General features: G+C 40.7%; 1 protein-coding gene across 1 annotated transcript; it reads right to left on the bottom strand.

Annotated features, from left to right (window-relative positions):
* Window positions 1–14,621: 14,621 nt before the first annotated feature.
* OPN5 (opsin 5) lies at window positions 14,622–42,234 on the bottom strand. Its single transcript, XM_030314622.1, has 6 exons — window positions 42,105–42,234; window positions 38,071–38,190; window positions 33,925–34,095; window positions 29,775–30,109; window positions 18,060–18,301; window positions 14,622–14,685 (listed from the first exon to the last, which is right to left on the bottom strand). The coding sequence occupies exons 1-6, from the start codon at window positions 42,232–42,234 to the stop codon at window positions 14,622–14,624; spliced, it is 1,062 nt and encodes a 353-aa protein (XP_030170482.1).
* Between the last annotated feature and the right edge of the window lie 29,855 nt (window positions 42,235–72,089).

The raw sequence follows: 72,089 nt of genomic DNA, 5'->3' as shown, positions 1-72,089 counted from the left end.
ATTCTCCCACTTCTAACCGCATGTGCCCCCTGGGCCTTCCAAGGAGACATCACTTCATTCTAATTTGGAAAGATGATATACACTACCATCTTATTTAGGATACAGTTACGGCAGAACTTCTCATTTCTTTGGCCAGATCTCCACAAATCCCTCTGAAAGCTACCCTCAGCACATCCCAGACACTTGTACACACACTTGCTATGTTTTAAGGTCTCTTTTCCTTAACGATATTATTTTTGTAAAGTAACAACCATGCTTGGGATATTTTCCAAAACACACATTTGACTTCCACTAGGCAAAACAGGGAGAAGAGCCCCAATTCACAAAGGTTTCTCTAGCTCTATCACTAGCTTTCTGTGTCTTTAGGGAAAGCTTTGGGGCTGTCTGAGTTTCAATACCTTCAGGAGTGAAACATGGGTGGTCAGCTGACCTCTAGGGCCACTGAGTGCATTGATTTGAAAGTTTGTTGTCAGCAGGAACTCCTTAGGAGCACAGAATGGAGAGTTTTCATTCTGGATTATCACAACCTAATTAAACCAACCAGAAAATAAATAAGATTTACACTCTCACATTACAACAACCACTGACTACTATTACATATTGTAATATGTAATATTGGAACCAAGAACCAGGTGGCCAGGCCAGGAAAAAAGCACCTTTCTTTCTTCCTAGTTATCACAGATCCCAAAGTCAGTATTTAACTGCATCACTTACGTTGATACTATGTGATGGGCTCTTCTGTTATTCTCGGCTAATTGCTCTTGGACTGACTGACCTTCATCTCATCAATGAAACTAGAGGCAGCCTAAGGCACTCCTGTTTCAGAAGAGTGGGTCTCAAGCTTGCACACCCCCAGATACACCATTTTATACAGGGGACTTTGTTGGCATTTTCTGGGGCCTTTCTGTTCTGGCTTTACTACTCCATTTTTTGAGCATTATTATTAACACTTTGTTTAGGAATTTGTAGGTCCATATATCATATTATTTGATCCCCAGTAAAACATGTTAAGGGTTTATTATTATCTTATTTTCAAATAAGCAACCAAGGCTCAAACAAATTAAGTGATTTTCCCAAGGCCACATTGTCAAAGTATAGGAATAGATTCTTTAACGCTGGTTGTCTAATCCAGGGACCAATGCTCTTTTTGTTATATCATGGTGTCTCCATATTTTAATAAGTTTTAAATTTACACCTTCCTTAATTGTGAGAGGGAGTATAGTAGGTAATGAGATCATGGCGCTTTACTCTATCTATCCCCTTTTAATCTGTCCAGAGACATGTATTTTAATCACCTACAATGAGTGATTGTTTGTTATATAATTTCATGGGCTAGATATAGACCAGACTAAAACATACTGAATTGCCCTTGGTAATTATAGCATGTGAGAAAAACCTATCACATTTGCTTCTCTCGACCTACTTTAATGAAGTGATAATGTTCAGTATTAGCAGTCACCCATCCAAACGCTCCCTATCTCCCATGCAAGTCTGTCTTAGCCAAAATAACTGTCCAGATAATCAGAGGTGTTTTCATTTATCTCGGTAAAGCTCAAATCATGTTGGTGCTTAATTTTGTGTAGCTATTACCCAACTGTCCTATTCCCCATGATACATTTGAAAACAATTGCATAATTTTCCAATTTCCCTGCATGATTTTGTACTCAGGGGAGAATATACCAAACATGTACTCTAGAAGGCAATACTTTGACCTTGGCAAGCAAAGTGAGATAGATGAAAAATAGCTACTCTTCTCAGCTACATCATGGTCACCTCTGCTAAGGAATCACTAAGTGGCTCCACAGAGCCCCTCCCATCACTAAGGAGACCTGGACCAGAGCTTCCAACCCAGGCTGGGGTGGGGGGAGTAAGAAAATCACCAAGAGCACTGGCAGAGTTCTCCCTGGAACGTGATAGTCATAAGTTATCCTAAGAAAACTAAATTTGTAGATTCCTCCTTTCCTACCCTAAAACATGAAAATCGTGATCTAGACACCGAGGTAAGCACCAGACCTTGCCTGTAGGATATTTTGAAAAGTGCATTATCACGAGTAGACTCTCCTCCATCAAGTAATTCTTGATTAAGGTGGTTTCCCTCGCACCCCTTTCCTTTGCCTCTCCGGTTTACATAAACTAAAACAAGCCAGAAGTCAGGGTCATACCCTATTTGACAATGCAATATTCACAGTGCAGTCAAAACAAAATGCCCTGGACATAATATCTAGGTTCTAATTCCAAGTCTGTAATGAATCTGCAACCTTGGGCAAGATGGGGACCTTCTCTATACTTTGTTGGCTGAATAGGAGTAACACTGATACTTCTTTTTTTTTCAAGGCATTGGGAAGTTCTAGGACAATAGATTTGTGAATAATCTAAAATGTACAAAGCACAATGGAAATAAAAATTATTAAACAAAATCCTTAGCCTACTGATTCTGACCAAATATGTTTTGCTGTACCTTTGCTTCCCTTGTCACTACAAGTGAAAAGAAAAGAAGAGTCGGTCTATCAATGCCACTAGAGGATGTCCCCATCATCAGTTGTAACTAACACCTCCTCTCCAAATGTGTATATAGCGCAGGGATTCCAGGAGCTGCACAGATATGGGAGTAAATCCTGCCCCAGTCTCTTCCCTACTGTGTAACCATTGTCAAGTTGTTTCATATATCTGAGCTGCAATTTCTTCATCTGAAAATGGGGTAATATATTACCCTGTAATATATTATGGTAAATCTCATCTCAAAGGATTATTATAAGGATGAAATAAGGAAATGCATATAAAAATATTTTACAGAAAACTTGGCACATAGCAAGTGCCTAGTAAATGTTGTAAATATTATCTCTTAATGTTTCTTTCATATGATGTAAATAGGATCTGCTGGAAATAAAGAGTTCTAGACTCAATCAAATCTGGAAGATACTGGTTTAAATGAGTTCTAACATGTAGACTTCTCATCTCAGAGCCATTAATGTGCTAACATACAGGGTAGCCATTCAAAAAGGAGACAACGTGTCTAGCATTTTCCCAAAGTATTTGAAGATTAGCAAGCACCCTTTATTTTTGCAGTATATTTGTAAGACAGGGTTTTTGTGGATCATACTTTGGGAAATTTTGTTCTCACAAATCAGATACTCATAAAATTGTGGTGACATCCCAGGATGTTATTTGCTTTGGAGGCGAGGGAAGAAGGTAGATAAGGGTATACATGATACAAAACAAGCCACGTATCGATCATTGTTGAAACTGGAAGATGGATACATCGTTCATTATACTTTTCTTTCTCTTTTATCTATTTATGGAAAGTTCTGTTAAGTTTTTGTAAAGATATTAAGCAAACCAGAAAACTATGTACACACACACACACACGCACACACACACACACACACACACAGTCTAAAAGGAATGGCTAATCCCCTGAGGTTCACAGACCCACTCAAGCAAAGGTAAGTTATTTGTTTCTCTTGCTTACTTGGAAATGAAACTCTTCATGTACCTGAAAGAACGTGAAGAGGTCCCCTGTGGTGTCAGTAGTCATGGAGAATCCAGCTAGCTGAACTGTTATTCATACATGCCTACCAGATGTGCTACTATAGTCAAAATCAACCAACGTCTTGGCAGGAGGAAAACCAGAATCAGTCCCTGGATACAGAGCTTTGAATATATCAAACTCTCAATTGGCCCGGTGTAATAATTAGTAGGTTTGACTTGAAGACTCACGAGCATCTTTCATTTTAACGAAAACTGTATTTCGGGAATGCCAAGGTTTCTAGCTGCCAGGGAATCCCAAGGGACTTATAGTTGGTCTGGAACTTATTTCACTTGCCACAGGGCCCAATTTATTATATTAAGAGAAATATGTCTACTGACAACAATGAAACCACCAAGCAATGATCACTTTTTGGCTTTCTAGACAAATTTTCCCTAATCGCTCTTTTGTTCTAGATGTCGTTATTTTAAACATTATCTCATTATTTTTAGTCATGCCCAATTAAAGGTGCTCACATATTTGCATCATGTAGTTAATGGTTTAAACTCACTTTGGGGCATTGACAAAATCCTATTATTGTTCATTTAACCTTTAGAAAGTTCACAGATAGCTGACGCATCTGTCACCAAGATTTGTGTTCACGCATTAGTCATTTCCCAACTAGACCACTTCACGGTCTCCTGGCAGGCCTTTTTATTCATTTCTTCTGTGTTTCCAGTCCACTCAAAATTTATAAGGTGCGTAAATTTGTTTCATCCTCCAAATTTCCTGTTTCCACTCTCCCTTTGGTCCAGCATAATGACTTTCCTCCTCACCTAAGCGTTACCTTTGAAATTAAGGTAGCCTCTTCTTATTTTGTTTCTGTTGTATAATAAGAGGAGAGAGAGAGAGAGAGAGAGAGAGAGAGAGAGAGAAAAGTAAGGAAAACAAAAGCTATTCCATTGGCTTATAAGTATAATGGGTCTCTATTTTCCTCTTTACAAAAGACACATTGATTCGGGTTACCCTGGTTTCATTTCTTATTCTCCAAAGAGTCCTGATAAGAGGCATTCTCAAGATGCTTAAGCAGGAAGAAAAAGAAGATGAAGTAATTCAGTTGTAAGAATCAGACCGCTTCTGCCTGCGTGGGGTCCACATCTGGGAAACTACAGCTAGGACAGGACAATAATCTACACAGAAACTATAATGAGTGGGCACATTATGAGCATAGGAAGCCCACACTACTTTCACTGAAAATGGGGTTGGTCCGAAACCCCAGAGAGGTGAGCAGATACTGTGATTAAGGCATCAGGAACAAACCCTGCCTCCCTAATCAGGTGACGCTGCCAATCAGTAGAAGACCCTTTGCACCGCTTTTTTCGGTTATAAAAATACTTTTCTCGCCAGTCCACGCTCACCTCTGCCCGGCACCTCATCTGTAAGAGAACAAGGCAAATTACAGATGTGGAGTGAAGCTGCCCCAGATGGAGACTCAGACGGACCTCCTTTAACCCTCACTGTATCCAGACCAGCTTTCACAAGCTCCTGTCCCAAAGGAAAGGAGTCCCTTACACACTAGACTGACATGGGCATCAGAGGATGGTGGAAGTGCGGGTTTCCAGCACCCTGTAGTTGGTAACTCTGCCATAGATTGGGATAATTCAACTAACATATTTTACTTCAATATTCATAGTGTGCATCGTTATTTGGATATTCCTTATTAATTACTTTCTCCTGACAAGGTACATGGGGTGGGGTTGGGAGTCCGGAGAACTAACACTTGCCAGCTAACTTCCCTGTATGTGCCAGACCATATGGGAGCACTTTAGATGCACTCTTCATTTCCAAAAGGTGTGCCATTCCTCTTGTAGAGAAGAAAAATTGAGTTTCAAGGAGAAGCATACCACTGGTAAGTGGAGAGATTCCAAAACTAAATTCAGATCCTAATCATACCCACCACGCCCCAACACACGTACACACTAGGACAGGGATTGGGATGGACATTGTCATTGCGGACGGCTTCTCAGTGGATTCCTTTCCTTCTCCCCAGATGCAATTAGTGCTGGAGATTCGAGCTTTCTGGATGCATATCATCCTGTTCCCTTCCTGGATATTCTATTTTAGTTCGGGCCCTTTTTCTTATCCATCCACCTCCATAGTCTCCCAACTCATTTCCTTGTGTTCTACTCCTACACATCACCTAGAATAAAATGCAAAACCTCTAAGACTAACCCAGAAGGTCCTCTAGGATGTGCTCCCTACTCATCTGCACAGCCTAATTTTCTCCTACACACCCTTTGATCCAACTAATACAAACTGTTCTCTATCCTCCAGGCATGCCTCTGCAGGGACCAGCCCCTCCATCTCCTCCTGGGCCTGAACACCTAACCCACCCTCTAAGTTTTTACTTCCTCCTTGAAGCCAGATGGTGTACCCATCCTCTGATGCTGCTTTCCCTATTAGACAATGAGCTCCTTGAAGGTTGAGTTCATATGTTTTTCAACATCACTACCGAGTCATGGGCTGGAACAAAGTCACACAACTAACCAGAGGCAGAACCCAGTTCTGGAAACTCCCTTAACCAAGTTCTTTCCAATAAGCCTGTTGCTTGGGGGTTTTGCTGGAAACATGACAGGGATTTGTGCTATTCTCTTGTGCTATTTAGGACAGCCAAAGCAAACTAAATCCTAGAAAGTGTCTCCTTCACATACATGGGAGGATAATCCACTTCTGGATTATCTATGGCAGATCAGCTTGTAGATTTGTGAAGTTGGAGGATTTCATTTAGAGTATCTGATCAACAGCAGTGTGGGATGATAAAAACCGTCAATCAAATAACAGTTTCTCAGAGAGAGAAAAAAACCAGTATGATGTTGGTTCATAAGCAAGTCTTCCCCAGTTCTCTCGTGGCCAATCCGCCCACAGACGAGACTCCTTAATTTAACTAAACTGCTCTTCCTGCCAGGTTTCACATCCTTCACAGTGGCATGACAAGTTCAAAAAATGTAACATATTATATATCAGGATCTCCTTTCCAATAATTACACATTCCAACTAACTACTCTGGACATAGTTTTCTCTGTTTTAGGGAAACTAACCTGAGTGCTCATTTCTAGACTTCCTGGCTCATTTTCTGAAATGAGTGAAAGATAGGGAAGCTACTGAGCAAATATCTGAGTTGACTTGGGAGAGAAGGCAGAAGGAGGGACAATTGTAGGTGGGAGAAAAATATTCTCTACCTCATTGCAATTACTTAAGCCAGAATTTTTTTTTTAATCAGAAAGGACACTTCCTTTTCCTTTGCTATCCATTATCCACATGCAATTAATTACCAACTCTTGTCAATCTTTAATTCCAAAATACTTCTAAAATCCATCTCTCCCTCTGTAACCCAGGTACAACCTTTCAGACCCTCTTCAGTCCTCACCTAGATTAATTTTCCCCCTACGCCTTCTTAAAACCATTCTTCAATGCTCCTCAAGCTGTGAAGTGTATAAAAACATCATTAGATTTCAATATCCCAGAGATTTAAATGGGTACCGCTCCATAGAGAGTCAGATGTGGGAGGTATGAGTAGGGCCAGGTGATTTACATTTACACAAGCCTCCAAGGCAACTCAATACAGGTGTCCCAACTGCTGTGTTTTGTGTTTTGTGGTCCAAAATGGAACTCTGAAAACAATCCTCATGTACTAAAAACGCTTAAAGATTTTCCCACAGTCAACTGGAAACAAAAGAAGCTGTTGACCCTGAGATCATGATCTTCAAGGACCTTCATGAATTTACAACCCCTTCCCTGTCTCTATACAACTTCTTAGAGCCTCTGTAATATATCATGCCTTTGCATAGAGTGTCCTTTTCCTCACAAAGCTCTCTGGTTTTGAAGACCCTTCCAGCAATTTCTTCTGACCAACTCCTATGGGAAATTTCCTCTTCCAGGACAGGTCTCATCCCTTCCCACACCAGTGTGGCTTAGGAGAGCCCTCCTATGCTCATAGAGCTCCCTGTGCTCCCTCTCTCATAACACTCTCCACAAGGTATCGCAATCATCCTTCACTCATCTGTTTTTCCACCGGACCATGACCTCTTTTCATATAAAGAGCATGCATTCTTTTCAGCATAGCTTCCTGTGTATTAAATAATGTTTACTTTATCTTCAAAGGTTATCACCTCAACACACCCCCATACAACTGATTCCCTTATAACATAAACAGAGTTATGACTTGATGCACCTGGTCTGGGACCTCCGGGCTCTATAAAAAGGGTGGAAATTGATTCTTAATTCCCCATCCCATTTGGAAATTGAGCAAGGAAGTAAAATTATTCGAAGAAACCTAGGGTAGGATTTTAGAGCAAGCAAGAGGGAAGGAGAAAATTTAAAGACAGAACAAATCTCTCTGTCAGCCCCTACAGCAGTGAGAAGTGCAGGCTCTGGAGGCAGCGTGAGAGGGCTGGAACCCCAACTCTTCCACTGACTGTGTGACTTTTGAGCAGGTTGCATAAATTCTCTGCACCTCAGTTTCTTCATAAGGAGCAAAGTACATCCCCCTCGAGGTCTTAAGACATGTAAACAGTAGAGCAGATCTTTGTGAGACTTTTTCTGTGAAGTGCCAGAAAACACATACTTTAGGCCCTTCAAGACAATCTCTCTCTCAACAACTCAAAAAGGGAAGCAGCCACAGACGATATGTAAACAAATGAGTGGTTGTGTTCCAATAAAACTTTATTTACAAAAATAGGCGGTGGGCCAGATTTGACCTGAGGGCTGTGTTTTGCTGACCTCTGCGCTAGAGCAATGCTTGTTTGTCACATGTTAAACTTAATAATATTGTAGCTGCTATTATTTCCCTTGGAGAAATTTAATACCTGGCAAGTAACTTGAGTTTTGACCTTTTACACAACCTTCAATCATATGGCTCTCGCTACAATGAGAACACACCTCATCTATTTGCATTAACTGGGAATCAATACAAAATGGGCCGCCATCTAAGGCTCACAAGCTCAGGTGATTTCCCACCACTACTCATTTATACTGATAATCTGAAATAAAACGAGTAGAGTATTTTCTGGGAGAATATATCTCCCCCTCTAACCTCAACCTTTCTGAAACTTAATTTGAAAAAACTCATAAGCCACTGTAACAAGAAACATGTACTGATAGTAGCAGCCTGACTCATGTGAATGATTTTATTCATTTGAAGATCATTTATATGGAGTGATAAACGATTTTAATTAATAGTTGTGCTAAATTAAATTAAGACAAAACTGAAGACAACCAAGACCCTAAACGGCTGAAAATGGGATAAATAACTCCCTTTCTTCCCACCAGGATCACATGTATACTTACAGTGCCAAAAAATATGTATGTCTCTAACCTTCAGAATTATTCAGTTATTTCCAAACAGCAAGCCATGTCATGGACTCCACTACCTAGGAAATGTAGAGTACCCAAGGGGTGAAGCCAAACAGCTAGATGTTGTCGTTGGGGATTTGAGCAACTAAACTGTGAGTACAATCATTTAACCACTTCTGGTATTTTCTCTAGGAGCTAAAAATAAATATATTTTTAAAGGTATTTAAAGAAGTCACACCTGCCTCCTTTTTATGTCAACGTTTGCATGCAAACTTTTTGTAGAGTTTGTCTAGAAGTTGTTACTCTGTGCCCACATAGTTACCAGCTAATTAGCTCCTCCAAGGGTCTGTATCCACCTGCAGGCCCTGAAATAGGAAATTGCCCCTCCTGATCCACTCTTTCAGTGTATCTCCACTCTACCTCTTGTTTCTGCCTTACCCACTCAAGCCATTACACTCCAGGGGCTCTGACTGTGACCATGAACATTTTTGAGCCAGTTGTTTCTTACAGAGGTACCTACCTGGTCTTCTGGCTCCTGGGCTAACCTGACTTCCAGGACTTTCATGCTACCAGTCCACACGCCTTCCATTGCAGGCTCCTCACTAGGGCTTGCCCAGATACTTCTGCTAACAATAACAGCAAACGACTCAAAAGAGGTGGCTGGGGTCTCGTCTCACCCTGAACCATCTTCTTCGTCTTCAGAGACGTATCATCTTTGGAAAGCGCCTGGTTTCATCCCCATCCTGAGCCAAGGGCTTCATCTATTCCCCACGTTCAGGCTCAAACACAGAATTGCATTCTCTTTTGGATGGATGCCCTGCCAATTCCCCCGTGGCAGCAAGTTCCTGCAAACTCCTAGTTTGGAAGTGCTTGTAGAATCTTCAGGCTTGGTCCTATATTTAGAGAAGGGTGCCAGTTTCTCTACTCCCTGGGAGTGTTGAGAGTGATTCTGCTTTAATACTATTATTCCTCACTTCCAATGCTTTAAAGCTTTTTATCAGTCTGGGCTCATACATGGCTTTGCTTCTACATGGACGGAGTGTCAAAATCCGTAGATTCAGATCTAATTCTAAGCAGTTTGGATAAATCCCACATGCTTGCTGCCAAATGTGGTTCATTTTTCAAGTGGATCAGATGCTTTTCTTTTCCCCTAACAAAATTAGATTTTGTTCATTTGGGTGTGCGTGTATGTGGGAAGGGTGGGCGTTACAAGTGGATGACTCCTCCAAAATAGAAAATACTTACAAAAGTGTAACTCTTGGTATTAAGGGAAAAAAGTCCTCCTCTCTGAACAAGATAGCTCTGACACCTACTGATACAGCTGTATGTGAGGAATATGCTGACTCACCCAGCAGCCTCTTGTTCCCTTCCTCTGGTTTCTCAGGGAGGAGACTGGGAGCCTTGGTGCCAGCATTCCACAAGGGGCTGTTTTCTTAGATTTCTCCCTCCAAAACACCTGGTGCCACACTATCCCTCTGTTCTGAGGATGGAACCCAGCTTAGAGCGTATATATTCTTCAGAGTTCCACAACCTAGTGAATATATATATGTTGAAAGTTGTACCATCTTTGAAAAACCATTCAAGGTTATGGTGGCGACCAGCAGTTTGGCGGTGGGGCTAATGGCTTGACATTGGACATCCCTCCAGTTTCTTACCATATCCCTTATAGCTCTTATATTTCTTGCCATTTACTCCTTTTCGCAAGAAGAGTACATAAAAGTCAACTCTCTGGCCTTCCGGGCAATAGGTCTGCCTTGTTTTCTACAAAATTAGTTATTGAATCAAAGGCTCTTTCTACTTTCACTAACCTTTTTTTCTACAATGGCATTTACCCTCACTCCATATAAATCATCCTCTGACAGTTTGGCAGAATTTAAGACATTTTATTCTGTAGGCAATACAATATCCCACTCACTCTCCACCTCTTCCTCTCTACTTCCCCTTCCTTGTTGCTCCCTCATGTGCACTAACTTAATGGAAAAGCACTCCCACTGGCAGATTTGGGGTTCATATTTTTAAGAATCATTAAAGATGGCAATGCATTTTTCCCTGGAAAAAGAACTGAGTTACCATTCAGTTCGAAATAAATATAAGGCTTGATTCTCCCAACAATTAAATTTCTAAGAGTTAAATAGCTGGGTTTTACTGTGTAATATATTCCTATTCCCTCATTCTACTTGGGAAAAAAAATCAAAATATTTTTGGATTTTATTATGATTCTTGACACCCAACATTTCAAGTTATTAGGGCATTTCTATTCTTAATCCCCATTTCACAAATTCATGCACTTATTCATTCATTCATTCACTCATTCGTGAGACAGTCATATTAAAACAGCTACATAGAAACAAGTGGATTTAAAATAAAGCATAAACTAGGGATCTAGGATTTTACACTCTTAATTCAGTACTTTATTCCATGCTTCCAGATCTTTCCCAATTCAAACCTGAAAGCCACTCTTTTGATTTCAACCATTCAATGTCTGAGTGCCTTTTCTGTGCCTGGCATAGAACCATGGAAACAGCTACCAGAGTCTAAAGGAGACTAAGCATAGTGTCTGCTCAAGGTTTCAGATTATCTCACGCAGCCTTATCAGCACAAAATATGATATGTCTATCTTCTAAGCTAAAGTAAGCTTAACTGAATTTGTTGAAGCGTTTGGGGACTACACAGAGCTTTCTCAAATCATTGGAAGCCCCAGGGAATGGTCAATCATCCAACAACAGCCTAACCCTCAAGGGCTCATTCTTTTCCTCCTTTATTCTACCCTAAATTTTCTCTTTCCCTATCAGTACTGGTAACAATTCTGGTGCCTCCCAGCTCCCAAAGTATCACCAAAAAAAAATGTGGAACCAGAGCATGTAGAATCACTTCTTAAGTCATATTTTTCTCCCAAAATTTCTAGTATTTACACTTTTCCACCTGCCCCTGCCCTCCCCCCACTCCCCACCAATAACTATGCTAATCGTTTCTTAATAGATGCTTTTCTAAGCCACAGGAAACACTACACCCTAGTTAAACAGTTAAAAAAATGACAGGATGGGTCTATCTTCAGGAGCTTCTGTACAATGTCAGTGTTAAATTCTACCTTCTAGATGTTAATTGGAATGTTGTTTTCTACTCCCCTCCATCATTCACTTCCATAATCATGCCTTCAAAATCAAAACGAAACAAAAAATTCTTCACTTCATTTTCGTCAGGTCTTTTGAAACAGGCAATTTCTCCCTTAACGTTCATTCTTTTCCTACCTGCTTCACTTGAAAATTCCAATCCCCATACATCAGGTATACTTTTAGGTTATTTTTAACTGCCTATTTTTTAAAATATCTTCACCTGTGCTCTGGACACTAGGGTCAACATATCCCAAATTTGGTTTGTTGTCTGCTCCCATCCCTCTGCCCTCTTGCACGATGCAGTCACCACTAACCTCACCGTTTCCTGAGCAGATGCCCCCCTGTCATCCTTGGTTCCTTCACCTCCCACACAATCAATTGTCAAGATCTCCCACTTAAAATATTTTAAACCTATATTTTCATCTCCATGTCTCATATTTTCATCTCCGTGTCTGATACCAATCCTTAATTCAGGCCCTCATAAACTGTCATGTCTTTATACAGCTACCCAACTGGTCTCCCAACCTCTACTCTTGAACCCTATCGCCACGCAGAACAATCTACTCTCCACACTGCCCTCAGACTGGTCTTCCTAAAAGTCATAAACCTCATCACACCCTTCCCAGAGGGTCCCCATCCCTTTAGAGGTAAGAATCACATAACATCACCGACAAGGCCCTTGGGGTCTGATCTGGCTCTTGCCTGACTACAATTTCTTGCCCCACTTGTGACCACCACCAACCACGTTAATAGTAATGACCACAATTGCTAATATGTAGGGGCTGCTCCCTCCATTACTGTCTTGGTGCTAAGTGATTTATGTGGATATTTTCGCATCTAAGCCTCAAAAGGATCCTGTGATCAAGCTGTTGTCACTATACCCACCTTACAGGCTTGCTGAAGGGCAGTGAGCTGTAGACACAGGCAGTCTGACTGTGCTCTGAACTTGTGTCCCCCTCCACCGTGCCATGCTCTTCCACACCTCTGTATTTTACTCATCTGCCTCAAAGTCCCTTGCTCCTTATTCTAATGATAATCCTGCCACTTTTGTCCACACTCAGGTAAGCAGTCCCAAGCCCCACGCAGGCATGTCACTCCCTTTGCTTTAATCGGAGAGTGTTTTACATACACATCTATTGAGCACTTATCATAAGCCCTTCACACTCATCAACTCCTTCTCCACCCCAACTCTGGAGAAAACTAATAGACAAAGAAACCCAAGGTACCATGTACTGAGGACTGAGGACTTGGAGGAGGGTCTGATCTCTATAAATCCTCAAATGGAAGGAGTGGAAAGATTATCAAAGGTTCTGGAAGGGCCTCTCCCTTCTTTCTCCCTCTTCTCTCACCAGCCGTTATCAGAAAGGTGGGATCAGAATTGTTGAGCAGGGTTTAGGGTCATAGCAGAAGAGGAAGGTGAATGGAGCAGGGAGCATGGGGGACCCCTGCCTAGGGCTTCAGTGAAAAGAACTGCAAGGAAGATGGCCCTAACCCAATCCTCCTTGGATTAGGAAAGAAGACCGTATAGACAGGTCTTAAAGGCCAGTTTGGACCTAGTATTTACATGGCTGCCCCCTTGCATTAGTTCTTAAGGGGCAGGCATCTGCAACTGAAATCATTCCAATTTATTCTTATCTGCATTTCTTTCACCTGTAAACCTCACACGGTATTTGTTGAAAACAATGAACAAAAGAAACAAAAAGGTAACGGAAAACAAACAAAAAATACTTCCATAGAGCTATTTTCACTAAATTTGTTTCTTGAATAATTACAGCTCGTAATAAATACCCTGTCACATCCACTGTTAGTATGTACAGCTTTATGAGGAAAATCCATGTGGGTAAAATTATTACCGGTAAGAATTGCTTTTGCCCTCAAATTCGGAGACACGAGAGAGTTTTCCATTTAGGGGTTTAAGGCAAAATTGATTTCCCTAGAGGACTGCTCCGTGGAATCACTACCGTTAGTATGACTCTTTGCCAACATCAGAAGAGAATGGTTACAAGAATCAGAAGCAGAGGGGTGCCTGGGTGGCTCAGTCGGTTGAGCATCCGACTTCAGCTCAGGGCATGATCTCACAGTTCGTGAGTTCGAGGCCCGCATCCGGTTCTGTGCAGACAGCTCAGAGCCTGGAGCCTGCTTCAAATTCTGTGTCTCCCTCTCTCTCTGCTTCTCCCCTGCTCATGCTCTGTCTCTCTCTCTCTCTCTCTTTAAAAAAAAAAAAAAAAAAAAAAAAAAAAAGAACCAGAAGCAGATACCAAAGAACCACAGTCCCAACAATCACCCACCTGAATGAGCCCCAAAACTGCCACCCTGGCCCTACATTAAGAAATAATAATGATGACATAATGAAATTAAATAACATCCTAGTAAATAAAGTCATTAAACATTTTTCTCAGTATCTCAGACTTCATACTTTGGGGCATGACAATTAGGTTTTAAATTACAATAAAAAGAAATTCCAGGGAGGCTCATCCTGGTAATAATATTCCTTACATAGTATCCTACAATCTAATTTCCACTTGGCCATTGGCATTCCCCAGCAAACCCTGGCTGAAGGAAAAGAGGGAAAGTGTACAAAATATAAAAATATAATATAAAGAGAAAAGTGTAGTCACAATCAAACATCAATAGCAGTGAAGAGGCAAATAAGTGAATAATTATGTCCATGAGTGATGCCGTGCCCATCTTCATACCTCTTGATGGACTTCCAGCACAGCAGAAGACTTCCTGACTGTGGTTACAGTGTGCAGCCTAGATACAGGAGAAGAAAAACACAACTTAATATATATACGCACACACATACACATACTATGTATACACATCGGTCTTGTCTATCATGAAGATTATACACACAAGGCTTGAACTAGAAAGAGAAGGCAAATAATAAATCACTTTAAAATATTCAAAACCAAAGGGCACCTGGGTGGCTCAGTTGGGTGAGCAGCCGACTTCGGCTCAGGTCATGGTCGCACCCTTTGTGGGTTTGAGCCCAAGTCTGGCTCTGTGCTGGCAGCTCAGAGCCTGGAGCCTGCTTCTGTTTCTGTGTCTCCCTCTCTCTCTGCCCTTCCCCTGCTTACACTCTATCATTCTCTCTCTCTCTCTCTCACTCTCTCTCAAAAATAAATAAACATTAGAAAATTTTTTTAAATATTCAAAGTCAAGAAATCCCTTGAGTGGAGCTTTCCAAAACCAGACCACTTATTCATGGCACATTCCGTGTGGCCTAGTGAGTTTTCTGTCCCTAGAACAAACTACATCGCCTACCTATCTACCAACCAGTCAGTTGGGCCCTGTATCTTACCTACAAAGAATGAAGGACAGCATTCAAATTAAGGTGGTGAGGGAAGGTTTATTACAACGGCAATGCCAGAATTTAGTACTTTTTTTATACTTTATCTTTACTAAACTATTAGGAATATAAAATGCCTCTGTCCTTCGCTATGTATTCCCCGTGTCATTTGAACATTTTTATTGCGTCTAAGATTGGCCTAGCTCCTGAAGTCTGGTTTCCCTGTCACTGATGTAGATGACCTCATTGGTCTCTGTGTAAGCGGGGTGAGAGGCTTCTGAACTATTAATGTTTTCCTTTTCCAGGCTCCGGGTCACCGGCTTTCAACAATGGCTGGGTACGAGAACCATCTGGGAGAGCTAACTGATCAAACTAATGAAGGTCCAATCCAGACCAGTGGAAGCCAAATCTCTTTCCAGGGAGCATTAGTTTTTTTCCACGTTCCCCAGGTGTCTCCAATACACAGACAGGGCGGAAAAGCACTGTTTGCGAAATACAGGAGACCTCATCTGGATACCCAGATGAGATGAAAAACAGACAGCCTGTCAAAAAGGGCTCTTGGCCATGCTTTAGTTCATCAGCTTCTACCAAAATCTCAAGAGGACTCAATTCAGCGGGGGGGAATTAGCTAACTTTAAATGAACTGTAAAAACCGCTCAAAATTTATTTCCACAAGCTCATATTCAACACATTAGCTTTCTTATTTGAATGCAAAATATTTCCCAAGAGGGTGTCCCATTATAAGCAAATTCATTCCAGAGCTCAGAAAAGGAAAGAAAACAGGGATATCAATTAATCTAGTTTAAATTCAATTTAAACTGTTCTGGCAGAGCATTAACCACTCTGGACTGGCTTCTTATCACTTTGTCTCATTCTATAAGCATCTATGTTACCCACTTTCTTACTTTTTTAATAACAAGAGCAACGACGACAAAATGTTTGCTTTTTCGCTTCTTTGGAAAGTTCTTCTCTGAAGAGAGCCTTCTAAAAATCGGCGACTCCTCACACCGCTTCTGCGTTCCTTTTCTAAAGATGTTCCAAACTTTAAAACCCAAGGGTTTTTTAGCGCTACCGCCTGCTTTTTCCACTGAAAGCTGAGACCCCGGAGTAAGAAAACAGCACTTGTCCTTCAGCCAACCAACTGTTGTATTTCATAGCAACGGCTAACAGGAGCAGGTGAACTGAACTGACTCTTGGCTGGCTGGCTTTTCTGACGGTCTGAGGCCCCGAGTCACTGCCTTCCTCATAAATTTCTCTCTTTCCATTATTGCGCAATTGAGTATTTATGTGCTGCCTACCCTGAAGAGCTAAGGCACAGAACACAGACTCAGTCCGAGGCAAGATTATGAGGTAGGTGCAATCTGCCTTCAGCCATTCCTGTCAAAGTCCCATCTCTTTCAGAAGAAGAAATGCCCATTATGTTCTCCCGCAACTGCTCTATGAAGAACACTCTAACCTGCATTCATAATAAAGTATTAATAGTTGATAAGGGAAAAGTGCTGTTACTGCCGAAATAGATGCATTTTAGCATTTGAGTTTATCCAATTCCACAGAAAAGGCATGAACCACCAACAACGTGAAAGAAAAACAAAACAAAACAAAAACCACGAACAGTTGTCACCTAGCCCTTTCCAAACATGCATTTGGTGTAATTCCTACAGTTTCAAATGATGGCTGTTACAATCAGCTCGTCCCAATTTTAAGTTATAAGTAGTTCATTTGCCCGGATACAGAAAAATCAACCAAACACTGATCTTCTACTTCCAAATTCTGTATTTCTTCCCCTGTACCAGCAACAATGACAATACTGTTTCTTTGTGCTTTTTTTTTTTTTTAATTTGATCTGTACCCTGTATGGTGAGGACGTTAAAGGTCAAAAACGTAACCACTTTGCTCCAGCACACTGAGAGAACAAGATAAAGACCCGTATCTTCTCAAAGCTAGTTCTACCTTTCTTCCCCCTTCTGTTTCCTATTTGATACAGGAAAATAGTATTGGGAAACAACCAGACATCCAGTGAGTAAGAATTAATGGAAATCAGAGAACCCATTCCTTCTCAACACCCCTCACCTCCGACCATGCGTTCAGGTGCCTGATCTACACTCTACTAAGACTGGCCCTAACTGGACGCAAAGTCCACACATCACTCTCAACTCTTTACTCACACGGAGCCTTTGGGAACTATGGTGCAGGATCCCCAAACTCATCTGTTCATTTCATAGCGGAAACAGTGTAGACTGTTTTGAAACCCAGGGGACCCGAATTGAAACCTCTGCTCTGCTACTTGCTGGCTGCGTAAACACAGGCAGCTCGCTTAACCTTAACCTTACTTGTTTTACCTTACCTCCATCCCCTTGTCTGACAAAGAGAAGGGACAACATGGGGCTCTTGTGGGAATAACACAAAGAACCTGAACAGAGAGCAGAATATGTCACCTCCCTTCTCTCCTTCCTTTGCCTGCCCAAATCCTAGAACTCTTAGCTAATGGCAGAAACATCTCAAACAGGAGAATCTGTTCTGTTGTGAGAACTTAATTTTGGATCATTGCCATGTGGAACTGTACTCTTAGGGTAAAATGGATTTGGTCCTAGGTAAGGAAGAGGGATGAATGGTGGTTGCTCAAATAGAGCATCCGTTTGGTATCATCTACCCATGACATTCAACCCTACATATCTGATGGCTTGATTTCAGGAATTTTGATGAACAGAAAATACAGTCCTCATTACACTACTCCTAAGTGATGAGCTCTAAGCCTAAGAAGATAGCGTATCGGAGTGACTTGAATCCCATAGGATTGTGAAACAGTATCATTCATTCCCAGCTTCTGAAATTTTACCTGAAGTCTTCCAAGGATTTCTTCTTGGTTGCTTTCAAACCACCAGTTTGGCAACAGGCAAATTTGTAATCGATGACCTGGTAAATGATGGGGTTGTACATTGCTGCTGATTTTGCAAGTAGGGTTGGCACCACAGACAGTTGGATGGGGATGGAGTCTGGCCTTCCGAAAGCTGACCACACAGAGACCACCGCGTAAGGAATCCAGGCGATCAGGAAGCCAGCGCAAATCAGCATCGCCACCTGGTGAGGGCAAGTAACAGAACAGAGTCAAAACACTGGGTGGAAATGAAGGGTGGGAGGAGGAGCGGCAGCCCAATTACACCCAAGAAAGTCTATTACCTTTTTCACTTATCTCACCCATAGGAGAGACATTTCAGATGGACTTCAGAGATGTTCAGCCAGAAGTTATTACAATGCCTTATCCCATTTACCACATCCTATCCAATCTCTACTCCAGAATTGGAATGTACCAAGAGACCCAAAGTTTAACCCTATAAACGCTGTCCGATTTTACATTGGGCATGAACTCATGCTAAGAAGACATCAGTGCTCCTGAAATTTCCAAGACTTCTCAACCCGCGTTGATGGAAAATATGTTCCATCGTATTTTCACAGAGGTACAAGGACAATATGTTCACCTTGAAGAAATTTGAAATCACTCATTTGCCTCAGGAAACAGAAACTCTGCTCTTGTTGGAAATTTCACTATGAATTTTCTTCAGAGATTTCTATCAAGTGTTCCTTCTTTTGGCTCATTTTCTCAAGTGTGAGGCTCAGAGAGTGGAAATTCACTAGATATAAAGTAAAACAGAATCGCCAAGCTTTAACCAAAGTGACACAGTTGCATTAAGCAAGACTTTTCCAGAAAGGACTTTTCTCTCTCACAAAATTATAATTACCTGGGGAGCCTCTAAAGTTTCAGATCAAAGAATAATTAGAGACAGCGTTTTAAAACCCTCTCACTAGTTTCTCACCATCTGCAACCCAGTCCCCCTACTGACGTAGCCCTAATTAGTGCCCTGTAACTATCTGCCTGACCCTATGGATTATCTCACTTGAATTCAACAACCCCTTTTTAGCAAGTGCCTTGTGTCAGACACAATGCCAAGCGCTAACGGGGACACTAGTACACCTTAGTGCCTGGCTGTATCCCTCTGGAATACAAACCACTGCAGTACACGCCAGAGTAGGATTTAAGTGCCAGCCCGGAGGAGAACCAAACTGCACGGCACGGGGCAAGTTCAGAACAGTTTCGCGGGAGACGTGGCATATCACCTGCATGTTGGTAAGTTAAAATAAAGGAATAGCAGTACGATCAGTGTGAGCAAAGGCACAGGTATGTGTGAGGTTTGTACAGAAACTAGCAAGCAATTCACTTTGGCACATGAGATGAGCCTGGAGAGAGAGACAACATGCGTATATTCAGGGGTGTGTGGAGCATATTACCAAGCGTGCACTTCATTCCATGTGCTTTGAGGCACTAGTAGGTTTTTGAGCAGGAGACTTAACGAATGGAAGATTAGCCTCTGCTAAATGAACTGGGGCAGGAAGAAATAGGAGGTAGAAAAATCATTGCTCATTCGTTGAATCAACAAGGGTGAGTATTCCCGCATGTTCTGTGCTGGGGATAAAGCAATGAGCAAAGCAGACACCATCCCCGGCCACACAGAATTTCCACTTGTAACAGTTTGTTTAGGCTGCAGCGTAAATAAGAAATAGAAGGGCTCTCGCTTCGAGTACTAACACTGGCAAATGAGGTCCGAGCTTTGGTGTCCATTTTAAACACGAGCCATTTCACGTCCTAATTGAGACAGAGTGCATGAACTTCGAAGTCTCTTTACACTATTATCTACCAGAGTATTTTTTTCTGTAGGAGAAATCATGAAACAATATTCACATTAGGGCTGTGCAGTGGACGTCTGGTTTTGTTTATTTTCCTCTGCCTCGTATACCTTCTACTTCAGCATTGCCTGTATCCCTTCTACCCCTGTTGCATGGAGCTGGCTTCGCGTGACCCAAGTTTGAGCAGATGCCTGCAGGCCCCTGGCCACCATAGCAAGAACAGGGATGAGTACATGGCCAGAAAGAGCATGATCAGACCCATCTTTGTGATTTTATAAGGGATTTGTAGGAAAAGTGGAGCTTCCTTTATCCTTGAGTTCCCCAAAACCCAGAGAAGATGAAAAGATGGAACTATCCAAGGCAGGCATCACCACCTCTTTCCCCACCCTCTTTTTTTTTTTAATTTTTTTTTTTTAATGTTTATTCATTTTTGAGAGAGAGGGAGTGTGAGCTGGGGAGGAACAGAGAGAGGGAAACACAGAATCCCAAGCAGGCTCCAGGCTCGGAGCTGTCAGCACAGAGCCCGTCACGGGGCTCAAACTCACCAACGGCGAGATCATGACCTGAGAGACAAGTCGGACGCTTAATGGACTGAGCCACCCAGGCGCCCCCCACCCCCATCCTCTTATTCAAGAAGGAAAATAACAGCTTCCGGTATGAAGGTCATGACAAGCTAGCTAGTGGATCAAGGATGAAGAATGAGACACAAAATGCTTTATTAGTAATAGTTAAAGCAACAACATTCATGCATGCTTTTTTGTTTTAGAAATTCAACTGGATAAGTTTTGTTTTGTTTTATAACAAAGTCATTTGAGCACATGTGCATTTCAATACGCATGAGAGCAGAGCTATTATATGCAGGGAATGGTCCTACCCCTACTTGACCTCCAAACAGCCAGCAGCAGGCTGTTTGCCCTGAGACCCCCATATTTGTGGGCTGTGTCAAGAAAGAAGCCTGAAACACCTACTGGAAGTCTCACGTTATAAAATTCCACCCAAGAAGTTCAAGGCTAATCTCTAAAAAATGAACTGCCGCTGAGTCACGCATCAGTTACATTCATTTCATTCCATTTTACAAATAGAGTCTAAATCTCAGAGCAATGAATGAAGTGAGCGCGGACCTCCTTCAAGTTCTGAGCCCTGTGTTGGGGTCCCGCAGGCTTCCTTTAGGGTCCTGATCCAAAATACTTGCCCGTGCTTAACAATTATCCACCAGCCCCAGATCACACATGCAATCCCGCTGCTTGCTTTCCCACCTCTCTGCAGAGGATTCCCTGGGAGAAACTGTATTTGGTTTGGTCTGGCCTGTGTGACTTCATTTGTAAATAGAAAGGATGCCACAGGGCTCAAAGTAAGGGCCTTTTTCTAAATCCCCAAATAAACAATAACTGTATAAACAACACTTGCTTTAGCAGATGTCTGGGAACTTAACATAGCTCTTGCCTTTATCCTTTGGTGACTCACATGATGATTTCACAGTATTGCAAAGGCTGCATTCTGGGTTGCCGTCAAAGTCATTGACAAAAAATAGATTGGCACTCAGTCCATAATGTTTTCTGCATTTTATGTATCTTCTACTTTTATGAGAGTGTGCAATGGAAAGACGAAGGACTTCAAACATTAGCATTACGTTATCCTTTTTAAAAGAACATAGGAGAGGGGCACCTGGGTGGCTCAGTCGGTTAAGCGGCCGACTTCGGCTCAGGTCATGATCTCACAGTCCGTGAGTTCGAGCCCCATGTCGGGCTCTGTGCTGACAGCTCAGAGCCTGGAGCCTGTTTCAGATTCTGTGTCTCGCTCTCTCTGACCCTCCCCTGTTCATGCTCTGTCTCTCCCTGTCTCAAAAATAAATTAAAAAAATGTTAAAAATAAAAAATAAAAAAAATAAAAGAACATAGGAGAATTAACTGTACTGTGGTTTTTAAACACAGAGCAAATGTATCATCGTGGCTTTTCTGATTAGAATTAAGCTAAGTGCTTTAAATTGAATGACTAGAAATCAGGTTTAAAGCAGAAAGAGGGATAAAAGCCTAGATGTAAAAGCGCTGCAGAATGTTACTTATATGTTTGAAGCGAATACAAAGTTAACAGAAGCCACATTCATTTTTTACCATCTTCTCATGTTAAAATCTACTCCACAAAATATTAAACATTAAAACATTAAATATCAAAGGCATTTTAAGATACACCCTACAGAAATCTCGCATGTTACACTCATTTTCCCAGTGCTTTCTACTCAACATGGAACGTGTTTAATTTTTCATCAGCCTGTTCCTTGCTTTCCTCATTTCTGAGTGTATCCTCATTTCCATTTTCCAAATTTTCTTTTCCAGGTGTCCTTAAACCAGATCTAACACAGACACCTGTACCTGTCAGCTTTTTCTAAGTTGTTTATTTTTTAATCACTTCACTTTTATTACTGCCTTGTGGTTTACTGGAAAAGAGTAAAACTTCAGTTCTTAAATTAGGCAATTTTTGTGGGAGGAAATTCACAGAATATGTGTTCTGCTTCTACAAAAAAAAAAAAAAAAAAATCACACATCTGCAACCCAGTTCACTTTAAACATACCTTGCTGCAGAGGACAAAGGGATAGCTGTATGTTCCAGCTAAATTCAAGGGCATTAATTGAAGTGTCCCAGAAGCAGTACTGTCCGTAATTGATTGATTCTAGCGAATCGATCAATTAAAGCAATAATAGAACGGTGGAATTGAAAGTAAATTCTCCAAGTTACGTAAGGCTCTATCTGTGGGTCCACTTCATCTTCACCAGTCCAGCAGATATGGTTTCCAAAAAGGGATGTCCTGCCTTCTCTGTGCTGAGGCAGCGTGCAAAAGTGCAAATGTCACAGATGGAGAGGTACTCAGGTTTGGATTCCAACTGTGTTCGGCTCCATAGTGTGAGTGAGACAGAACCCCGGGTTCTCTGAGAATGCCCTTTCAGTTCCTTCCACCAGGCTCCTTTGCCCAGATATGAGTAAGCCTTCTCATTTTGAATCTGTGTACTACCTTGAACAATGAAATGGATGGTTGGGGCACCCGGGTGGCCCAATTGGTTAAGCGTCTGACTCTTGGTTTTGGCTCAGGTCCTGATCTCACCGTTCGTGAGTTCAAGCCCCATGTCGGGCTCCATACCTAGTGTGGAGCCTGCTTAGGATTCTCTCTCTCCCTATCTCTCCCTCTGCCCCTCCCCTGCTCACTCACTGCCTTTCTCAAAATAAATAAAGTTTAAAAAATAAATAAATAAAAGATGTGATGATGCAAGAGTAAATGCCAGGTATGAGGCTACCACCCCCCACACACAAGCAGCCTGCCATTGAGTGACACCACCAATGGTAAGGAGGAAGGAAGGTGATAAACTTAACCATGACCTACCTTCACTGGAACCTCAGCTCCTGACAGGTACAAAAATAAGGGTGGTGATAGCTTGCATGCCACCTTTGAAGAAATAGAGGAATTCAACAACCCTAAGCATGTCTCATTTGAGTTTCTTCCTCCCTTCTCTTTAATCGACAGAAGGACCACTAAGGCCAACCATCCAAGGCCCTTCTTCACACACTTAGAAAGAAAAGAATTCTGACAGCTTTGATGTGTCCACCATCATGTGAGCCCTGGTTGTGATCCAAGTAGAAAATATTGATTTGTACTTAAAAAAAAAAAAAAAGACATCCAAGAAGGAGGAGTGTTCTGCACTTCCCAGCTGCAACTTTCTCAAATCTTAAAATACCACTATTCTATAAACAAGCAAAAGCTGAGATTGAAAGGAGAGGATGTAAATTAGGTCATATCGCTCTGTACATCTGTGTTTTGGGGTTTTGGTCTAAAACTGAACACAACATTCCCCAATGAGGCAGCGGCTGGCTTGAAGAACTCTCACTATCTGGTTCTGCAAAACAAGGGAGGCTCCACTGGTCATTACAGATAAACCAAGCCCTTAAGGTGAGGAAACTGCTACTCAGAGGGAAAACGTACTGAGGCGGAGAGGTAAAGTGGTTTTAGCAATAAGAGTGATCGCCATGGGTGCTTAATCCACCAATCTAGCCATTTTGATACAACCTGAGAGTTTTAGAAGGTAACTTAGACAGCATTTAACTCCCCTCTCCCACCTTCTCTCGCAGATGAGAAAACCGAAGCCCAGCCAGGTGAAGTGGTTTTTCCGAGGTGAATCAGTTAAGATTCTGAGTTGCAAGTAACAGAACTTGACTTTGGCCAAGGGAGACAAAAAAGGAATGGGCTGATTAGGACAGAGTGTCACTGGGAATGCTGGACATAGGACTGAGGCCAACCACACAGAAATGACACCCAAAACGGATGGCCTGAGCTGGCCCTGATGCAGAAACCACTGCTGCTGCAGCCATGCCCCCAGGGGACATCTCCCTGCCCCTTCGCTGGTGTCACTGGCTCCTGAGACAGACTGGCTGGAGCCTAGGGTTGTGGCTATACTCCAGCTGCAAGGGAATCTGGGAAAATTCATGACTGGTCCTTCTGTATCTTTTAAATTAGGAGTCATCCTTTGCTCAGACATATTGTTCCTCCCCTCCACCCCCCAGCAAGACTCAAAATGTTGGAGGTTCCTTAACACAGAAATTCCAAACATGGAAAGGGGTTCAGCCACTGGCAGCCAAAATAAATAACAAATATCAGCTCACTGAGACCCTAAAGTGGGCCACAGGCAAAACTGGGATTGATTCCTAATTGAAATTCTTTCCTTCAACAAATATATATTTTTAACATATATTTATGTATACATCTTTATTCATATTTATTTATATTTAATTTACACTAATATACTATAATCAATGATATGTTATACCATATGACATTATTATATAATATATATATAATTGTGTGTGTGTGTGTGTATATATATATATATTTGAGGCATTGTGCTATGTCCTGGGGACACAAAGCGAACAAAATGATATAGTTGTTACTCCACAGTAACAACTAATGACTAATGTTAAAACCAGACATTGAGCAAATAATCACAAAAATAAATATGCAATCATAAATTAATTATAAGTCAGAACCAGCTCTAAGAAGAAAATGTAAAGACAGCAGTGACACGTTGTAATAGGAAGATTTGAATTCAATTCAGGAAATGCTCTTCTGAGAAGTGACATTTAAACTAAGAGCGCTTATGAAGAACCAGAGGAAATGAATTAATTGGTTTAAAAAATAAAAAGCAATGCCGTTCAACTTTCCCACAAACTGACCCTAGAAGCCTCCTCGGGGGGGGGGGGTCTCTGAATATGACCCCTCCATGATAAATAACACTCGATGCGCAATAAGAGATAATCATTTGAGGAAAGCAGAGATTTACATTTGTGATTTTTAAAAAGACTTCAGGGTGAAAGAACAAAGCAAAACAAAATGCCTCTCAGTTATGAAAGGGACGGAAGATCTCCAGCCAGGGGTCAAGGGACCACTTACCGCTCATCAAGGTAATTAGATGAACTTAGTTTATTCAATTATGGATTCATTATCGTGATCATGATTAAGCATCTAGGAGGCCCTAGGCAGTGAGGCTCAGAAGCACACAGGACGCGTAGCACTTGCGATCACCTACCTACTAGCAAAGAAGAGGGACCAGTGTGTGATTCAATAAAGCAAATGTTCCAAGTGCTCCTATGGCTCATTACAGAGGGACTTCAACTAGCCAGGGGCAATCAGGAAGGCGTTTTGGTGGAAATAAGGAAAATGAGCAGAAATCCAGATCCCAAAGGATCTAGATACTAATTACAGACCAGAAACTTATAGATGATCTACATGTGTTAAATGAATAAATATGAAGTACTAATCCATACAACATACTAATATTTAGAAAAATTAGTCTGTGCTTCTGGTATTTTCTTCCTGTTACTCCACCACCCCCCTCATTAAAGCAGAAGCAAGAGTGTTCAGTGCATTGTGTGAAGATTTTTTCAAGCAGAAATATCCAAAGAAGTAAAACATTCATTTCTCAGCTTGTGAGTTTTAAAATAGAAATTTGAAACTTACAGGAGAGAAAATACTTGAGAAAAGGGGGTTCGGATGTGCGAAAAATGACATCGAGCATCCACAGCCAGAAACTTGCAGGCCTGGAAGCATCAATCTTACTGAATGGGAACAATTTTAGAGGCATGCACGTGGTTACAGGTTTCCCACCCAAGAGTGGGTAAAAGGCCTACAGCTCGAAGGTGAAGGGACCGCCGAGGAGCTGGTAACTGACCTTGAGAAATTGTCCTGAGGGACTCCACTGAACTACACACAAGGGGCCAGGGTTGGTGTTGGGGGAGCAAAAGACCCTTAATGCATTTAGGGATATCTTCCCAGGGTCCTTCCCAGGGTCCCAGGGTCCCAGGGCAGGAAACTTCCCAGGGTCCCAGCCAAGCTCCCAAAATACACATGATGAGTTGCAGTCAAAGGATAGGGAAGTAACTAGAATTGCTGACGAGCCTAAAGAGACCTTCTAACTGGAACAAGCAGGATGCAAAGTGACCCATGACGGCTGATGACTGAGACCAGAAAGAAACCTAAATATCTCAGCAATACCAGGGTCAGTAAATGAACAACCAGACCAAGAGCCCCCACCCATTGACACTACAGAATTCTGAAAATCTCCCTGGAATTTATACATAGCCCTGGGAGAAGGAGGAAAACCCCAAAGCAACTGAACTTATCCTGATTGTCTAATATTAAGTTTGTGTTACAAAGTCAAATGTAGGCACGAAAATGAGATTATACTGAGTCATAGAAATATAAAGAGCTTTTGTTTGTTTGTTTGTTTTATTTCTTGGGCTTTTTTTGCACACCTCTGTTTGCACTCTTGTGAAATCTCAGCCTACCAGAAAAGGCTGGCAAAAGCATCATTTTTAAAAAATTAATTAGAGGGGCGCCTGGGTGGCGCAGTCGGTTAAGCGTCCGACTTCAGCCAGGTCAGGATCTCGCGGTCCGGGAGTTCGAGCCCCGCGTCGGGCTCTGGGCTGATGGCTCAGAGCCTGGAGCCTGTTTCCGATTCTGTGTCTCCCTCTCTCTCTGCCCCTCCCCCGTTCATGCTCTGTCTCTCTCTGTCCCAAAAATAAATAAACTTTGAAAAAAAAAAATTAAAAAAAAATTAATTAGAGGAAAACTACAAACTACAGAGATATTTGTAAATGGAATGTCAATTTCTAGGTTGATAAGACCAGCCTGGCAAAATGCGGGCCCAGATAATAACCCAGCTGGAAATAATTAGAGCCCCCAGAAAAGTAAATGATCTTGACCCCAGAATCCAAGGAAGTGGGCTTTAAGTAGTAAGCTTTCAGACCAGGCTGTTCTAAAGGATCAGAAGCACCAACTGAATGAGCAAACCGCTCAGTCCTAAGAGGTAGTTGAATGGAGGAAAAGCTTTCTCAGACGATGAAAAGGCCCAGTATGAGGTTGTTTTTACTTATTTTTACTCAGTAGAAAAAAAATCAAGATCAAAATTAACTAGTAATTGAAAACATTTCAAATTTAGCACAGAAGATGCCAAAATAGAAAGCTATGTTTATCAATGTGGGTTGAATTTTGATTTACATTTTTTGTGTTTAAGTGTAAGTAATTAGAAGCATGTTATATTCAGGCTATTTTAATATGAGTTTTATGTATACAAATGAGATGCAGACATATCGGATAATATATAACATATGCAATATAGACATTATATGTAATATAATGCCACTTAGTGTATGTTAGAAGAAGATGCGTATAAAATAAAATCATACATATATATGCCTACACTTTTCATTTAATATCTCTCTGGTTGATCTGGGCTGAGTAAGCCTGCATACTTGATCTATACAGTCCAGTCCAGGTCAAGGAGAATGATGACCACAACCCGAATTAAATGGTGTGTGCCGAGTTTCACCTCCTATGCGTAATGATTTTCAGAATCATTCACCAAATTGCCCACCCGCCAGAATACACAAAGAACAAGATGCCAGGGTATTTATAAAAGTTGGCTGTGGGCGGAGTTAGGCAATTCCATTAACCAGAGACCAGATGATGAATAACAACAGACTCAGAGAAACTGGAGAAGAACCCCATGGGAATCAAGATCTGGACTCACTGATCAAGACCATCAAAATGCCTTGAAGCCGATACCATTGGAGGGTGGCAAGAAGTGAGAGGAAGTCAGATGACATCTGAGCAGCTTTCTGCTATGCCAAATAACGGGGCTGCAAGGTGAGCTCAAATCCACCTACGAGTGTGACGGATGTTATGATGTTTCTCTGGGCATATTTTCATAAAGTACTGAGAAGAGAAATTTTTATTATTGTTGTGTTTACTGTGTCCCGAAAACAGTACTTGGTCCTGAGTAGGGTTTGGATTAAATGTAATCCGAAATTAACTTGGATTAATTTATTTGGATTAATTTTTGTGTGTGTGTGTGTGGTTTTTTTTTAATCACAGATAAGAGCACAAAGGAGAGCTAGAAGTGAAGAACTGAATTCCTGATCCTGGATTTTATGGAAACATTTCTTTCCATTTACAACCAATTATAAGAGAGAAGTAGATTATGATTCCTGATTCTGCATTCTCATCCCAATAGAATTACTCTATGATTAGATTACGAGCATAGATTTGCAGTGATGAAAACTTCCCTCGGAGCTTGTTTTTATTCAGCAGGTGGAGCTCAGGAAGGAAAAGTCAACCGGAACCATGAAGAATCTCTAGCTCACACTTTGCAACCAAGACACCCTTGCACCATCTCGAAACATATGCAGTGTGAAGAGAGGAATATTACTAGAACCAAGGCCCTGACTTATTAGAAGCGACCCCAGGTCCAGAGGGAACTGTTACTATAGGTCCCGAGACGAGTGGTCCCCAAGTAGGTTGTGAGGACACGTGAAAGTGGGATATCAATAATATGATTGGTTGGGACCAAAAGGAATGGTTAGAACCTTAATCTGCATTTATTTCTGCATCTTTAAAAGTAAAATGGAAATTAGCGTGTCCTAGTGTCAAATATACAGTTTGACGGTGTTAGCTGCATGTCATTTATATTGACGTGTGTGCAGAAGAGATATTTTTCAACGTAAAGGTAAGACAGGATGAAAGTGGAAAGACCACTGCCTCATACTTCCCAGAATTCCTTAAAATTACAAGAGAATAAAGGAACTGCGGCTTCTTCAACACCTTCTATGCACCAAATGACAGAATAACATGTTTTATCTAGTTGAATCTCCACCACAATCCAATGAGATCATTGGTACTATTATTGTTGCCCAAGTGAGGAAACAGAGATTCAAAGAATTTCAGTGTCTAGCTCTGGGTCACAAACTTCACAGGTGTTGGTCATGGAATGAAAACCCCAGTCTGTTTTCAAACTGTGTGTTCCTTTCCTTACACTACAATGTCTAAACAGCTGTCAACTCTTGACGTTAGCATTTACCAAGAAACTCAACCCTGCAGGAATTATGTTGCATTAAGATAAGCTTCCCATAGGACAGCAGACATGGTAAATAATGCGAGATGACAGAATGTCCTTCACACCCACCAACATCCATACAAAACTATAAATACTGAGGCATCTCATGATGCTTAAAACTTATTCTTATTAAGACTTAAATAATTTTTGAGGACCAAGAGTATCTTATTCAATAGAGAGAATAAGCTCCCAGCAGATCCACCATACAAATTAAGTAAATATTAGAAGTGTGTGTGTGTGTGTGTGTGTGTGTGTGTAAATGAGAGACAGAAACAAGAAAAAGAAACACTACAAAGGTTTAGATAAATAATAGCAAAGTTGAGCAGTATGTAAAGAATAGGGACTCTAAGTTCTCCCAGTCCCTAGCATCCCCTATCCTCTTTGCCCCACGATGTTTTAATTGATTACAAAACACCTCTGTAAACTGTTACTGTAGTTACCTTGGTCAGTTTCATTTCCAGCACATGGCTGCTATGTATCCGACTGTCGAAATGAGCTACTTCTTTGGAGGAGGACTTAACCTTGGCAATGATCTTCACATAGGAGAACACAATCACAGCCGTTGGGAGCAACAGGCAGAAGAAGAGGATGTTCAGGATGAAAATCTGGCCGCCCACAGAGGCCTGGGCCAGCCACCAGTCCAGGGTGCATGAGGTTCCGAAGGGCTCAGGCGCGTAGTCCCCTAGACCTACCAAGGGCATGGTGGTCCAGAAGGAAGCATAGGCCCAGATGACTGCCAGGCAGATGTAGGCGTGCTTTCTTTTCAGCCAAACCCCTGGAGGTAGAAGAAAAGCGTTACCGGGATGTAATCTGCCCTGTACCCAAATACCTCCCCTCGATATGTCAAATTCCACATCCAAAGAGTTATTCCATTGGATTCTGGGAGAAGTGGTCAGATAATTGAGCTCTGAGGGAGAGTGGAGTGAAGGGAGAAAAGTTCCAGAGCATGGGCCTTTTTCCACGCAAATAAAACTAGAAGTGCTTTCACAGGGAAGGTTTCCATAGGCACACGGGAGCCTTGGGAGGGGAAGGGACAAAAGCTGAGGAAGGAGGGGCAGTAGAAAGATGACAGGGTGCTGAAGACAATGAAGGAAGGATCTTAAGAAAGCATCTAGAATGACCTTTGAGATCCTATCCAATATAAGGCCCATTGGTAGACCAGAAGGACCAAGCGCCAAAAAGCATGTATCAATGGTTCATCCAAGATAGAGTTCTTCGGGAAAGGTGGAAATGGTAACACATTGTTTGTGCCTTTAAATACCCTTCTCCCTAAAATCTTCCATGTCTCTCATCTCATTTGTCCTCATAAGCACTTGTTGGTGGGGGTCGGTGGGCCACCACCATTACTGCCTGTGACCGTAAAGTGACTGACCCTGCTTCACGGGAGCAGATTTTGAACCTTCGAACATTACTAACACAGCAGTCATGCTCACACAGCCATGGCAAGAGAGGTAGAGGATTTAGTTAGATTGTATCATGTTCTGCAAAAGTAATTGGGGTGGAGTGATGCCTGCGTGGCTCAGTCAGTTAAGCATTCGGCTCAGATTGTGATCTCACGGTCATGAGATTGAGCCCTGTATCAGGCTCTGTGCTGGCAGCACAGGGCCTCCTTGGGATTCTCTCTCTCCTTTTCTCTCTGCCCTTCCCCAACTGGCTCTCTCTCTCTCTCTCTCTCTCTCTCTCAAACAAATAAACGTTAAAGGTGACTCAGTTGGTTAAGCCTCTGACTTCAGCTCAGGTCATGATCTCATGGTTCATGGGTTTGAGCCTCACGTAGGGCTCTGTGCTAACAAGCTCAGAGCCTGGAGCCTGCTTCAGATTCTGTGTCTCCCTCTCTCTCTGCCCCTCTTCCACTTGTGCTCTGTCTCTTTGTCTCTCTCTCTCTCTCTCTCTCTCACGCGCGTGCACTCAAAATAAATATACATTAAAAAATTTTTAAAAAGAAAGAGTAGTTCTGTGGAAATATTTTCAGGAAAACAAAATTAACCTCTAGGTTTTTCAGGAATAGTTTCCATCAACCAAAAGAGAATTCCAAGAAGAAGAAAGAGTGTAGTCATCTAAAAAAAACAAAAAACGCTGTAGAACACTAGTGATCATTTTCCAAAGTTCAACACACCCACCAAAGACAGGGTAGCCTGATCTAAGTGCTGCAGCCTACGGGGAAAATTACCTTCACACCCCATTTATCACCTCAAAGAGAAAGGGCTGGAGAAGGGAATCCTCACTGCCTTGTTTTGGAGTAGCAGAGAAGAAATATCGGAACACATTCAACAAAAGCCAAATGATCTCTTCATCACAGACTCCAGCCTGCCTCTGCTCAGTGCCACGTGGTTTGGGAAGTCAGTACGGCCTAATTCTCGTTTCTAGGACTTGACCCTTTTCATGTAACCTTTCTAGACACCCATGTTCTTGGCAGTAAAACAGAGTAAATAAGACGTACATTGCTGACAGGTTTTGATAAGAGTTCGATGAAACAATGCCAGGCCTGATTTGCAAACTACGAAGGACTACAGTAGCATGATTTTTCAGTCTTGTGTTTGCCTCAGCTCTCACAAGAAATATAACAGATTGTATCTGTATTCTATTGTCTCTATTTTTCTCAAACACATGGCATTTTTTTATCACAAAATGCAAATTTCTCAAGCCCAACCAGATAGAGGTAAGGATCAGGTAGCCACATTTATGTCAGCTCTTGCTTGCCCATTATAATGGGTAAAACACTGGCACGGATAACCACATATATTTAGGGGGATGTGCATAGGCATACGTATAAGCATTTATGGTTAGGGTTACTTGGCGAGGTGTTGGATACTTACATTCGAGTATGGTGAAAGGCTGTCAAGTACAGGAGGGAGTAGATTAGTAGATTGGTTCTGTGTTGCTCCAGAAGTCAGAACTAGGACCAATGGGTGGAGGTTACTGGGAGGCAGTTTTGTCTCAATATAAGGAATAACATTGTAACAATGAGAGCAGACCAATCAGAGAATGGGCTGCCTTGTGCAGTAGTAAGCTCCCCGTCACTGGTCACTGGAATTATTCAAGAAGAGGCCAAGTGGCTGTCTGTCAGGGATGCCTTAAAACAGTTTATCACATTAATGGGAGAAAGGTCTACATGTTCCCAAGCGGTCTTCTAATTCCAACATTTTAAGACACTGTGTAGAGGGCTTAAGCATGAGTCAAAGCAAATGGTGAAACCATTCTATTGAGGTTCAATCTTAAAAGAAGCTGGAAAAATATATACAGTTCCCATATGGAGAGATGCCCTGCAATTATTCTGGGGGTGGGTAGGATCATCTCTTTCACTGACACCACGCCTACATTCAAGAAAATATTTAAAAAGCAGAGACATCAAGGTGTAGAATTTCTTAAATATCCCCCAAGAAGTGGAAATTCTGCCTTCTCATCTATAAAATCTATAAGTATATTTAAAATTTATTTGAAATAACCAAAAATAAGTTTATAGAAAGAATCTGACTCTGAAGTCATCCAGTATATATACAATGGAATATTTTTTTATATCATTGGAAATTCTGATTTAAGTTGTTTCTAGTGGAAGTTTTAATCTGTTTAGAAAAAGAGATGCAAATTTAAAAACAACAACAAAAAAGTGCTAGGTCGTGAAGATGATGGTCCATGACCTTACCCTCCGTCTGAACGGTTTCCTTGGAGTTTGGAACTATAAACTCTTAAAATATAAAGGAAAATTCTACCACACTGAAAGCATCAAGTTGACTTGATCTTTCCCCCCTCAGGCTCCAGGCCATCCTCCGACTCCATGGTTGCAACGTCAATGAGACGGTTGACAGATTAACACACAGAGCAGTTTTATCCAGAGGGAGCCAGTATTATTCCCTGGTTGTGCCTCGTTCTCAATATTAAACGTGAGGGCCCAAATGCTTCTCTTTTGGGTTCAATAAGTTCACAGAAACCCAGGAAGCAAAAGCAATAAAAATGTATTTTTAGCATGTTGAATGCTCTAATTATTAAAAACAAAAACAAAAACAAAACAAAAGAAAACTTTAATCCCTGAAAAAATTTTTATGGCGGGCTCTTCCCTCATCTTTCTACCTACAAGACTACAAAAAGAGCGTTGAGTGATATTTCTGCACGTGCCCTTTCTTGCCCCCACGGCAGCACAGCTCTCTAACTTGGACCCGGACTCTTTGGAATTCCTTATCTCTGAAATCACGGGGAGCCTGAGTCCTCAATGAGGATCAGAAACATCTTTCTAATAATTACACTTACCATGTGGGGAACCAACTAAACCATCTCGGAACTAACATCCTTTCAATGCATTTTATTTCTTTGTTTGCACGGCAAAGCTTACACACTTTATACAAGGAAATGATACTTTCCGAAAGCATTGTAGCCACACACCAGAATTTCCTATAAAAATAGAATTAAGAGAAACCTACATGGACACAGGTTCAAGTCTTTAAACATATGTTAAAACAAAATGAGCTATAAATAGAAATACCCTTGGTCTCTTAGGTTATTAGCAATCTCTGTTCATGACCTATCGGTACAATAGTTACAGTCTGACAGTCCACTAGTTTTGTCTATCAGGGAACGAGAAACCTTCGTACTTACCATAAGATAAATAGCAGATTTTCAGGTATCGATCCAGGCTGACAGCAGTCATGGTGATAAGACTTCCACAGCCAAAGAAAAATCCAGCCCATCCATACCAGCGGCAGCCAATCCAGCCAAACACCCAGCGGTGACAGAAGCAAGAGATGATGGTGAACGGTTTGCCTACAACTAGAGGGCCAAGCAATTTGTCAAGGGATGTTCCCTCCAGTTAAAATTACCCACCTGCCTCAACTCCCTGTTGAGTTAGTCTATTCAGACAAGAGATACAGCTATTTTAGTCGATGGTAGGTTCCCTTGGTCTACAACCAGACCCAGACTTCCGGGATTTAAACTATTTATTCCTTCAGCCTCCATTGGTGTTTTTGTGTTTTTTACATTCTAGAAAACATTCTTCTATTTTTTGCACCCTTCGTATTCAGCTATCACATTCAATCTTCACGCTCCCAGAGGGAATAGTGCTGAGGAAGCTCTCTAAAACCTCCATCTGATCTATTCTATCATGAGGTTCTCTAACCTTTCTGCACCAGGAAAACCGAGGAACCCCTAGTCACGGGTGCCAGCCCCGTCCTACCCCCTCCCAGGTGTGGCCCTTCTTCAGTAGACAGAGGTACACCGAGTTCTTGAGAGTGGAGCCAGTTAACACGTGTTTCTCAAGTGCCTCTGTGAGTGAGACACACATCTCCTCTAGTGGTCGTGACAGCTCCATTGTGCTAGACTTACACCCCCATTTCAGAGCTTTCAATCCCAGTGGTCTTGCCCTCTTGTCAGTGAGGATACTGAGTGTAAAAGAACTGGTTCTTATTCAGCAAATAATGATTCAGTGTCTCTTATGTAACAATCTCAGAGCAAGGTGCTAGAGGACAAAGTGGAGGTCAAGACAGACAAATGCGTTTTATAATAGGGAGGGCAGAGAAGAGAAATACGTAATTTGTAATGTAAGATACAACACGATGGAATGATCGTTAGTCATTAGTGCTGTGAGGAAAAATGAAACAGGAGGAGATAGATAGAAATTGTTTTACATAAGGGGATCAGGGAAGACCTCTCTGAGAACATGACATTTAGGAAGATGTCTAAATCACTGCTAGAGAACTCAAGCAAGTATCTAGAGGGGAAATGTTCCAGGCAGAGGAGACACGAACTCAACGCTTAAGGTTAAGTGTCAGCTGGGTGGGTGCTGAAGACTGCAAGAGACAAGTGAAGGTGACTCGGATGGAGTGAAATTAGTATCTGTTGTGCCTGGGACTATTTTAAGCTTCCGTCTGGAGTAGAGCCTTTGGTAAACCTTCGGAATGTCATCTAGAATGCCTCTCGCTTCTCCACTTAATAAAATGGTTGCATTCTGGCTGCACACTAAAATCACTGGGGGAGTTGTTTTGCCTTGCTTTGCTTCCTTTTGTTTTACTTTACTTATTTTTTATTTTTTTTAATGTTTCTTTTTGACAGAGAGAGACAGAGAGACAGACAAAGAATGAGCAGGGGAGGGGAAGAGAGAGAAGGAGACACAGAATCTGAAACAGGCTCCAGGCTCTGCTGGAACTCACGAACAGCAAGGTCATGAGCCCGGGTCCAATGCTTAAACAACTGAGCCACCCAGGTGCCCCTGTTTTACTTTAAATAATCAATGTCCAGGATTCCAACCCCCAGAAAGTCTGATTTAATTTATGTGGAACAAGCTCAGGCATCAATATACTTCAATATAGTTTTTGTTCTTTTAGCTTCCCAGGTGATTCTACTTCATATGCACAATTGTGAGCCATATTAGTTACATAGATGAAATACACCTGGTCTCTAGTATGCACTTCAAGGTGCTTATAAGGGAATACAGTGGGCCAGGAAAAAATAAATAAAACAGGCAAATATTGTTAAGGTTTACTGGAATGGGAAATGTGCTAGAGATACTCAGAAGTTGAAAAATGATCTGGATTCGTCAGCAAAAGCACATGGAAGAAAATGTTTTCTTGGTGAATTACTCTGAAGACATATGCAGAATAATGAGGTGGTTTGTGCAATTGTAGAGCAGGTTTGCTTGGTGGGAAGCATTTTCAATGTATCAGACAAATTAAGGACCTTTTTATTCAAGTTTAGTCTAATTCGGCCTTAAACATGAACCTGGTAGTATTCTCTGGTGAGGGATGTGGATGAAATGGCGGGTTTCATTTGAACATTTTATGTTCAACACCAGGGAGAAACCGGTTGGGGGTGAGCAGGGAGGAGTTGACCGGGAAAGCTATCATTTATGTTGTGACACCGCCATCGTGTGGCCATTGCTAAAATGGCAGCCATTTTTCAGCTTTGCAAATTGCCAGGGTTCGTCTTGGCGATTTTCACCCATGGGGTATGATGTAATATGCTTCTCTTAATGTGCGCGTGCATTTCCAATAAGAGCTCCTGATATTTAAGCCTGTCCATACTGAGTAAAGTCTTCCCAAGTAAGGAAGGCCATGCAAATTCTCAGGGGTAGCACATCTGGTGATAAACAGTGACTCAACAGTAGAGGCTTATTATTGAGCCTTGTTTTTGGAGATTGGCAGTTTTTGGAGACTGGCAGCCGCAGAAAAATCCACTGATGAAGGAAGAACCAAGTATCAGAAAACATTTTAATAGGGACGCTTGAGGTGGGAAATTGCTGAAAAGTTTCCAGTGGAAAGAGGAGTTGATGTGTGTTGTTTGAACTCAGTTTCCCCAATTCTAGTAACTTAAGACCATACTCCAATCAGCAGAATTTGGGATCCAAAGGCACATTTGAGTGTATCTAGGCAACCCTGGAACTTTATAGATGAAAGCAAAGGGAGGTACTTATCCAAAATCATTTATATTTTAAAAGTGAATTACAGTTAAAGAGAAATTTTATTCCAATTCCTCCTTGGCTGGGTTATCAGAGGATCCAAAGAAGCAACAAATAAACCAGTGGTTTCCAATTTGGGCCACACATTAACTTACCTGGTAATACCAATTTTAAATATCCTGATGCCCAGGTAACATTCTCAATCAAGTAAATAAACATTCTGGGTATGAAACCCAGTGGTGAGGTTTTAAGGGGGATTTTTGTGTGTGTGTTTTGTTGTTGCTGTTTGTTTTTTTCCTGTTGTTTTTGGGTTTTGCTTTTGTTTTTTGTTTGTTTAAGTTCCCCAAGTGACTTTTTTGTGCAGCCAATTTCCAATTTCCAGAACAACTGAACTGGAAGCTTCCTACACTATCAATCAGTCCTGAAGCCACATTTCAATATATCAGCAAGACAGCCCTCCCCTCTTCCTGTACTCACCTCTCAGACCATCTCAAGACTGTTTTTTTTTTTTAATTTTTAACATTTATTTATTTTTGAGAGAGCGAGAGAGAGAAAGAGTGAGGGCAAGTGGAAGACAGCTGGAAAGAAGGAGACAGAGGATCTGAAGCAGGCTCCGTGCAGTGAGCACAGAGCCTGATGGGGGCTTGAACCCATGAACCATGAGGTCATGATCTGAGCCGAAATCAAGAGTTGGCCGCTTAATCGACTGAGCCACCCAGGCACGCTTCTCAGACTTCTTCACCCATCACTGAAGCTTTTTTTTTCTTATGTTTATTTATTTTTTGAGAGAGAGTGCGAGTGGGGGAGGGGTAGAGAAAGAGGGAGACACAGAATCCGAAGCAGGCTTCAGGCTCTCAGCTGTCAGCACGGAGCCCAACATGCGGCCCGAACCCATGGACTGCGAGATTATGACCTGAGCTGAAGCCGGACGCCCAATCGACTGAGCCACCCAGGCACCCGTTCATACTGAAGCTTTAAGACCTACTCCCTTGGTGTTTAACAGATTTCCAAAAGGACAACAGGGGTATAAAAGAGCTCAAAACCATGATCTGTAAGTTTCTGTCTTCTAAATCATTTAGCTGGTACACTCTGAGGTGTAGCCTTAGAAGGTATCATGCATTATTCCAAATTGTATTCCTTGCACCTAACGTGCTCAGCACACAGAAAGGACTCAAAAAATGTTAAATGGATGATCTGTTTAGCCTGATCACACTCTGTTGACTTACCACAAGCTCTGTAAAGATGATGTGTGAAGGGAGGAGCAAAAGGAGATGGGGGAGGGGTGATCTCTGGGCCAGTGAGGACTTGAGAATGGGGCACAGCTCAAACCCCCAAAGAAGAAACGGTTGTGTTACCTGAAATCCCCAGATCACAGATTGCTAAATTGATAGTCATTATTTCCGCAGGTCTCAGCTTCTTCTTTCGTCTAGAAGACATATAAAGGACATACCCATTTCCAAATGTGGACAGAATCCCTACAAGGAAAAATATAAATTCCCGCCGTTAACACTAGGATTTGGGGTTCCCTCGGTTATGAAACACTTCTCAATTTCAAAAATGGACACCATAGGTTTAGAGGGTAGTGAGAGGACTCTAAATAAAAATCTCAATTAAGAAGATGAAGTAAAAAGCATGAGTTGCGAGTGACAGGCGAGGGATGGGTTGCCTCCAAAGGGATAGGAGTCAGGGATCATAAGACTGCACTTACCCAGAAAAAGGAACTGCTAATTTCCCAGTGAAGCTCAGGAGGGTGTGGGAATCCCCATGGTCAGTTCTTGTACTGGCCCCCAAGATGGAGTACTTCCTCAGCCACTTTTACCAAGTATTGGCTTTATAGAACTCCCTCCCTCTAAGAAGTAGGGTTAAGCCCTTGGCTCTTGATAAATTCTGACGCTGAAGTGACCCCAACCAAACAGGGTGCTTTCACTATCGCCGTGGACTCCTGAGGGAGCACCAGCAGTCAGGAGAGGCAGAGGCCAGATAGGGCTGGCGTAAACCCCTGCAAGGAAAGGGTCATCTCCTGGAGACACATCCCGGGACTTCTTGCCTCCTGAGGACACATGGACGCTGGGTGTCTGCTGCTTCTACTGGACTAGGTCTTAAGGGGAAGTGGGTGACAGTTGATAGTATGGGCTCTCCCCCTCCCACCAAAGGGAGGGAAAGTGACCCTCAACCCTCCAGCCTACCAATAATGGTATAAATGTGTTCCCACTTTTTTATATCCTTTTATTAATGACTAATTGGCTTTGGCATTACAATGATACTGTTCAAAAGTTCTTACAAACCCAGTTTAAATCCAAAAAAGACCCAATCCCTACTGACTTTATTTAAGAAAAGAATACACCTACTTCCATAGCTTAACATGTAGAGTAGATTTCTTCAGGAATTCTTGCTTCATAGTGTAGCTGTGTATAAATGAGAATCTGGTACAGCTGCCTTTAGTAGTAAGGAATAAGGAGAGTATTAACAGGAGAAACCCAGATTTTTCTATGTTAATTTCTACTTCTCCACCACAATTCATTTTAGGGGCAAGGAAAGAAATGTGTGTTTCAGCTGATGGTATGAAACCACCAGGAACGAACTGCATTGTGCTCTTAGGAAATTATGAATTCCTGGAGTCAGCGCTGCCTAATGGTCTGTTAAAACCTCTTTAGCTTTCTTCAGACAGAAGAGGAAAAAAATAGAAGAGATTAGGGAGTTCTAGAGCAAAGCACCTAAAATGAAGCCTACATCTCATTAAAGGAAACCAGCTAGCAAGGCACACTGGGATATTAAAACGTGAAGACATGGCTTGAAGAAGTTCAAACAAATGCCTTCTACTTTGTATTCAAGAAGATTAAAAACAGTAAGTATACATATATATTTGATACACAAAGCTCCTTTAAACACCCTTTGTCTTTCTACGTCTCTTTTGAGAATATGGATTTTCTTACTTTTTCTTTCTTCAGTTATCTTTACTAATGTTTCATAAGGCTTTACCCAGTGCCCAAAGCATTATCACAAAAAAAAAGTAAACTATCAGCTGCATGTAGATTATTCCCATAGGCAATCTTCTCTGGAGGGGATTATCAAGAGAATGCAAACTTATTTTTGATGATAAAGGAAAACAAGATTAAGAAGCTAAAGGCGGGGGGGGGGGGATGTTTTTTGATGATCAAAATCCTGACTCTCACTATGAATACAAAACAATGAAATCTCATATACAGACTGTTAATAATAAACCAAGTATCTATAGTAAAAGGGTTGAGGGTGGAAATGGGTCTCTAATTGATTTCTCCTCTATCCAAGGTCACATCTGTCTTTTCATCTTCCAATTTTCCCTAAGACTTCCAGCATTTAACCAGACTCACCAAGAATGTCATTGAACTCTAGTTCCTTGAAAGGAATCTGGGCATATTCCCATACCTATCTTAGGAGGGGTGAAAAACAGACATAGCACCAAATCCAAGACTGGGTCTAGGATGTGTCTAAATCCCTCCAAATGACCCTGGCCTCACCCTGAATGGCTGTTCTGGAGCATATCTTTGGCTCCACTCCCAGCTCCCTGAGTCATCTGATATTCCCTTTGTTTGGGGACTCTTTTTGGACCTATTTTTCTAGCTTCACCCCAGCACGCCCATTTCAAACTGACTGTGGATTTTCCTTCCATCCCCAAATAAAACAAGTGAGAAATTTTCCTGATTGCCCAACCCTCCCAGCCTGGTTACCTCTCTTCCTGAGATCCTCCCTGCCAGCGCAGGGAATGGACTGTGATCCCTCCCTCTTTTGTGTTATCTGGAGAAATTTGTCAGGTTAGAGATGCTACTTTTTTTTTAAAAAAACCAATTCTTGCAATTGACTGAGACAAATTCAATTTATAAGATGTCAATTGTTGTGCCTTTTCTGATAATTGAAAGTACTTGTGTTTAATGAAAATGCAGTGTGGATTTTAGTCTCAGATGGTCCCTGTCCAGAAAGAGAATTTGCCCATTTTGTTCACTGCTGTATTCCCAGAAATTTAAACAGTGGCAAAGAATGAGCACTCAATATATACTTGTGTTTGAAAGGACATGAGGGTCCATTTACAAGAAGCAGAATTTAAATCATCTGATAATAGCTAACAATCAAGCCAAGGACCCAGGGAATCCCTCTGCATGGAATTTCTGATTCAATCTCATCAATTCCTTTTGCCTCAAGCACTGACCATAGAGGTGTCTCCAGACTTTTCTAATGAGTTTTCTAATTTCAGGAGGTTAAATGAAATTCTTAGCCCGTAATAAATAGATGGGAGAGAGAGAAGGAGACGAAGAGAGAGGGAGAGAAGGAGAGAGAAACAAAGCTTGACCCAAATCTGAAAAGATTAAAGGCAGACACCCCCAAAGACATAACCCACCTGTGCACTGGTTACCCAAATGTAGAACACCAGTTTTAAATTTAAGAAGTTTTGTGGTTGAATTCTAATCGGCTAGGCTACTGCTGTCCGATACAAATACAGTGTAAACCAGAAATGTGAGCCGTATGTATTTCAAACTTTTCTGTTAGCCGCGGTAAACAAAGTAAAACAATTACTAAGTTGATTTTAGTAATATATTTAACCTAGTATACCCGAAATGTTATGAGTTTGACATGTAGTCAATTTCTTTACATCCTTAATGAGCTGTCTTTACATTATTTTCTCTAGTGCTAAGTGTTCAGTATCTCGCGTATATTTACACCACAGCACATCTTTTGGAAAAGTCACCATTCAAGTACCCAGCAGCCACACATGGCCACCACATTGGAAAGCACAGTCTGGAAGCAGGTGCACCATGTTCTGGATTATGCATAAAACTTTTTGACCCTGGGCTTACTCCCATTTTATTATCAATACATTTTTCCACCTCTCACCAAAATCACTTAGTGATGCCATCATGGGGCCACTCTACTTTGGGTGCAAATAAACTTAGCGTGTCTGTTGTCACCACAGTCCGGGGACAGTTCCTCAATTATGAGAAGAGGAGGTGATTTCTAGGGTCCTTTCTGAGCCTATCATCTTATGATTACATCAAAAGCATTTTTTAAAAAGTAAAAGAACCACTGTATTTAAATAAGATATCATTATCATTAATTTTACTATTCAGAAGACAAACCTACTCCCAAAGCAACCAAAACAGACTCAGGATAAGTGATTTTGCTATAAAACTTCTATGATGATCAAGGGAATATCCATCACTAATAATAAAGATAATAGAGTCATTTCTATGAAACATTCACTGAATTTCACAATGCCACCCCATCCTCTACCTTCTTCCCACTCTCCAGTTCCACTCAAAATATCTACATAAATATCTGAATCCTTGTGCAAAGTCAACATGTTAGCCCATGAATTTCCTACACGCAGCCTTTGCACAGAAAAATTAAGGAAGCTTACCAATTATTGTTAAGTAAAAGCCAGCCACTAGATCCGCTTCCCAGGAAAGTTTGGAAGCAAAGGGGTCCCCTTCTCGAAGGTAGTGTGGCAGGCGCTCATCTTGGGGCGGGGCAGTGTGGTTTAGCGCCATGCTCTCTTCAAGCGACGAGGAGCCTGAAAAGCAAATCAGTAGAAATGGCAACAGACCCGAATAAGCCACTTGAACCATCCCATAACCTGTTTTACAATGCAAAGCAAGTTCCCGGGGTCAGACTTGATTCCCCAACTAATAACCAGTGAGTACTTTAGTACTTTTCTTCAATGACCCAGATATGTCAGTATTCAACTATTCAGTGTGCAGATAGATTATTCAAGCCTGCATTATCTTACTTCTTTATCATTGCTACTCTCTTGTCACTTCACTTCACCCCTCCCTTGGGTGAATAAGACATTGAAGACCAAGCTCCATCCATTTTAATGTTTCTTAGCAATTTTTATAAAGGTCTGAGCTAAGAGAAGATATTATAGGAAGTATACATTATATATATATATATATATATATATTATATATATATATAGATATAGATATATATATATATAAAGGGGAAGAGAGGGAAAACATTCCATCAATATTTAAAATATATCATAGGGGTGCCTGGATGGCTCAATCAGTTAACTGGGTGACTCTTGATTTTGGCTCAGGTCATGATCTCACAGTTTGTGAGAAATCGGGCTTTGTGCTCACATTGTGGAGCCTGTTTGGGATTTTCTCTCTCTGCCTTTCTCTCTGCCCCTCCCATGTACATGTGCTCTCTCTTTCTCTCAAAATAAATAAATAAACATTTTTAAAATTTTTAAATATATATTTTATAAATATATAAAATGTTTTTTTTTAATTTGACAGAGTATGATATATTTTTAATTATCCAAATTGCCCAAAAGAGCATCTCTATCAGTTATATGTTCAGCGGACTTTGGCACTTTTCTAAAAGAAGAAATAGAATCATTAGTTATTAGAGCATTGAATACAAAAGAACGTAGACTCTTTACTAAGTGAAGTTAACAACTAGGAGATTTTAAAGGATGTATTGACATTCTTAGAGAGGAGTGCAATCCTGGTTGTAACTCACAAGGCTCATGCACAGGAAGATTTGGGGTTCAAGTTTCCTAAAGCAGAAAGCAATTTCATTATTCCATCACCCCTTCAAATCCACTTCCTAAATGATCTTATTCTTGCTCCAGGATGAGCTCTTGAGCAATGAGAAACTCCCAAAACACACAGGCCCTACAGTGTGTCTCTACTGAATTTTGATTTTAAAAGCCTTACAGAAAGTCTTTGATGGGCCCTGTAAAAAAATGTATACATTACACAATATCCCCAATGCTGGAAGTCGATTGGTGTGATGCTCCTGAGATAGAGCATCCTGCCGATGTCTCAACTTCCTCTGGTATGGTTAGTATTATTTGTTTGGGGGGGGGGGGGGATACTAAGCGTGGATGTTTCTACCACTTTTGAACCTATGTCAAATTGAACCAATAGATGTCACTGTTCAGCCCCCTAGGAAGCCATGTGGGACAGAACCCATCAGCCTGCAAGTTGAACTTAGAGTCCTGTGCCCCACAGTTGGTGAAAGACTGATGAGCAGAGATCTGAGGATGCCATTCAACCTCTCCAAAAGACGCAGATCTAACCTTTTCCTAACTTCCAACTTAAAGCCTAAATGGGACTTCTCCACCCACCCGTGACCCTCCCGATGAACCGGAGTCTGGAGCTACTGTCTCCTACCACGCACAGTTTGAGGACAGTCACGTGGTTAGTGCTCATTCAAAATCCTTCTTGTTGGGAGCTGTAAGAACTGGAGCTTCTGGAAGGAGAAATCTCTGGCTGCCAACCTCCCACCCCCCCACCCCCCACCATTTCAAGTCTTGCCCCACGTCCAAATTCATCTTTAGAACTCCTAATACCCTTTTGATTGTCCCTCCTTCCGGTAAATTCTCTCCTCACCACAGATTTCCCCATTCCCACTGCCTGCCCAGTCCTGTCCTCCACTTTAGATTCAGAACCATAAGATGAGGGTTTGAGTCCTGCTGTGACATCCACCCTCTGATCTGGAGCAGATTATTTCAACTCCCTGGACCACAGTCACTTCATCTATAAAATGGGTAATATCATGCTTACCCACCATTCATGCTTCTTGTAGAAACAGTATGACACTGGATATGAAAGCATGCTGTACATGGGGAGTGCCATCTAGTTATTGCGGTGCTAGGACACTTAACTTTTCTGAAACTTGCCCAGCCATGAGAATGCAGCTATTGAATGACAAATTTCCTCAGGGTCCTATGCTAAATAAATGTATGCTTTGGTAACAATTGAAGTAATTATTGAACATCTATTAACCCAAGATAAGGCAGGATAAGAGATATGTATCATAGATTTAGCTAGCCTGAAGGACTATATCATTTTGGACAGAAAAAAAAAAGATTCAATTAATGATCAGAAAATAATAATATAAGAATATAAAACAATAGGATGCTGACTTATGTTTTTGCTTTTTTTTTTTTTGAGACAGAAAGAGAGAGAGAGAGAGAACATTAGTTGTGGAGGGGCAGAGAGACAGGGGGACAGAGGATCCAAAGCAGGTTCTGTGCTCACAGCAGAGACCCAGTGTGGGGTTTGAACTCACAAATGGTAAGATCATGACCTGAGCCAAAGTTGGACGCTTAACCAACTGAGCCACCCTGGTGCCCCTGGAATGCTGACATACTTGGTTTTAGATAATAATATTTTAAAACATAAAGCAAGGAAATAATTTTATAATCTGAGAAACTAACTAGATGGGCAGGTTAATGGACAATGAGAACCACAGAGGGTTTTCTGTGCACGGAGGGCATAAGCAAGGATTTGGAGGCAAAAATGACCATAAAGTGTGTAAGGACTGGAAGACGTCTGCTTTGTTGGAATAGAGTCTGTGATGGTGAGAAGTGAGAGCCACCATGGCTTGGTAAATGGGATCTTGTTCTGTAGGGCCTAAAATGCCTGGCAGAAGACTGGCTTTTGATGCATCATAGGTCAGCTTATTTCCTTCTGGACCCACTGATCAGAATTTGTATTATTCAAGTTTGACAATAAAACACTTGAGGGTAGGTGTTTCCGGTTCCTCTCAAAAACATGACTTACGTAGTTTCCTGAGGCAGAGTGAGAGAGGAAGTAGAAACCCCTAAATACATTGGTTGTTTGGGGACTCTTCACTCTTCCTCATACACTATAAGCTCATTCTCAGCTCTCCCCTTTGCACATGCTGTTCCCCCTACGTGTAGCATCTGTTCCCTTTCTTCCTAGTCTACTTATATTCCAGTTGACCTTCAGGCCCCTGCCCACAGTCCACATCCTTCGAAAGGTGAATCTGCCTCCTTCGCTAACCTACTTGAAAAAAGAGCCTCTCTTCACTCCTTAAAGTTCTCTGAGCAGTCCCTCATCATGCTTAATCTACTTCATTCTTCTGGTTTACCTACCCATGTGCAGAATAACTGTTAGCCCTAAAGGAGAAAGGTAGAGGAACCAATGCATAGAAAAAGTGCACCCCTGGCAATGGGATCACTGTCATTACTCTGTGGAGGTGATGTTTCATCACTGGAGTAGGATCAAAGCAGGATGTAGCAATATGACCATCATGAGTTTGTCTGTAGAACAACACTAACTGTACCACTTAAAATAATGACTGCAACATATAGGCATGATTCTACTTGTTCAAAGATCTGTCTTAGGGAATTTCTTTTTCAGTACTGAATAGGACTGAGTTACATCACTGTGTAAATCCAATAAGGCTGTCTGGGTACTTGTTTTCCCATTTTACCTCCTATGCTTGAAGACCACCCATGACACATAGCTTCCCATTCCATCTTCCCACGTACTCAGAACCCTCATCCCCATATCTCCCGTGCCCTGGGATAGGATCCTGCAATCAAAACCGATGGTTCTCGCCCAGCTGCACATTTGAATCACCTGTACACTTATTTTTGCTTTTTGATATGTTGGTTGCTGACTGCATTCTAGTTGTTCCTTAAGTACTGTGGTCCAGGGACAACTTCTGGAGACTGTGATAGCTACAATAAGATCATGTCCAAGAGAGTCCAGTAGCATACAGGGCCTACCAAATTTTGTAACCATGGAAACTTCTTTTCTGTCACAATACCGTCTTCTGGTATTGGCGTTCCGAGAGACAGCATATGCAGGGAAATGCTGCTGGAGTAAACCACATTAAAGAATCGAGAATTAAAATAACACATCTGTGACGAGATTCTCAAAGTATATGGCATGTGGAGAAACTTAGCTTTAAATTGAAATACAGGGGCGTCTGGGTGGCTCAGTCGGTTCAGTGTCCGACTTCGGCTCAGGTCATGATCTCGCGGTCCGTGAGTTCGAGCCCTGCGTCGGGCTCTGTGCTGACAGCTCAGAGCCTGGAGCCTGCTTCGGATTCTGTGTCTCCCTCTCTCTCTGCCCCTCCCCTGTTCATGCTCTGTCTCTCTCTGTCTCAAAAATAAATAAACATTAAAAAAAAATTTTTAATAAAATAAATTGAAATACACAAGTTTTTGGCTACTGTGGAAAAACCGCATAACACTGTAAGTACTTATTTGAAGGGACTAAATATTTCAGGGAAGGTGTGAGAAGATTACAAGAGAAATCTCCTGTCCAAAGGTGGAGAAAATATAAATGGCTTCTCAAGATTCCCCCCATCCGAATTTATGATTCTCTGCGAAGATATAAAGTAAACCTCTTGGAGTAAATTATATGTTATTATTCACATTATTCACAACAGCATGAGCCTTTAAGCAATAAAATATACTCTACTGCTCTCACATTTGCTAATTAATGGTCCTTTTGACCATGAGTTATACTCGTTAAGACTGTTCTCATAACAGCCTTATTACTGAAAAATCTGAAAACATCCCCACTCCTCATCACTCATAAAAATGTTAAATATTTTGTGTTACTAAAATTCACCTGAAACAAAAAATCCTTTATGATTCCACAATAAAAACTAAAAGGTGGGGCACCTGGGTGGCTCAGTTGGTTAAGTGGCAGATTTCGGCTCAGGTCATGATCTCACGGCTTGTGAGTTTGAGCCCCACGTCAGGCTCTGTGCTGTCAGCTCAGAGCCTGGAGCCTGCTTCAGATTCTGTGTCTCCCTTGCTCTCAACCCCTCCCTCTCTCTCTCTCTCTCTCTCTTTCTCTTAAAAATAAATAAACATTAAAAAAAATTTTAACTAAAAGGTAACTTGAGGCATAGGCAGACCCAAGTCCTCACGTCCAAACCGAATGGACTTACAAAACAGCTATTTAACAGCTATGGAGAAGACAACAGCAAAGAGGCCCCTCCAATGAGGAGATAAACACAAATAAATTAGTATCAAGGATGACAGTGCAGTTCTGTTGAAGCTTATTCAGTCTTACAACTGATTATCTTCAAAAAATGTGAGGCAATAGATTTTCCCTTCAGTCCGCTAAGTTTTCTCTGGGGTTGGGCAGGAGTTGGCAAAAAGCTTGGGCATGTGGTTGGCTATTTATGCAAAGTGTTTTAAGAGTTCTCTGCCCAAAAAGAGCTTGCCCACCGGCTTTTATCCTACTCTGGCCTCTGAAAGTTTTGCCATTTTTTTACCTTACAGGATTATCACCCCCAAATTTATTGCCAGATACATGTTATCTGAGAATAAAAGAGTTTAATCTATCGGCACCCGTGAAGACTAACGTGAGAGAGTTTATGAAATTCGTTACTTGATACATTGCAACAGCCAATAGAGCTGAAATTAGGGGTGATACGGCTGTCATCAATTACAGCCCAGAGAAAGGAGCTGGAAACAATACAATCTATGGGTACCTTTGAAAGAGCATGAAGATCATGAAATGTCCAAAAAGTTAACAAAGAGGCAACCAGGAGCTAGGAGAAGGATGTCAAAGAAAGATGAAACAGTGAAAGTTGAAATTCGAGGGGTAAATTTTCTTAGCGTTAAATAAAATGTATGCAAGGCAACACAATTCTTTTAAAAATTTAAAAGTCCTATGGATGGCTTCTATAGGTCTTTGTCAGGTGGGGGTTTGCCCATTTTTACTACTGACTCAAGGATTACCCACAATATGCCTGCGGGAGAAAGGGTCTGTGGTTAGATTCATTTTGACATCAACTCCAGAAATTTGTGCCACTCGTTAGGCTAGTGTTTCATGATGAGGTAGCAACAACACAGAACCAAACATCTCTGCCCCTCACCCCCAGCGATCGGCCATCATGGTACAGGAAGGAGATTACTAAGGACAAGGAAGTGGAGTTTTCCTTGGCTCTTTCTTCTACTGTCTCCTCTTGAGACAGTCTCCTCTCTACCTCACGCTCTGCCTCTCGATTGGACACAGGTGTCTCGTGCCATGGCCCCTTTCCTTTCCTGTCAAATTCTTCTCTTAAAAACTGAAGTTGATCTATTTTGTTGACATAGTAGGAGGTTCACAATATATCTGGTAAAAAAAAAGAAAAGAAAAGAAAAGAAAAGAAAAGAAAAGAAAAGAAACTATTGAAGAGCTATAAAACTTTTTATAAAGAAAAGTAGAGAGAGAAATATTTACAAAAATGTATGTCTAGAGATTCCATTTTTATTATGAATGGTGAGGAGAGCTATCCTGTAGAGTGATGTTAGGAGCAATTTTTCCTTTATTTTTTATGGGGGTGGGGGTACTTGATGATCCATCCATTTTCTAATTATGTAACATAGCTATGTTACTTTCATATTTATTGCCCATATTTTAAATAAAGGATTTGTGTCAGATTATTTATAACATCCGCAAAAATTTTATACTCATCCATGCATTCATTTGTATAAATATTTAATGACCACAGATTATATGGCAGGCCCCTGTTGAGACCATGAGTTACTTCCCCTGGGGCTTTGCCATTTACAGTGTATCTAACAGGAGCTGAGATAGAGTTCTCTGCAAAGGACTCTACTCAGAGCTCTGAAATCCTACCACACAGGTAGCAGCTCAAATCCGTGCTCTTGATCCGCGCTGCCTTGGCTGCATGTCAGCCACAGGCCAGAGCCCCAGGTGACACTTTGGGGATTTTTCTCCCTAGTAATTGTGTCTCTTCTTGCTCACTGGATGTTCTGTAAATTCAATAAGCACAAGCCGTGCTCTTCATAATGATTTTTTTTTCTGTGTCAGCAGCTACAGGTGCATAATGTGCATCGAGCAATAATAATACCCATACAAATACGTTGTAGAGCAAATCTATAATCCAAATCTTTGGATTCTGGGTCTGTATAAGGATATTGTATTTTTCTCTTCTACATTAAAAAGGAAGCTACAACACTCCACCAGGCAAAGTAGCAATTAAGAAACAAAATAAATAATTTGGGGGTTCAAAAACCCCAATCCAGGTCTCCAGAGAGGGAAACTTTATCCATTAGTTGGTGCTAATGAGATCCTTGCCCTCTCTACAGGGGAACTGTTCACAAGCACAAAGAAAACTTTTGATCAGCTGAAGTTAGCTGTCAAACAGAAATGCACATACACTATTCGGGTTTTTCCACCATAGTTAAATATGATGCTAGAGAAGAAAATAAAACAGTTCAAATTTTTTCAACCCGCTTAACTGGAAATACAGCAAGAAACATGGGAAGGGAGGGAGGGAGGCAAAAAGGAAGGAGAAAAAAATATTGTTCCTCTACAGAAACAAGCCAGCAAGAGAGCAATCAATTCAACTCAATATCTTCTAAGTCAAGTAAAAAATGGGCAGAGTTGTCTGCTCAGAATAATAGCCACCGAGTCAATTTATTCCTAAGTAGTTCAGCTTGAAGCAAATTGGCAAGTCTCGGGTAAGGGAAAATTGTGAGCCATAGAAAAGCCTGCTTTAATATTATCTTACATTGTTCATATCAATTCCTTTCAGCATCAACCGTCATGGAACTCCTTATTACAACCATATCTCCTCTTCTGAATTGCTGAGTAATAAGTTTCACATTAATTTACTCCCACATTCTCTCCAACCCAGTCACTTCCCCCAGGTAAAAGGGTCGAGGCCCGAATTTCATATAATGATGACTCTTTGAATTGCCAGTCCTTGACACTTTTCATTCACAGAACAAGAGGCCCCTCCAGCTCAAGTTCCAGATAATGTTGTAGGCTGTGGCCTGGGGTACATTCTCTTCCTCTCCCAGGGGACCCAATACACCCACCAGCCCCTCCTAAGGAAGCAACCCAACAGCCCAAACATCTGCAGATAATCAAGGTAGCACCTGGCCTCAAAATTGTAAACCTGAGAAATGAAACTAGAAGTTCAGGGTTACTGTCAGCATCGTTACAGAACACCAGACGTGCACATCCTGATCAGGCTGGGAAAACTTTGCACCCTCACTGGGGACATGGTATTTCCCCCTCCAGACCTCAAATTTTAGTGTAAAAAGGACACTTAGATGAAATAAAGGAATGTTTACAAAAGGGTCGGAAATTCCTTTCTCACTTCTCAAATTCTAACACTCCAGCCCTGAGCTCACACATCTCTACACACCATGTTAGCTGTGATATGTAGTCATGAAGTTGCCCTCAGTAATTATGACGGCCAACGTGAAGCATATGCAGAATTTAAGCAGTCCCATCCATGCATTCCTTCTCAAAGAGAAATAAACCATACCACACAAGGTTTAAAAAAAAAAATACCGGGAGGAACAAGTACACGAGAAGATACAGTTCTTGGCAAGAAATTCAGAGTAATTTGGGACAGATCAGAACCTGCAGTTTTACAGTTTCTCACTATTCTGCTGCTCGGTGCCTGCCTTGTTTTATTCCTGATCTGAAATTGGGTTTCTGAGATATCTTCCAAGCATAAAGCTGATAAGCATTACTTGGTAGATTTCGGCCTAAACTCAACAGGAGAAAAAAAGTCCAATTAACGTCATCAATTACACAGTGGTATTCAGAAGAAAGATTCAGATGGAAGGACTGTTACTTGCTCCCCGTCCTTACAGACACAGAGAAAAAGGGGAGGAGGGGGGATTCCATTGTGTCTGTTCCCCGTGAATCATGCCTCACCTATCCTCATAATTCCCTTCAACCGACCATTCGATTCAAGGTCCTATTCTTCCAAACAGGAAATGATAGAATCTGTTGTTTCTTAGCTGTTTCATCTCCTGGTTAAAACTCACCAATTGAAGGGACTGCCAAAAAGAAGTTTCTCTCCCTGGGCTTCTCCGGCTGGGTTTGCTCAGATCTTGCGATGTCTTCTTACTGGTTCTTTCCAAAGCAACCTCTATCACCGGGCACTTCAGCTGCTTTTAAACGTTGTCAAGTGAAAGGTATTCATTTTCTAGACTTTCCTACTCTCTCCACCCCTCTGCTGAAAGGACCAATCATATCTTTGGAAAAAATAATCTCATCTTATTGAATTATGAGGAGAGATGCAATTTTTGGAAGCTTCACTTTTTGGTGATTAAAAAACCTGCCGCAGCTACCTGGCCCTTATATTGATCAGAAACTAGAATAGCGCTGTTTGCTGACCATGCTTTAAAACATCATATACTCGCTCCTGCTCTTCAGTTTTAAACATCTCAGATTCATCTTTTAAAAATCAAGAATTAAATCCTAAAGCTTTTGTTAATTGTTTGTCTTCTTAGGTTCTTTTTTGTTTTAATCAAAACATACTCTCTTTGATTACCTAATATAATTGCTTGAGAAAGACCACGAAAATAGGAAAAGAGAAACTCACACATCATTTTGCACTGACACACTGTGTCCTGACCTGGGTTACAGCCCTAATGGTATGTCAGGATTGAAAACGAGGCATTGGCTCTTTGACATTAAGCAGCCACGGGATCTTCTGTCTAGCGCTGAACGAGTTCGCTCACTCCCATAAGCGGCACCGCGTTTAGCGTTTGCCATGCATTATTCCATACGACACCGCAACAGTGCTCTGAGGAAGGTTTTGTTGGTATCACTTTTGTTGTCAATGAGACTACTGAGGTGCAGAGATATTCAGCACCTCCACAAAGTCATACCGTTCAGCTCCTAGTAGAATCTTGTTAAAGGTTGGCTAAATCAATGAAGCCCTTAACTACACATACCTTCGCTTCAAATAAGTTTTCATGGAGAAAAGTGGGAAATTCTGTTAAAGAAAAAAATGTAACATGTCAATAAACACAATCATTTTAGGCAAGCCTTCTCAAAGATAAGATGATTTCAGACCAGGTCCCAAAAAGAAATATTCCCAGATTTTCCAATAAAATCTTTTTTTTTGGGGGGGGGGGGGGGGATTTATTTATTTATTTTAGAGAGAGAGAAAGAATATAAGTGTGTGAGTAGGGGAGGGGTAGAGGGAGGGCAAGAGAGACCGAGAGAGAGCGAGAAAGAGAGAGAGAGAGAGAGAGAGAGAGAGAGAGAATCTTAAGCAGGCTCCACGCCCAACACAGAAACTGACACAGAGCTCGATCTCACGACACTTGAGATCATGACCTGAGCCAAAAACAAAACTCAAGTGCTTAACCTACTGAGCCACCCAGTCGTCCTCAATATAATCTGTTTTAAATATCCTATCCTATCAACACTATAATTGTGCCTTTCCAATCATATGTTCTCATTTTTTTATTTTAACTTTATTGAGGTATAGCTGACATACAAAATTCTAAGATATTTAAAGTGGACATCATGGTGATTTCATATGCATAGTGAAAACATTCCCCTTCACTGAGTTAACATTTCCATCACCTCACACACACACACAAATATATATATATATATATATATATATGCATATATATATTTGCTAAGAGAATAGCAAATAAATATATTTGCTAAGAGAATAGAACCTCAATGGTCTCACAAAAAATATATGTATATGCATATATACATATATATATACATATATACATATGCATGTATACATATATATATATATTTTTTGTGAGACCATTGAGGTTCTATTCTCTTAGCAAATTTCAACTGTCTACTACATTGGTATCAACTAATGTTTTACATTAGATCCTCAGGCATTATTCATCTCGTAGCTGAAAATTTGTACCTTTTGCCAACCTCTTCCTATTTCTCCCAACACCCAGCCCTGGCAACCACTTTTTAATCTCTGTTTCTATGAGTTTTGTTTTGCTTTTTTTCTTAGATTCCACGTATAAGTGATACCATCAGTATTTCTCTTTGCCTGGTTTATTTCATTTAGCATAATGCCCTCAAGATACATCCATGTTGTCACAAAAGCATTTCTTTCTTTCTCAAGGCTGAATAATATTCCATTACATACACACACACATGGTATGTGTATACCATATATATATACACATACATATACACTTATATGTGTGTGCATGTGTGTGTGTGTATAGATTGATAGATAGATAGATAGATAGATAGATAGATATCACATCTTGATCTGTTCATCCCTTGATGGACACTTCACCTGCTTCCATATCTTGGCTATTCATATGATCCCATTTTTTCAAAGACTCTTGTAAGTCATGCTTCAATTCATCTCCCATTCACCCACTTATGCTTTACCTGGAGCTAAGATACCTAGCTTTCAAAAGCCTGGTCTTAGAGGACAAATTTGTCTTTCTTGGAATATGCGATTTTTTGTTTTTATTTAAAAGTCATTATGTCTCTGGGGAGCCTGGGTGGCTCAGTTGGTTAAGCGTCTGACTTGGGCTCAGGTCATGTGAGTTAGAGCCCCACATGGGGCTCCGCACTAAAAGCACAGAACCTTCTTCTGATCCTCTGTCTCCCTCTCTCTTCCCCTCCCACTCTCTCTCTCTCTCTCTCTCTATCTCCCAAAAAATAAATAAACATTTAAAATCATTCTTCTCAGGGTGCCTGTGTGGTTCAGTCGGTTAAGCGTCCGACTTCAGTACAGGTCATGATCTCAATGGTTCCTGAGTTCAAGCCCCACATGGGGCTCTGTGCTGACAGCTCAGAGCCTGGAGCCTGCTTCAGGTTCTGGGTCTCCTTCTCTCTCCGTCCCTCCCCTGCTCATGGTCTGTCTCTCTCTGTCTCTCAAAAATAAATAAACGTTAAAAAAAAAAACTTAAAAGCATTCCTCTGTTTCATTGTCTCCCTGTTTCTCTGCCTCTATTTCTAAAACAAAACACACAAAAAAGTCATTATGTCTCTCCAAAGAATGATGTTGGAATGAGAATAATGAAAAGATGTTTAAATGATGGGGGGGCGAGGGGGGCGGGTAGGTACAGAACAGCACAAAGAACATTGACTTCCCTGATTAGTCTGCAGATGCTCTGCTAATGCTAAACTACTATGCCTTGCGTATAAATTCAGGCTCAGCAAAAAATGAAATCTCTGACCATAGATTCAGCAGATCCAAGTTCCACGGTTATAGTCTATATGACAAGTTAACTAATGGTTACAGAAAGTCAGAGTTAAATGTCCAAGGAGAGGCCCAAATATGGGAATTCCAAGGAAGAAGACACCAATTGTTTGGAAGATGTTGACGTCATCTATGCAATATAATAGTGTCCATATGACAAAAAGGGTAAGATTCTCTCTTTAACAGAAAATAATATCAGTTTCTCCACTTTGAGCCCAGGATATATGCTGGGTGCTCAGGATCCAACTGTAAAAAAAGACAAAGTTTATTCCTGCCTGCACAGAGCTTCCATTTTAATGGACATGCAAGGTCACTACACAATTTTTTTTCTCCGAGTTTTTATTTAAGTTGCAGTTAGTGGAGGGGTGGGGGGGGGGGTTGTGGCTCAGTCGGTTAAGTGTGCTGACTCTCGATTTCAGCTTAGGTCATGATCTCACAGTCTGTAAGTACGAGCCCCACTTTGGGCTGTGTGCTAACAGCATGGAGCCTTCTTGTGATTCTCTCTCTCTGTCTCTCTCTGCCCCTCCCCTGCTAGCACCCTCACTCTCTTTCTCTAAAAATAAAGAAATAAACTTTTTAAAAAATTAAAAAAATAGTAATAAAAATTAAATTCCAGTTAGTTAACATACAACATAATATTACATGTAGAATTTAGTGATTAATCACTTACACAGAACACCCAGTGCTCATCACAAGTGCCCTCCTTAATCCCTATCACCTATTTAACCCATCCCCCACCCATCTCCCCTCTGGTAACCCTTAGTTTTTTCCTCTATAGTTAAGAGTCTGTTTCCTGGTTTGCCTCTCTTGGTGTTTCTTTCCTCATGTTCCTCTGTTTTATTTCTTAAATTCCACAAATGGGTGAAATCATATGCCATTTGCGTCTCTGATTGACTTATTTCGCTTAGCACTATACTTTCTAGCTCCATCCACGTCTTTGAAAATGTAAGATCTCATTCTTTTTTATGGGTGAATAATAGCCTACTGTATACATATATATATATATATATATACACACGTCTTCTTTATCCATTCGTCAGTCAATGGATATTTAGGCTCTTTCCATACTTTGGCTATTGTTGATAATACTGCTATTAACATGGGGATGCACATACCCGTTTGAATCAGTATTTTCGTATTCTACTACACAAAAATTTTTAATTACAATGGGACAAGTACCTAACCAACAACCATTAATAGGAATTTAAAATGTCTCCAAAATCTTGTGGCAACAAATCTCTATTTCTGAAATAAATAGGCTAAGGGAAGTGAGAGGGTATGCTTCCTAAGGGTACCGAGGTTGGTAAAAACATTACACCCAGCACAAAGGTCCCTTTATCAGATCAAGCACCCCCTTTTGGGACCTTCAGTATCCACCCAAGACAAGAACGTGTACAGTGCGCATCTACACATCTCAGGGTCTCAGTCAAAAGCATCCCAATGCCACCACCAAGACAAGAGTTTCCAACATCTGGCCCGCTAAACTGTGATCCCCTGTTACAAATTCCCCAATAATCTCGAACTTCTCCTTTGTAAACCTGGCAACTACCTTTTTCATGTGTGTCTCTTGTACCTGACAGGAAAATTCATGAGAACAGAGACTATGTCTCTTGATCATTGACAGTGTTCTCAAGGCCACACATAGTAACAGAAACATACTCTGTAGGCATTCAGTAAATATTTGTTGGATGGGGCAAAGGGGGAAGGAGAAGAGTTCTGTGTTAGAATTAGAACAAGAGGTAAGGCACCAGGATGACATTGCCGAGATCCTCTGCAGTGAAAGATCCTCTCCAGTGTTCACTTGTCCCCTCATGAAAAAAACGAAAGAGTAGGAATCTGAGTTTACTTTTATCTCTTCTCTCTTGCTTCTAAATTCTTCAGATGATTAGTCATGGTGCTATTTTTCTGATCCTTCAATACAGCTTTTTATTTATAAGCTCTGTGTTTAGCCTCGGGCTCCAGAGTTTGATAAAGGAAGATATTCTTGTTTGTTCATTTTTCCTTAATCTCCTCTGACTGTCATTTTGACTCACCACCAACACTCAAGCAGATGGTTGCAAAGTTAATGCTGCATCCCTGGAATTAAACACATTAACTTGGGCATCAAGAAAGATGTAGAATTGTTCCTCCATTTGGATAAGGAAAGCAATCACTGTAAAAATCCAACTCAATAAATGTTCCTTTCATACAGAAATAAAAAAAAAAAACAACTATGTAAAAACTAAACTGAGGTAATCCAACTAGTCGCTTGAACTACAATAAATAACATATCTAACAAAATTTTATTTTCACAATGTTAGCCTGGATTCAGTTTCTGGAACCATGGTTTTGAAGGATTCCTTCCATCTTAGCTGTGAAAAAACTCGAATTTATCTAAATCATTTCAAGGGATGTAATAATCATTTCAGATATACCTGCCCCATAACAAATTACTTGATAAATAAAGTAGTACAACATTTAAGTTTTATGATAGTTACCTATTTTTCATTTTTTAATATTCATTTATTTAGAGAGAGAGAGAACGAGGGAAGGACAGAGAGGGAGGGAGAGAGAGAGAATCCCAAGCAGTCTCTGCACTGTCAATGCAGAGCCCGATGCAGGGTTCAATCTCAAGAACCATGAAATGATGACCTGAGCGGAGATCAAGAATTGGACGCTTAAACAACTAAGCCACCCAGGCACCCCATGGTTAACTATTTTTCAATTTTTATTATTTCCTCTTCAGAAATAATAACCTTCCTTTCTGTGGCTGGAAGGTTCATGTCACAGACATCTTCAAGGATTTCCCTCTCACCTCCCATGAGACTATAAGATTCCTATGTCACCCAGCCAATGACACGTTTATGATGTGTCCTTCCCTGGCACTACTTTCTGCCTTGAGAGTTTCCACGTGTGACCCAGGGAGGAAGAATCCAGGCTCCCTGAGTTGAAGAGATGGAATTGGTAGGTTAAAAAGCAGGAAAACACCATCTCCAATGAGGAGGTAAATCAACCAATCAAAACTGACCCAGATCTGAGACAGATGTTAGAATTTAGCTGACCAGGACACTAAAACAGTTAGTATGACTGGGTTCATATGTATGAAATATATATATCTATGTTCGAAGGTTAGCTAGAGGCATGGAAAACATAAAATATAAAAATATCTCTAACCAAACTTCTAAAAATGAAAGCTACAATGAGATTAAAAAAACAAACAAACAAAAAACTCTGGTTCAGAGCAACAGTGCATTAGACAAACTAGATCAGAAAAGACAGGTGAATTTGAAGAAAAAGCAATAGAAACTCAGAATAAGGCATATAGAAAAAAAAGAATTTTGAAAAAATTCAAAGTCAATAGGCTGTAGGACAACTTCAAATGGCCTAATATATGTGTAATTGGAGTTGCTTCGGCAAGAAAATGTTCCAAAACATAGCAACTGATTTTTTTTTTTAATTTGAGTGAAACTCTAAACTCATAGAGCCAGGAAGTTCAACAAACTCCAAGTATAAGACACACGAAGAAATACTACATCAAAGCAATCACAACTGATTTTCTTAAAGCCAGTGATTGTGAGAAAATTTTAGAAGCAGACAGAGAAATAGGGCACGTTGTACACAGAAGAACAAAGATAGGATAATAGGAAATTTCTCACTAGAAACAAATGCAAGAGCAAAAACAGTGGAACAGAGTGTTCAAAGTAGTAAGGGGAGATGGATAGTATTTACCCAGAATTCTATGACCAGAGAAAATGCATTTCAAAAGCAAAGGCAAATAAAGACATTTTGAAACATAACAAAAGCTGAAAGAATTCAGCAGCAGCAGACCCACACTACAAAAAATGTTCGAGGAAATCTTTAAGGTAGAAGGAAAATGCCAGATTGAAATACGAGCCTACAAAGGAATGAAGAACAACAGAAATACAATTATAGCATAAATGTATGATACTTTTCTTATTATTTAAATCCCCTAAAATTTTAATTGCTTAAGCAAAAATAATAAAAATGTACTATAGGATGTATAGCATATGTAAAAGTAAAGTGAATGACAATGTCACAAAGAACAGGAATGAAGAAATAGAATATGATATTGTAGGGTTCTTACACCATATGTGAAGTGTCTATCACTTGAAGGTAGACTATGACCAGTTAAAGGTGTATATAATAATTCTTAAAGCAACCACCAAAATAACAAAACAAAGAGTTGCAGCTAATAAACCAAAAAAGGAAATAAGAAGATATCATAAAAGTAGAAGAGGAAAGGAGGGACAAAGATTAGATGGTGTCTTAGTAAATGTTCTCCAGATAAACCGAACCAATAGGGTCTGTGTGTGTGTGTGTGTGTGTGTGAAGGAAAGAGAGATTTATTTTTAAAAATTCACTCACATGATTCTGGAGGCTAAGCAATCCCAAGAACTCCAGTAGGCAGGCTGGGGAACCAGAAGAGTGAATGATATAGTTCTAGTGTGAGCCTAAAGACCTGAGAGCCAGGGGAGCTGATGATGCAAGTTTCAGTCCGAGTCCAAAGGCAGGAGAAGATTGAAGTCCCAGCCTGAAGACATGCCATCTTCCTCTACTGCAGGAGGACCTTTGTGATCTATTCAAGTCTTCAATTAATTGGATGCAGCCTGTCTGCATTAGGGAGGGCAATCTGCTTTACTCAATACACAGATTCAAAGGTTGATCTCATCCAGAAATACCCTCGTAGACACACCCAGAATAATGTTTACCCAGATATGTGGTACTCTGTGGCCCAGTCAAGTTGACATTAGCCATCACAGATGGGACAGGTAGAAAACAAATAATAAGATGAGAGATATAAACTTAATCATGTCAATAACCACATTCAGTGTAAATGGTCTAAACGCCTAAATTGAAAGTCAAATATTGTCTGATTGGATAATAAAGCAAAAGCTAACTATTTTTTGCCTACATGAAATATACTTTAAATATAAAGACATAAATAGGTTAAAAAATTAAAGGTCAAAAGATATATCATGCCAACCAATCAAAAGAAAGCTATTGTGCTTATATTAATATCAGAAAAAGTAAATTTCAGAGCAAAGAAACTTACAAGGAATGAAGGTCATTTCATGATAAAGGGTTGAATTCATCAAAAGTACATAAACACATGATTGATAAAGAAGTTTCTCAAATCAGTGACTTACGTTTCTATCTTAAGAAACTAGAATGAAACAAGCAAATATAAACAGAAGAAAGGAAGTAATAATAAACATGAGAATCAGTGAAATAGAAAATAGAAAAACCGTAGAGAAAAAACAATAAAACCAGCAATGGCCATTAAAATGTTCCCTGAAAGAAAGAACAGTCCGTGGAATTGTGTATCCAATGGCATTTGCCTCACTGAATGATTGAACAGTGAGAGGAAGAAATTTATAATTATGAAGGCTTAGCTCAGTGATTTAAAACTTTAACTGAACATTAGAATCCCTTGTCAAGCTAGTTAAAATGCTTGTACCTGGGTCCCACTGGGGACTCTAATTCAGGTCCCGTTATGCATACTTAAAGCACCCCTTGTGACTCTTACCAACACACATCTCATGAGGTAATGAGATAGAGTTCTCCTAAAGCAAACAATTCCCCAGAAATGACTATGTGTAAGCAGTAACAAAACATCAAAAGAGTAGGAAATGGAAAGAGCGTTAGACCCTTCACATCACAACATGCCCCAAGTCGTAGCATAAGATGCTATTCATGACTCCCAAGAGGAGAACCCAGTGCCCTCCAGGTAATTGCTTAAAACATGATGTGATAGAATATGAAACACAACTAACCAGGAAATCATCTACATACATTATGAAATATCAGTAAGGGGCTGCATGTTCTAAAATAATGAGAACAAAACAAATTTCTTATCAAAAGAAATAAAGATCCAACAGTACCTCACGGAGAAATTTATCACAACTACCCGAAGAAAATTTCTTTCACCCGATGAGTATGACTAAGATGATAGTTAAAGAACAATGGTGATGATGGTAATAATTCTTACTGGTTTTCTTAAGATTTTATTTTTAAGTAATCTCTACACCCAACGTGCGGCTTAAACTTTCAACCCTGAGATCAAGAGTCACACACTCTGTCAGCTGAGCAGCCAGGCACCCCAATAAGCCCTACTGTTTATCGAGTGGCTGCCCTATGCCCACCTATACCTGTGTGAGTGTATGCACATGTATGCAGGAGGAGAGAGAAGGACTATTATTTGCCTAATAGTGGCGTTTGCCTTGTGAGTATGAGGAAGGAAACAGTCCCAAAAGCTAAGTTCACAAGCATTTTCCACCCTAGATCAACAAGCCAATTATGCCCATCACAACCATATTTTAGGTTGTTAAACGTTATTGCTTGCTTGAACCACATAAAATTCCATGAACTATCCTGAGTTATCAGTTTAAGTCCCAACAGGGAGGTGGGGTAGGGCTGTTCCATCTAACAATCCAAAGACGAGCCTCTAAAAGCACTCACAGAAGATGAAGCAAGGGTGGCCGGCACCCCAGCCACCAGTCTTGATTCTGTACAGCTTCCTGCCCAAGTGAAGCAGCCAGGAACATGGAGTCCAAACGGGCTGACATGTTACTGGGCACACTCATGACTTCCAGTGCAAGTTCCCAGCACATGTGTGAATATGCCGAGTGTGGTGAATAGACGAAACATGAAGCCTGTCAGATAAAACAATTTTTTTTTTAACTTGAAAAAGAGCTGTGTGGGTGTGTGTTTTGAAGGGAATTTGTAGAAGTTCTCGTGGAATTGGCTCTCTAGAGATTTGTAAGGAGCAAAGTGTAGAAATACTTCCCTTCACAGAAACTTTCAAAGAGGAAAATAAGGGAGTGAAGTAAATTTTTTTTTAAGACATAGTTATTTCAGTAGCAACCAAAGTTTCCATTCAGGCATCATTGGAGAATCCCTCAGGTGATACTTCTACTCAATGAAAAAATGCTATCACAGGGGTGCCTGGGTGGCTCAGTCGGTTAAGCACCGACCCTTGACTTTCCGACTCAGGTCATGACCTCACAGCTTGTGAGACTGAACCCCACATTGGGTTACGCACTGACAGCACAGAGCCTGCTTGGGATTCTCTCTCTCCCCCTCTCTCTGCCCCTCCCCTGCTCTCTCTCTCTTCTCTCTCTCTCTCAATAAGTAAATAAATATTTTTTTAATGTTATCACATAATGACAGAATTTTTTAAATCTATCAACTCTCAAAATTTATTTTTTTCTTCTTTTTTTTTAAATAATTTTTTAACGTTTATTCATTTTTGAGAGGCAGCGAGAGAGCATGAACAGGGAAGGGGCAGAGAGAGGGAGACACAGAATCTGAAACAGGCTTCAGGCTCTGAGCTGTCAGCACAGAGCCCGACGCAGGGCTCGAACTCACAAACTACGAGATCCTGACCTGAGCCGAAGTCGGACGCTCAACCGGCTGAGCCACCCAGGCACCCCGAAATTTGTTTAAACCTCAAACTTCCCAACTTCTCTCTTGTCAATCAGGGACATAGCTATGACAGCCAGTCAGCTAATAACAGTGGGTGTCATGAACCTCGACATAATGACTTCTAAACAATAGATTTTATTTACAAATTTTATATAAACTATTACTGCTGTTCATCATATATCTTCCACACCAAGTGAAATGCAAACATTTTTTGCTTATTCCTGTTTTCTAGTTATATTCTCTACATTGACTATAATTTTGTAACAATGTATAACATGAAGAATAAAATATAAAATAAGAATAATCAAGAAAAGTCTCTACATTCATACCTATTGATGTGGGCGTGTACATCACAAAACCTCTTCGATCAGATCTGTGTATCTTTTTACTCTTACTTTAGACAATTCTAACAAGCTTAGTTGTCTGGCTTCCTTGATTGCAAGACATTAAAAGTACAGAGATAGCATAACGTCCTCAAAGTCCATCCATGTTACAGCATATGACAGAATTTCCTTCTTTTTTGAGGCTGAATAATACCCCATTGTATGCAGATACCACATTCTCTTTATTCACTCATCTGTTGATGGACATTTACATTGTTCCCAACTCTTGACTATTGTGAATAGTGCTGCAATACACAATGGAGTGCAAACATCTTTTTGAGATCCTATTTTCAATTGTTTTGGATAAATACTCAGACTTGGGATTTCTGGGTCGTACGGTAGATAAGGACAACTACTGCCCAATCACTTATATGAGGCTCTGAAGTAGTCAACTCATAAAAGCAGAAAGTACAATCAGGGTGGCCAGGGGGGCTGCTGGGAGGTGAAAGCGAGGAGTTGCTGTTCAATGGAGATAGTCTTTAAGTCATGCAAGATGAAAAAGTTCTAGAGATTTGCTGTACAATAATGCGCATTTAGTGTATAATACTATCCTGTACGCTTAAAATGTTAAGAGGGTAATCTTATGTTATGTGTTTTTACCACAATAAAAAAGAGTACAGAGGAAAACTAGAGACCCCAGAAACAGAAGTGGTTGCAACAGCTACTTTGGAAGACAAGTTCGTAGTTTCCTACAAAACTGAACAAGCTCTTATTAGATGAACCAGCAATCACACTCCTTATTTACTCAAGTGAGTTAACAACTATTGTCCACATAAAAACCTGCACACAGGGTGTTTATAGCAGCTTATTCATAACTGCCAAAACTTGGAAGCATCCCAGTTATCCCTCATTAGGTAAATGGGTAAAAAACAACAACAACAACTGTGGTACCTCCAGACAACAGACTATTATACAGCATTAGAGGAAATGAGCTATCAAGCCATGAAAAGACATGAAGAAAATGTAAATGCATATTACAAAGTGAAATAAGTCAATAAAAAATCACACACAGTATGATTCCAACTATACGGTATTCTGGAAAAGGCAGGGCTATAGAGACAGTAAAAAGGAGATATGGGGAGGAAAGGAAGAATAGAGCACTATGGATCGTCAGAGCAATATAACTAGTCTGCACGATCCTAAAATGGTGGATACATGTTGCTGTACGTTTGTCAAAACCCATGGAATGTACAACAGCAAGAGTGAAACAATGGATTATAGATGATAATGAAGTGTCGATGTAAGTTCAACTGTAACAAATGTACTTCTCTCATTGGGGATGTCGATAGTAAGGGAGGTTGTGTCTATGTGGAGTCTGAGGATATATGAGTACTCTGTACTCTCTGCTCAATTTTGCTGTGAACCTAAAACAGCTCTGAAAAAAAATTGAATTTGTCAATTAAAAGAAGACATGATTGCAGGCCACCAGCCAGCAAGGGAAAGACAAACATATATATTATATATTATATATATAACATATATAAATATATATAATATATATAGTATATATTATATATATAACATATATAAATATATATCGTATATATGTTATATTTATATAATATATTATATATAATACATTATTATATAATTATTATATATTACTTATATATTATGTATTAATATATATAATATATAATGTATATTATATATAATGCATATATAATATATATTATATATATATAACAAAGAATTTTTTAGAAGATTAAGATGCAGGGATTCTTAGGGTCAAGATAAGCATTTCTGCATATGGTGACAGCACCTGGGATCATCGGTGTTTTCTAGCACAATGCAATAAGGAAATGTTAATATGCATGATTATGATCTTAGTAACTACACAAATATTTATTAAGCATTTTCCAGGTGACAAATATTGAAGGGAGGGAAGATGTGGCTTATGATGATGTCAGTCACAGATGCTTACCTCGATGGGCTTTTAGTCTGGGGAAGGTAAAAAATCACGATACGCAGTACAATAACTAACTACTCAACGTAGAAAAGTTCCATCACCATAGTTCCAGTGACATAAGTTAGACACTCACACGGTCTGAGACAGTTTAATAGGCAAGATGAACTCACATGTGGGAATCTGAAGGGTAACTAAGATTTAAATAGGAATATACTGCAGTGGTTGTAGGCAGAGCTTCTAGAGTCCTAGTTGCTGGCTTCGAACTCCAGCTGCACAACTTCCTCGTATGTGCCTATGGTCAAGTTTCTTAAGATTAAATGAATTAATGTAGGCAAAAGGTTTAGAACAGCACAAGGAAATGTTTGCTGTCAAAATTTAAATAGGAAAAGAATGAGGATTAGTGATTCCAGAGGATATATACAAAATGAATAATAAATACAATCCATGTGGTCAGGCAATAATAAACAACAACCGTGTATGTGCATCTGCCCGCACAGGTTTGTACACTGAAAATAAGTCTAACACTATAGAGAAAACCTCTCAAACAGAATGGTCACAAAACAAATAGCAGTTGAGAGAATGCTCTCAGAGACAAGTGCATGATGGGTTCAAATAACAGGTCTGGCTGAGTGACCTTAAAAAAGATACTAGAACTCTCTAAACCTCATTGCCCCAGAGGCAAAACGGAAATAACAATACCATGCCTACGTCACAGAGTAATTGCGAAGAATAAACGATATTTGGCCTGTAACACACACTTTTCAACAAAATTATGTAAAAATTTCTGGCTACCTAAAGGAAGAAAATGTCTTTGATTACAACCACTTTATTTAAAAGACCTCTGAAATATATTTATCTCCTTTTGAGACTGAATAGACCCAGAAACCTCTTATCTTGTTGTCTAGCTAGAATATGACTTTTGTCAAAGACATGATCGCTCTCTGCCTTCTCATATGCTGCAACTGCTTTCTGGAATATTCATCCTCTGTCCCCCAAAACCAGATCAGTGTCACCTATACGTATCACTCCATTCTTATCCTCATACTCCAATAGAGAGTCACTAATTCCTCATTCATTTCAGTTCTCATGGTTCCTGTACCAACCACGATTAAAGCACACATCCCATTGTATCCCAGCTAATCCCCTGTGCCCTTGCTGACCCCATGTTACTGTGTAATTCTTAAACAGAGAATGTTATGTTCATCATGTTTGTATGCTTCACACTTTCACCTTGCCTGCCTCCTAGGAAGCATTCCCCCAAAAAAAGCATATTGAGTTAACAATAATAATAATTTAACATTTCATACTATGTAATACACCAGGGTCCTCATTTCCATTCAACCAGATCTCTAAACCTTCATTGCTGACATCTACATATTGTACGTACATTATAAACTCATGGTCGGAACTCAAGGACCTGAGTGGTTAGGTTTTATGTGAAGAATTTTACTCTAATTGCCTTCTGCTGATTCATCTAATGTGCAAAATGGAAGTTAGCATTTGGTGTGCGACAACTTCCTTAATTTACAACCGTAGACCCCGAGACAATTATTAGCATGATGTCATGGGGGAAGCATTCCTGGAAAGTGATGTTACTCATTCTCATCACCAATTTACCTTTAAAGGTTGAAATCTCAAGCTCGTCATTATAGATATACTTCCCCAGGCAATCACCTTGGGATGTATTGACTTTGCCCTGTTCTCATTCATTCTCAAGTAATTCTTTTCTCCTAAATAAACTAATCAGAGTCCAGAGGGACATTTACTTACTTTTATTGTGGCACTATTTTTTACATTAAAAACCTAAGATCCCATTAGCTGTTTGGTCTCTGTTGGTTCTGAGACAAATTCCAATACGTGGGTAGGAGGATGACTTCCCCCACCACGTCACCAAGCAATCCACCAGATACCGACAAGGTGCCTTACAATTCAAACCAATTCTGTTAGTATCTATCCAGAAACAGTATCAGATTCCACAGGTAACGGGTCGCTCCTACAAGACTGCTGCTCCCCCATTGCCCCCCTCAACCTCAGAGGCCAGTTGAAAGCCAGGTTGTTATCTGCATGTGGGACCAACCCACAGCAAACTGGAAATGCCAACAAGGGGTAGTCCTCCTCAGGTTGGGTTAATTTGCTAGAGCCGCTCATATAACTATGAGAGACATTTTACTTACTAGGTCACCGTTTTATCATAAAAGGAAATAACAGCCAGATGGAAGAGATGCGCCTGTGCAAGGTATGGGGCGAGGGCACGGAGTTTCCATGCTCTCCCACAGCTCGCCACGCTCCCCAAATGTGCACGTGTTCACCAACCAGGAAACTCTCCAAATCCTGTCCTTTTGGAGTTTTGTGGAAGCTTCATGACATGGGCATAGTTGATTAAACACTGGTCATTCGCGGGGCGCCTGGGTGGTTCAGTCGGGTGAGCGTATGACTTCGGCTCAGGTCATGGTCTGAGTTCGAGTTGGTGAGTTCGAGCCCCGCGTCGGGCTCTGTGCTGACAGCTCGGAGCCTGCTTCTGATTCTGTCTCCTTTCTCTGCCCCTCCCCACTTGTGCTCCCTCTCTCTGTCTCTCAAAAATAAATAAATGTAAAAAAAAAAATTTTAAACACTGGTCATTCGGGGCCACTCTCCTCTCCTGAGGGGGGGAGGGGGTTAAGACTGGTCACTCCACTGGCAACCAGCCCCAAACCCTAAGTCAAGTCCAAAAGCCACTTAATTAACATTACAAAAGATATCTTTACTTGCTCTCATTACTTAGGAAATTCCAAGGTTTTTAGGAACTCCGAGCCACAAATAGGAATGAAGACCAAGTATATATTTCTTATTTTAAATCACAATCAGAGGTCACAATTACCATTTCAATGAGAATCCAGTTAAATGAAGCTCTGGGTCCTTTTCATACCGGTTTATCTGGTATTCTTTTGGAACTAAAATATAAATTAATTTATTAAAGGAACTATACCTTCCTATTAAATGTCTTTTTTTCTAGTTATTACTCTGAACTGTAGCGATCATTTTTATCACTCTTTTGCAAGCTCACCACCCTTCTAAAAAAAGGGTAACCCATAAATCCAACAGGAGATAAATGATTAAACTATGGTACACCAATATCATGGAATACTGGGGGCTATTAATTGGTATTTATGAAAACAGGATACTTGCATGAAGAAATGCTTCGGATGTAATATTATACATACAAATTAAGCTTTTCAAGCGTAATAAATGCTCATATGTCACAAATACGTAAATGAAAGTTTGTGGAAGCAAATGTAAAAGGTTGATTCTAGGTGGTAAAATTATGGGTGTTTTTGTTTTTTTTTTCTATTCGTGTTCTATTTTCCCAAATATCTTATACTCTCCTATTGGTTTTTATTTTTAAATTTTTTTTTCCAACGTTTTTATTTATTTTTGGGACAGAGAGAGAGCATGAACGGGGGAAGGGCAGAGAGAGAGGGAGACACAGAATCGGAAACAGGCTCCAGGCTCCGAGCCATCAGCCCAGAGCCTGACGCGGGGCTCGAACTCACGGACCGCGAGATCGTGACCTGGCTGAAGTCGGACGCTTAACCGACTGCGCCACCCAGGCGCCCCTCTCCTATTGGTTTTTAAATCAAAGAAAATACTTGGTGCCGGGTGGCTCAGTCAGTTAAGCTTCCGACTCTTGGTTTCAGCTCAGGTCATGACCTCACAGCTCGTGAGACTGAGCCCCGCACTGGGGAGCAGAGCCTGCTTGGGATTCTTTCTCTCCCTCTCTCTCTCTCTCTGCCTCTCCCATGCTCGCTGTCTCTCCCCCCCCCCCTCAGAAAATAAATAAATAAACTGAAAAAAAATGTTTTAAAGAAAATGTTTTTTAAAATGAGGATGGAGATTTCAGATTATTATTCTCAGAAATTAGAAGAAAGTAATTTCTCCCAAAATGATTCCGATAATTCCCCAGTTCTTGCTGCATTGCTGTCTTCTGCTATATGGCCTCAAATGCGTTTTCCGGTTGATTCTCACCTCCTATTGAAAACCTATAGTGCAGTCACCATGTATCTCACTGCTTGGTAATTACTGACCTGCTTTTGTGCCTCTAAGCTTTTGCACATGTAGTTTGGTCTAGAATTCTTTCGAACCATTACCCTTATAATCCTACATGACATTCAAGAGCTACCTCCTTCATGAAACCCCTTCAGCTTCCCCAGCTGGAGATGTCTTTTCCCAGTCTTTATAACTTCCTGTGCATTGCCGCCTCTATGCCTCACTTTTTGCTTGCGCATTTTTCCTATGCCCTTCCCCCATTTCTCCCACGTCGACCCTCGCACATCTATGCACTGATCGTGGGCAGTGAGTTCGTTCTGGGAGAAAGGCTGCTAGAAGAGTGACCCAGCAAGCGGACTTCTTTCTTAATGTGTAAATGGTCCTACTTTGTTGAGGAGTGATGTGCTTATTCCAGGTGGAGGAAAACAGGCTGAAGTTACTCGGAATGAAATCAGTAACAGCAAAACCCATATGATTGTCTCAGGCTCCGTTGTTCATGGGGGAAAATCCAGAGCCCAGGCTGTGAAGCAGGAGGAAGCTCGCCGGAGCCCTCCTTCTTACCCTACCTCCCTCAGATTCTCAGGCTGCAAATTTCAGGAGCGTATCGCCCTGATCTGCTACTCTTGCTTCTTCTCACCAACGCTGCTCTTTACCTCCAATTCTCTGAGGACTCTTTCCAGTGTCTGTTCCATCACGATCTGCTCTGTTTCTGTTGACCATTTCCAACTCCTCCCCTTCGTTCTGTCTCCAGCATTGATTACTTCCTCATTTCTTAGACCCTGACAGTCTAAATGCAGCAAAAAGTTTCCTCAGGTGATGCAACTCTTTCAGCCAGTTTTAAGTCATCAGGCTCTCAGTGGTTTTGTGCCCTCAAAAGGTAACCCTTAGCTTTGAACTTTGCGTCTGTTCCCTTGAGGGGCAGTTCTCAGGTCCCATAAAACCTGAATCTGGAAACATTCAAAATGACATTTCCTAACTGACTTCTAAGAACCTGGACCAGTCTCCCAAATAAAATATATATCCCTTCACTCACACTTCCAGGAATCAGACCCAGTCCTTCCACAAGAACCCTTCCCCTCTCCTGCATGTATGCATCTTAATTCTTCTAGTTTCCAGAAACATGACCTGAGCCCAACGTGCCCTTTCTTTTTTTTTTTTTAATTTTTTTTAACATTTATTTATTTTTGAGACAGAGAGAGACAAAGCATGAATGGGGGAGGGTCAGAGAGAGAGGGAGACACAGAATCCGAAACAGGCTCCAGGCTCTGAACTGTCAGCACAGAGCCCGATGCGGGGCTCAAACTCACGGACCGCGAGATCGTGACCTGAACTGAAGTCGGCCGCTCAACCGACTGAGCCACCCAGGTGCCCCCCAACGTGCCCTTTCTATGTTTCTCTCTTCTTCTCCCAAGCCCTCTGGGGTCCCCAAGGAGAAACAAAATACCTGAGGTCCTGCTGTTACATTCTAGGGTTCTTGAAGCAGCAATGTAAATTTAGCCCCACAAATGTTCAAGGCCATCTGGAATATAGACAGCAATTGGGCTTCTAGAAGTTTGAGGCCGCTGTACATTGACAATATAAGAAATTAAAAAGGCAAATATTTGGAGTGGAAAAACAAAATCCTAACCCTTCCTGAAGTTTCCTAACATGTAGAAATCAATTATTTATTTGCTATTGAAATTAAGGACTAAATCATATTTTTAAAAGCTTACAGAAATGATGACACTGTATTCCAGGCACTTAGAGGTTCATTGTACTATTGTCTCTACTTTTTTCATATATTTAAAATTTTCTAGAATAAAAAGTTTATATATGTGTATATTCACATACACATATACACACATAACTACTTATTTAAGAAAATTGGACGTCAAAGAATCTATCACAATGAAATATGAGAAATAGAAAAAAATTTATGCATATGTTTGTTCATCATAGCATTACTTCAAATAATAAAAAAGCAGAAAAAATCTAATTGGGCACATTCATACTCCGCAATTAGTAAGATATGTAGTAGCATATCATTTAATGAAACAAAAAAATATTTGATATATTGCTAAATTTAAATGAGTCAGATTATAAAAAGTATATATGGGATTCCATTTAGTCAAAAACCAAGATATGTATATAGCAGAGATAATGACTACATAGATAGATAGATAGATAGATAGATAGTCAGCTCAGACTGTCATAACAAAATATTATAGACTGAGTGGGTAGCTTAAACAACAGAAATTGATTTTCCACAGTTTTGTGAGGCTGGAAATCTGAGATCAGGTTGTGCCAGCATGGTCAGGTTCTGGTGAGAATTCTCTTCCTGCCTTATAGGCAGCTGCCTTCTCACTGTGTCATCACATGAAAGGAAGAGAGACAGAAAGCTCTCTGGCATCTCCCTTAGAAGGGCACTAATCCCCTCAGACCAAGGTCCTGCCCTTAACACTTAATTACCTCCCAAAGGCCTCTGTCCAAATGCCATCATGTTGGGGATTAAGGCATCACATATATATTTTGGGTGGATACAAACATTTAGTCCTTGGAATACATGAATGTTAAAAGTAATTATCTGGAAGATGAATGACTTATTTTAATATTTTCTGAGTCTTCTACAGTGGCTACAACAAATAATGTATCCTTTATATAATCAAGAGGGAAAAAATCTATAGCAAGTGCTATTTTCTGTGGCTTAGAAAGGCTTTTGCCTCCAGCTATAAAGGTTTAACATAGAGAAAACCAAATCTACTGAGAATAACTAGGGAAGTTTATCAAATACTAAAAAAAAAACAAAAAACAAAAACAAAAAAAAACAAAAAAACAAAAAAGAAGAAGAAGAAGAAGAAAGAAAGAAGAAAACTCTGAATGCAAGTATCAAAATGCTACCCAGACAGCCAGGATTTTATAGGCAGAGATCAAACCTTCTTCAATGTTTTTCCCTTCAAGGTATTTGCTGGTTCATAAGTAATACAGGCAAAGAGACAGAAGCTGAGCAAAACTTGGATAATAGAAGAAAATCTGAGTAGACTTTCCAGTGGTTGGAAAGACATATTTCGAGCTCAGGGCTACCAATTCAATCAGAACTTGAGCAACCAAAATCCTATAGAGAGGAAAATCTCAGAAAAGTGAACTTGACATCCATGGTCAACCAAGAGTACTTGCTAAAACGCTGATAATCTCAGCACAACCATTGGCAATCTCATTGTGCTGAGCAGATAAAAACTGGAGTTTACATCTGTGCTTCCTTGAAGAGATAAACAATCCGAGGCTTCAGAAGGACTGCATCCTAGAAATTAAGGTCTTTTAAAAAACTGAAATTGGGGCGCCTGGGTGGCGCAGTCGGTTAAGCGTCCGACTTCAGCCAGGTCACGATCTCGCGGTCCGTGAGTTCGAGCCCCGCGTCGGGCTCTGGGCTGATGGCTCAGAGCCTGGAGCCTGTTTCTGATTCTGTGTCTCCCTCTCTCTGCCCCTCCCCCGTTCATGCTCTGTCTCTCTCTGTCCCAAAAATAAATAAACATTGAAAAAAAAAATTAAAAAAAAAAAAACTGAAATAAAACTTAGAATCAATTTAAGCCCTGGGTAAATTAAGATGACCTGCTTTTTGGAAGTAGAAAATAAGCATCCAGAACCTCTGGAAGAAAATAATCATCCAGAACCTCTACAATATTTCATACACAATAAAAAATCACCAGGCGTACATATGCAGAGAAAAGAAAAGCCATAGGATAGATGATAAAAATACAGGGATACAGGATATTGGAATTAATGAACAGAGTCATTTTAAAAAACAACTGTGATTACATGTTCAAAATTTAATAACAAGGTAAAGAACAAGAGAACTGGAATCAATAAGAAGAGGTATAAAATGGGAAGTTCGAGAACTGAAAATATAATAACTGAAATTACAAAT

Source organism: Lynx canadensis, chromosome B2 (genome assembly GCF_007474595.2).
Source record: "Lynx canadensis isolate LIC74 chromosome B2, mLynCan4.pri.v2, whole genome shotgun sequence".
Classification (NCBI taxonomy): Eukaryota; Metazoa; Chordata; class Mammalia; order Carnivora; family Felidae; genus Lynx; species Lynx canadensis.
The sequence above is the reverse complement of the archived record's forward strand: the minus strand, read 5'-3'. Positions and strand labels throughout refer to the sequence as shown.

Bases quoted from the DNA above. Each gene is read 5' to 3' on its own strand.
- OPN5 (XM_030314622.1), bottom strand. From the start codon at position 42,234: ATGGCGCTAAACCACACTGCCCCGCCCCAAGATGAGCGCCTGCCACAC. The intron at 34,096-38,070 runs GTAACACAACCG...TTGGCCCTCTAG, and splicing joins CTGTGATCTGGGGATTTCAG to TTGTAGGCAAACCGTTCACC. The intron at 30,110-33,924 runs GTAAGTACGAAG...TTCTACCTCCAG, and splicing joins AATCTGCTATTTATCTTATG to GGGTTTGGCTGAAAAGAAAG.